This window comes from Triturus cristatus, chromosome 6, assembly GCF_964204655.1.
Source record: "Triturus cristatus chromosome 6, aTriCri1.1, whole genome shotgun sequence".
Lineage (NCBI taxonomy): Eukaryota > Metazoa > Chordata > Amphibia > Caudata > Salamandridae > Triturus > Triturus cristatus.
This window is the reverse complement of record NC_140589.1, coordinates 420931954-421004042: the sequence shown is the minus strand read 5'-3', so window position 1 is coordinate 421004042 and position 72089 is coordinate 420931954. Positions and strand designations below refer to the sequence as shown.

The window sequence follows — 72089 nt, the reverse complement described above, 5'->3', positions numbered from 1 at the left end:
TAGACCCTACCAAGATAACACGTGGGTTACTTAATAGGACTGTTGTCCAGTGAAACACATGGTGTCCATGTAGAGCTTATGATGGCCTAAGTACGAATACAGCTACAAACTAACCGACACTAGAGTACATATTACGAAAGCAAAATTACAGCGAGAATACCAAAATTAATTTTGGAAGCGATTGAATCTACTCGTACTCGCAACTTAATACGTCGCAGACAATGTATAAATCTAAAACCGGTATTGCCTATCATTGTCCTTACATACTTTAGAAATTATAAAGAGATTTTAACATTCACCCGGTTATGTCACATAATATCACAATCACCATGCCTCACTTCACATATAATGAAGTATACTTCCTTGATGTGAAAATGTGCATGTAAACCACAACATACTTGATATGAAAAGTAATGTCTTGTATGATTTGTCGATCTTAACAACATTGCACACACTCTTCCACAGAATATCACACTTAGGGGTTGATTCCGATCCGGGTCGGACAGCCCTCCGAGAGCTGTTCGTAGCCTTACCTTGCGACCGACACGTTCCGGTAGCCGGTCCGTCCGGGCAATGAAGTACGATGCGCATAACTGACACAATTCCGACCGACACGTAGGCTGCGATTCCAGCAGCATTTCCCGTACGAGCCATACCCCCGATCGCCGATTCGAGTCACCCGGAAGCAGTTCCCACAGCAGTTTCTGGCCGGACAAGTACGATGCGCAAATCATACGGGCTGGACGGGTCGCCACGTACAGCACCCGGGAAAGCAGCATATCAGGTACGATTCGCGCCATAACACAATGCACGGCTACGAGACGGACCAGCTAGCAACGGGTACGAGACGGAGCAACAAGCAGCGTGTACGAGACGAACACATCATGAATCCCATCGCGCAGGTCATGCCAGCACTGTACATCTATGACCGGATCAGGAACAGACGCAAATGGCGCAGTTGGTAAGTCAGACACCCACCACACAAAAAAACGACACGTACCCGCCAAATGTCACACACACACAGGGGATCCATATCCTGTCCACTAACAGGCCACCATAGGGGTTGCATGGCCATCACCACTACCAACCCCACTCATAGTGGACTTGTTGCCTATCAGTACTGCCACCCCCACTCATAGAGGGTATGCTGCCTATCACTACTGCCACCCCCACTCATAGGGGACATGTTGCCCATCACTACTGCTACCCCCCTCATAGGGGACTTGTTGCCTATCACTACTGTCAACCCCACACATAGGGGGTATGTTGCCTATCACTACTGCCACCCCCACTCATAGGGGACTTGTTGCCCATCACTACTGCCACCCCCACTCATATGGGACTTGTTGCCCATCACTACCGCCACCTCCACTCATAGTGGACTTGTTGCCTATCACTACTGCCTCCCCCACTCATAGGGGACCTGTTGCCCATCACTACTGCCACCCCCACTCATTGGGGACTTGTTGCCTATCACTACTGCCAACCCCACTCATAGGGGACTTGTTGCCTATCACTACTGCCACCTCCACTCATAGGGGACTTGTTGCCTATCACTACTGCCACCCCCACTCATAGGGGACCTGTTGCCCATCACTACTGCCACCCCCACTCATAGGGGACTTGTTGCCTATCACTACTGCCACCCCCACTCATAGGGGACTTGTTGCCTATCACTACTGCCACCCCCACTCATAGGGTGCTGTGTGACTATCAATATCAACATCCACACCCATAGGATGGGTGATGCGCCACACATCCATCATACACCAACATTAGGTATGTCAGCAAAATACATCCCCCTAACATCATGACAAGAGTGTGTAGTCTGTGACAAATGCCCACAACAGTGAATATGACTTAGAACATACAATGTAACTTCCATCACATGTGTGACCAAAAACTGAGTGTGGCCTACACAAGTCAAGCATCACAATAGCACTGTGTCAATTTGCACTAACCTCCCCTCACTGTGTAGAACAAATGTTAAGTGTGGGGTTCCAAACTGCAGCAAATGTTGAGCATTGTGGTAATGGGGTCTAAACCTCCCCATCATCACAGTGACCAAAAGGTAAGTGTCATCATGGTAAAAGCTGCAAATGCCAAACAGCATGTATGATTCCTGGTCTCAACACATGAAACACTTATGTGGCAAGGTAGTGGTTGTGTCCCATACCCACAGAGATGTGGTGAGGCTAACAGTGAAAATAAAACATACTCTTGGCCATGTGCAGACAAGCACCACCCATGGGGGCTGACATTGCATACAATGAACAATGACACAAAAGCAGAAGTGACCATCATAATGAATACACACATCTCGAAAATAGACACACCAATCAATACATCCTGTGTAGACTGTAGGTGTCAGGTCACACACTCCCATTCAATGGCAGCAATGGCACCTAACAACCAGGATGAATGTGCAGAATGATGAGATATGACTCACAGGGACAGCAGGGAAAATCACCCAAACAACATACAGCCAATGGCCCACATCAGCAATAACAATGCACTGGTGCAGATGCACAAACACAAACAGGCAAACTCACACTGCACATCTGGCACAACATGTGTGTGTGTGTGTCTCAGTTTCCGAGGCAACTACACAACACATGAGGGGGGCTGAACCACAATGACACAGATGTGGACACAGTGCCATAAAAAAGTAACCCATTAATTGGGCACCCCTTAGTGGGCAATCAGGCATTGTGAGATGAGAGGGATCCCAACAGACACATGTGACACAAGCTGGAATGAACAGCAACTAAAACAGCAAGAGACTGACCCACAACAGCACTACCCCAGGGACCATACATTGGGGTGACACAAGCCTGCATGATACATCCACTGTGATGACAAAGGTAGATGTCGTACAAACTGTGAAACTCAGACATGTGTCCTGTGCCACAAACGTACATCACACCTACACAAACACAAATCACTCACCATGGCCCATCATCCAGGGACAAAAGGGAGATAGGGGCCGAGCCATGCAAACATTCATATCTGCCCACTCTCAACACCGCACACCCTGAACTGCACCAATGTGCATCAGTGAAGCCCACATGGACATGTGACATTGCACATGTACCCATGACAAACACAGTAATGTTGGGAGGATCTAAGGTGCACAGACTCATCACACAAGGGCAGTCTACAACCCTGGTGAATGACAGACATGCTGGGGGCGTTTGACATTCGGAGCCCTGATACTCTGGGAGAAGCTGTTCGTGGAGATATCTTTGCTATCAAGGGGGTGAGAGGCCGCGGAACGGACTACGGCTCCCAAGAGCCTGTGCATACCTCCCTGACTGCCCGCACCTGAGCCGCGGACCGCCTCCACGCCCAAAACCTTGAAAACTGCTCGCGGAACCCGCTGGCGCGGGTCCCGCTTCGCTGCTGGGGGCGTTTGACATTCGGAGCCCTGATACTCTGGGAGAAGCTGTTCGTGGAGATATCTTTGCTATCAAGGGGGTGAGAGGCCGTGGAACGGACTACGGCTCCCAAGAGCCTGTGCATACCTCCCTGACTGCCCGCACCTGAGCCGCGGACCGCCTCCACGCCCATTGGCCCTCTTATCATACTAATATCATAGGGTGCCACAGCGCGGGACGCCCAGGACGAAGCCCGGACAAAGGGCGGACAGTATGAGACAGTCCGGGACAGGAAGGGGTAGGAGGGGGCCGCAGACTGGTTTACCGCTTTTTGTGTAACGTTATCCCCTCTTTTGTGGGTGGTCCTAGCTTGCTATTGCTGTGTGTCAATTAACTAACCAGGAGGCCGTACGTACGTGCAAATCTATCTGGGATAGGTTGGTATATACGGTGACAGCTCGTGGTTTGCTGTTTGTATCAATAAAACCTGTAGCGGGGTGTAGGCCCTGGTCTTGGCTATCATGCCTAAAGCTAAGCCAACAGCTTCGACCACAACCATGGACAACTACTTGGTCAAGATGGTTGATAAAATCCACCAAGAAAGCAGGAGATCTTTAGGTCGCCCGGGTTCACAAAGTACGATCTCCTCCCCGCCCAACTGTCCGGCCCCCCAGCCTTTGTTTGATCAGGATCCCAGTACACCTTTACATCTTACAGACTGCACAACTGAGGGAGTGTTAACGGATACTTTAAGTTTGGAAAGTGGTTCCCCTGAGCCCCTTAACGACCCTGAATCTGGCCAAGCTACTATCCTTGATACACCAACCCCTAGCCAGCCTGTACCTAGACGCCAAAGATTAACACGCACTTGCAGGAACACCAGCAAAACCACCCAGCCTAAGCGAGGAGGGAATCGTCATGTTAAGAAAAACGACCCCCCTCTGCAGAAAAATCTACAAGCTCAACCAGTGCCACCGGATGGAACAAAGGTCATCCTTGATAAAGAGCAATTGGACTTTATAATTAATGCTATAGATGCCAAGTTCGACATACTGGTTAAACCCCTTTTGACCAAACTCACTACAATTACCGATGAAGTAGCCAGATTGGGAGGCATCTTGGACTCTTTTCTCAAGGCAAGACCCGTAACAAATACTATCGCTAATACCCTGGTGCCTGATGAGTTACCTTTAATCTCATCTAATACCGTTGTATCGTTGACTGGGAGTGGAAGTTCTGATTGCAGACCAGGGAATGCTCCTGGAATCCTATCTGTAGTCCCCAATATGTCATCTCAGCGGCTGGACTCCTCTAAACCACCCCCTAATACTGAATCAGGGAAACCGATGGGCCATAACGCAAATACCTACAGCCATAGTAACCCTCAACCGGACCTGCCACCTACTTGTGCTCCCTTTGTAGCCGTTCTGACGAATGTCCCCCTTGTTAAGAGGCTTGGTGGTAATCCTGTAAACGGAGAATCCCACTCGTCATTAAAGAATAAGACTGTGGATTGGCTCCACCGACAGTGTGACTTCCCTGTAGCCCTATCTAGGGATATACTAAGTACCAGGAGAACCAACTGGGTTGGCAAATCACGTAAGACCTGTGAAGGTGACTGTATAGTCATTAATTTTCGCAACCCTCAACTTACCTCTAAAGTATTAATCAAAGCCGCTTCTCTCCCTGTGAGTGATCAGGGTATTTCTTTGCGGCCCCTTGGGTACTTCTATAGAGACCTTGCTACTCAACCTGCTGATGAGCACCACTGGCGCAGGCCTAGAGTTCAGAATTTGTGTGCTGCCCCTGCTATCCCTACGTTTAACAGATTCCAACCATTAAGTGGGCTTGATTGCAATGATTGACTGGAGCCCCTCACAGATGATGTAGGGATCGAGGACTTGGCTTTGGTTAAGAAGAGCTCTAGTACGGCCCCTAGGATATTAACTAGTATTACCACTGGTATCGGTGTAAGCCATCTAGACTCTATTGTGGCTCATGATCGCGATAGACCAGTAAATGCTGGAAGGGTCAGGTCTGCATTGAATACCCTTATCCACCCAGCTAATTCTGGCTCGTGTTTTATTGCTTGTTGGAATGTCGCGGGACTATCACATAAGGACGAATGTTTAGGTTGGTTTGACTTTATCAATCTTTTTAATATTATATGCTTTCAGGAAACCTGGAGTCTGGACCCCATTAATTATAACGGCTTTGTTTCATATCAATTACCGGCTGTGGCTTCAAATTCGGGAAGAGCCAAGGGTGGCCTTCTGACATTGATTTCTGTTGATGTTCCACTTACTGTAAAGAAACATGTCCTGGTGGGGGCCCATTCCCAGATTCTATGGCTTTGTAAGGAGCAGGATAGAAATATCCTTTTAATTAATTTTTATAATAATGTTTTTGATAACACTAGGCAACAGGTAGTATATGCCTTGGAGGCCGCTTTGGCAAAAATTGTAACGGGTAATGATACTGCTTTTGATTTTATTTGGATGGGGGATTTTAATACTTCTGCCTGTTCATCCTCTGCCCATAGGGTCTGTGGATTTGTACATTGTCGGGGTGAGGGAGTCGCCCATTTCCCCCATAATCCGTACGGGGACTCATTAAACAAAATCCTGATGACATATGACATGGAGATCTTGGGGAACGGGAGGGGCGCTTCTGGTGAAATCCTCCCCACCTTTAAGGGTAGGAATGCTAACACTGTTATTGACTTTATTTGTACCTCTTCCAGCCTTAACCCATGGTGTTCAGCCCCCTTGGTAGTAGACAACTTAATTAGTGACCAAAACTGCCTGACCATGGAGACGGTGCTTTGGAAGGCCAATTTAGGCCCTAAACCATGTATTGTTGATAACATTGAACCACATCGATCCAATGGAATCAGAATTAGGTGGAAGGGGGATAAGGCAGATCTTTTGTCTAACTCCATTATTGTAAATTGTTTAAAGGAAATTGATGCTATTTTAGTGAGTAATGAACTGACAGATGTAATCTTGTATAAATTTGTTGATATCAATCATTGCATTGAAGCTAAATTTACCAAGCAACTTAAGGGCAATCTAAATCGGCATAGGGGGTGGTTTGACCATGCCAGTACTGCCGCCCTTAAGAGCCTCAAAGAGGCATTGGCAGCTAAACAAAGGGATACAACCCTTATTAGGCACCTTAGGGCCATCTACCGGGCAGCAGTATCAGAAAGAAAGGCAGAACTTAAGCGAGAGGCATGGGACAAGTTAGACCAGGCCGCCGAAACCTCTGATTCCTCTCTATTTTGGGCCACTGTCAACAGCCCTTTTTTAAGGAACGAGGATACACCTGTTCTGTCGGCAAACGTCGGTGCGGAGAGTTGGGTCCTTCACTTTTCTTTGATTTTTGACTCAGCTAAACATATGGACATAGGAGGAGGGGTCTGGCCAATCATCCCCTTAGATATTTCCCCAACCGAGGTCAAGAAATGTATCATCGCAAGCAAAGGAGGGAAGGCTCAGGGGCCTGACGGGGTGCCGGTTGATGTTTATAAAAAAGAACCGGAGATCTGGGGCCCGTTACTGACCAAAGTATTTAACGCTGCTGTTAGTTACGGTGCCCCGCCTACATGGAAGGAATCCATTATTATTCCTATTTATAAGAAGGGGGAGAAGAGGGATGCTAAGAACTATTGCCCAATCTCCCTCTTAGATTCCTCCGTGAAAATTATGAGCCGGGTACTTCTTGTTAGATTAGAAGAATGGGCTGAAACAAATAACATCTTGGCTAATTCCCAATATGGATTCAGGAAGGGTCGAGGCACAGTAGAACAGTGTCTCAACCTAGAACTACTTATAGGGAAATACACCATGGCCAAGAAAGGTTCCCTTTTCCTCTGCTTTGCAGATCTAAGTAGTGCCTTCGATATGGTTAACCATAAGATTTTATGGGAGATACTACTTGAAATGGGGGCACCGGAGGGTATTGTTTATTTCTTGGCCAGACTCTATGCCAATCTTAGTTCTAGTGTTCGATATGGCCCAGGTGGGGAATGTACTCCAAAGTTTTCTTTTAAGCGTGGTATTAGGCAGGGGTGTGTGCTTGCTCCCCTGCTTTTCACACTTTTTATCAATGAGGTTGACTCTGTTTTAAGGACTGTGGCGGCAGATGCCCCAAATATACTTGAGTCCCACATCCCAGTCCTATTATATGCGGACAACGCCGTTCTTCTTTCCAGGACCCCTGTCGGCCTCCAACGCCTCATGGACAGGTTTTCCCTGTTCATTGGGGAAAGGAAACTGGTGATTAATAAATCAAAGACATTTGTCATGGAATGTGGCAAGGGCCGTAAAAAAACGCATCCCTTTTTTATTGAAGGGCATAGGGTCCAGACGGTTGATACTTTTAACTATCTGGGTATCTCCTTCTCCAAGACAGGTAGCTGGTCCAGCGAAGTCACCCACGTTAGAGCAAGAATGGCGAAATGTGCTCACGGGGTGTTCACGTTCGCCTCTAAGATAGGGGACAGGCGGATTGGGGATATGCTGAAAATCTACCAGATGAGGTGTCTTTCAATCGCCCTTTATGGAGCAGGTGTCTGGGGGCATGTTTCGGTTGGGAGTCTACAAGTGGAGGAAAATCTGTTTTTAAAAAGGCTACTCTGCTTGCCTATCTCAGCATCCACGCATCTGGTGCATAGGGAACTCGGAATACACTATCTTTCGGACTCTGTCGCCCATAGACCTCTACTGCTATGGCGTGCCATCTGGGCAAAGGAGGAGACTTCCTTGAATAGAGCCATCATCAAGGACTGTCTGTCCCTAGATAATCATTCAAAGATCCCCTGGGTAAAATTTGTTATGAGCAGTTACAAGGAAATATATGGTCTTAACTTATTTGAGGATTGTTATGCTGCCAATAGTTTGACCAAAAGTGAACTGAAATCTGTTTGTATGTCTCTAAAGTACGAGCAACGTATGAAGGCCAGTAGCAACTTATTCACCTGTATGCTCTATGACAGCCGTTGTGAGTTGTTAGGTTACCAACCATATCTGAGCTTTGTTACTAGACCCTCCCACAGGTTCGTTCTAACTAGACTGCGCTTTGGGATTGTCCACCATTTAGTGGCGTTTCCCAATATCAAAAAATACCCAATTGGTCCTTGCCCTTGTGACGGCACTACTGCTCAAAGCACTATGCACTTTTTATTGTTCTGCCCACTATATGGTAATTACCGCATTGATCTTTTAAAACCTATCTTTAAAAAATTTGGTGTTAGAACTGTTAAAGATGCCATGAAATTGATATTTAATCCTCCACCTGATGTTTGCTTTTTTACTGCTACATTTCTTCTCAAAGCTATCAAGGCAAGGCCTAGTATTATTTTTTAAATTTTTATTCTGCTGTATTTTAATCACTTGTCTGTTTTAGTCGTATAAATGAAGTTTTATGATTTATTTTTTGTTACCTGTTTATGTATATTATTGATGTTTTATAATGTATGATCTGCTTTTATGGACTTTTGTCAAGCTCCGAATAAAGCTTTATGAATTGAATTGACAGACATACTGCACAGTATGCGGTACATGGCCATGACGTCAAAGCTCCTGTAACCTTCGGAATCCCTGTCACAGTCCCAGGGCAATGCAGAAGCTAAGGAGAACCACGAGGCACACATTCTGACACCTGCAAACATTGCAGCCCTGAACCAGACAAGTGGGAGCAGTCACACACACATACACATGTCTCAATCACTGAAAGGTACCACCTAGGGACAACTACATGATATTGCGAACAAACAAGTGCCATGGGGGACCTCTGACTGTGTCCCATCTGCGTCTGACCACATCATCACCACTCAGAACAGACAAATCCCAATGATGACACACCAATGAACAGTAGTGTGTCATGCACCCACATATCTGGTAGCCCAGGACAAAGATGTGGGATGAACACAGGACAACTCAGCAAGCATCACCAACAGGAACATATCAAGGGAACACAGCCTTTGTAGAAAAAGGGATGTGGACACACACACACATGCTCACACAACACACACCATGGGCCCAGGCAATGTCACGGAACAACACACTTACTTGAGGGGACTCAACTCCTGTGGAAGCTTGGCTGTGCCAAGCATAGTCCCAGCAGGTCTCATTCATGTCAGCAGAACACTTGGTCAGTCAGACATCAGTTACCACCCAATGAAGGCTCTGGTCACATCAGCCTGGGTAAGGGAGTGTCCCTTAAGTCATCTGCACATACTCAATACATATGTCTAGCAAGTTGCACAGAGGACACAGTTGCTCCTACACCAATGATGCCCACACCTGCATGTCCAGTGGAGATGGGCCCACAGTCAGGGAAATAGACAAATTGGACAATGGGAAGCACATCATATGTGCATGGGTGCAAGCCACAGATGTGACCATGCAAATGAAATGTTAACATCTATGTGCAAAAATTGTTAATCATGACACACCCAGTTTGCTGCAAAGGATGACATGGATACCGACCAGAATAGGCCTTTGTTTTGCATGGACTTTGCATTTGAATTTCAAATTTGCTGAATAAAGCATTTGTTGTTATCCTTGTGAATTTGATTTAGCTGTACATTATGTTGATGATGTTTACCATGACCTTGCTGTTATAATGCTGAATTTTCAATGTTGAATACTGAGGTGTTGATGTGATGTACTCCATGTGGTCCATGAGATATGTATCTGAGCGCATGAGCATTTTGGGGATGGTGTATCTGTGGGTGGGGGAACCTGGGGCAGGATGTGGCAGCAGAACCTGTGGAGAGGTGGCCTGGGGGATGGAGGACAGAGACTGTGTCGTGGAGCTGCGGGGCAGGGGTGGGGTCTTGCTCTTCCATGTCCGGGGGGACTTGCGGGTGGGGGCCTCCATCTGCCTGTACCTGGGGGAGGGTGTCTGGGTGTAAGGGGCACTCCCCTCTGTGTGTGGGGACTTCCTCTTCCCCTTGTACGCTGGATCTGCTGGATCGGTGCGGAAGAGGCCAAGGTCACAGAGGAAGAGCTTCTGGGGAGATGGGGTTGCAGGTGAGGTAAGGGAAGGGGTCTTGGAGGGAGAGGTATCGGAGAACTGTTGTGGATGCCTGTGTGTGTGTTTGCAAACCATCCCCTGTGAGTGTGGTATCAGTCCCCTGAGGTTGCTTGCGTGCACGTCTAGACATTGGTTTGGGTGTTTGTGTTCTGCCCATGTCTGTGGGTTTGGGTGAATGTGCTGGTGTGTGTGTGCTTGGGACAGGTAGGGTGCTAGGAATTGTGGATGGGGCAGGGGTAGGAGGGGTGAGGGACTGTTGGAGGAGGGACACTCCTGCCGTTAGGGAGGAGGCCATGGACTGATTGGTCCTCTGTAGGGCAGACATGCCCGATGACATGCCCTCCATGAACAACACCAGTTGCATCAACAGACTGGTGTGTGCATGGAGGACACTCAGCATTGATGTCTGCCCTACATGGATCTGTTGAAGCAAGTCCACATACGCCACACTCAGGGCAGCAGGGGACACAGGGGCAGCGGGTGCAGTGCCTGGCACAAAGGAGACATGCTCCCGCACACGGAAGCCTCCACGGACCTCTGGGATGGGAGCCGATGGGAGGATGGTGATGGTGGTGGTGTTGGTGGTGGGGGAACAGTCTCACTTGCTGGGGTTTGGTGGCTGCTGACACCCGCCTCCACAAGGGAGTCATCCTCTGAGCTGCTGTGGTCCTCAGTTGGGGTAGATGGTGCTGAGGACTCCTCGGTGTGGGTCCACTTGCCCTCCGTGCCACTGGGTTCCTCCAACTCCTCGCTTGCTGTCCCACTCTGGCTCTGCAGCTCCTCCTGGTCCATGGCGCTGTCCCCTCCTGTGGCCGGGGATGTATCTGGATAGAATTAGGAAAACCAGACCAACATCAGTCACCTGCTCTGACCGCAGACACCACAGTGAGTACAGCACATCACAGGGCAAGCCCTGGCATCATCATCTGAACACTGCTCAAAGTGCTCACACTGTTTTGAATAAGCCAATTGTCAGTCTGACCATCAACCATGGAACTCATATCCCTCCTGGACTTGCACCCATATGTCTGTTGCATGTTGGATGCTAATACCCCAATGTGCAGACATACACTACCCACACAGTTGTTGGACATGCAAGTGAACATGTAGAAGTTTGTCACTATACACACATCACATCTCTTGCCACTGACTCTGTACAGGTGTCAGGAAGAAGGGATGGCCAGATTCTCATTTCACATGCTTGTGATGCATTCCAGCACCACACATGGGGCCCGATTCACAGAACTAACTTAAGACAAAATCCTAAACTTACTACCATTTTGGTATTCACAGAAGGCACTTACTCATTTTGGTATTCACAGAAGGCACTTACTCATTTCGGTATTCACAGAAGTTAGTAGTCCTAACTTTAGGACTCCTAAATGCCTTCTGTGAATACCGAAAGTCTTAAAGTTAGGATTTGTCTCAGTTTAGGAATAGTAAAGTTAGGAGTCCTAACTTTGCTACTCCTAAACTGAGAAAAATCCTTCTGTGAATACCAAAATGAGTAAGTGCCTTCTGTGAATACCAAAATGGTAGTAAGTTTAGGATCTTGTCTTAAGTTAGTTCTGTGAATCGGGCCCACAATGATGTTTTCATGTCCTGATAGTCAATGCCACAATGGGGTGCATGGAGCACATTTGACTCCAATGCAGGATCCCTTATAGCAAGTTAAATGCCATGGCACAGGCATGCCTGTAAAGTCAGTCATCACTGTCTCTTGTCACAGGGGCAGGGCATCCAGACTCCAACAGTCTGCACTGTGTCACAATCATAGGTCATGGGTAAAGCAAACTCTGCAGCTGACAAGTGCACTTGTCCATCCCCTGCAAACAACATATTCCGGACTCTGATGACCCTACAGCATACAAATCAGACATATGAGTGACTGCGAACACAACTCCTTGAACATGAGCACCTCACAGTCTGCTGTGTATGAAACACAGCTGTCTGAACTTCACAGTTGCATACACCATTGTGCACTTTCAAGTGATCACACACCTATATGTCACACAGGTCTTGTCCTATAGTCACATCTCAGATGTCCTGCTGACCCTCAAACTCATGAACACCCCAGTTGTCCTGAAAAGGAAGCCACACCACAATGACACAGAGTCAGACACCTGAAGGCACATGTCACTAAGCACAATCTGTAAGCTGATACACGGGAGTGGGAGTACAGAGTGTTTTTAAATGCCCTGGAGTAGGCATGACTGCCCAGGTCTATGTGAAACAGTTTATAGCCCTGGACAGTAGGCAGGTGGCTAAGCAAGTGTGACACACTTGATATACATACTCCTGAGGCCCCAAAATTGGAGTCACCTGCTGCATGGGTGTGTTTGAAATACCCCAGGCACATGTGGCGAGTCAAACCAGCAATCGGAACACATATCAAAGGCACACACAGATCACATGTCAGATCTCAGGCATTGTGTAAACAATTGACCCACCCACAAGGCACACAACAGAGTCCCGGTAGCAGATGCTGTCCGGAACCTTAAGCATAGCTGACTGCAGGGACACAGTGCCCAAGTGAAACAAGTCACAGACTGTAGGGGCCACACCTGTAGATCAGATGAGGAGGGTGCATTACACAATTGAGGGACATGAGTCCTGTACTACAAGACTGACATAATGTGGAAGTGAAACCAGGCCAAAAGACTGCAAATAGCATGTCAGACATAGTTCACAGATTAGGCATGGACTTACCCCCTCCTTGCTGCTGTCTGTCCTTCAGCTGGCCATCCAGGTCCGGGAAGACCACCGCCAGAATCCTGAGCATGTGGGGGGTCAGGGTCCGGTGTCAACCCCTCCTGCGAGGAGGCGGCAGCTTCAGCTGGACCCTTGCGATCCTCCGGGTCCAGCTCTGAAGGTCCTGCCACCTCTTCTGGCAGTTGCGGATTCGGCGCTTGTAGACCCCCACTAACTGCCCGGGCGATGGCCAGCCAGATCTTGTTCTCCTGGTGGGCATCAACCTGTGAGGATGATAAAGTGAAAAGGCCATTACCACACATGCCACATGTTTGGGCTGCACACAGTTGGATATACATGTAGTCATCACAAAGGTAAATGAGGTACACAGGTAGTGCACCCATGGAAATTGACAATTGCCCTGCATGTCTGACATGGTAACATTGCCTGGGAAGTTAAAGCTTGCACAAATGCACTTTTGCTGCAGAACACCTGTTCATCACATGTACCTACACACTTTGGGGGTTGAAAGTACTCACTGAGTATGCTTGCCACTGGTGTACACACTGCTAGTACTGCTAGTCAGACAACATGCACAATTATGAAGGCAGTGGACTGCACACTCATCTGCTCCCTGGTTTCCCATACAGCTTGCAGTACTGTGGAAGGAGCCCGTCCAGCAGGGCCTGGTTCTCCTCCTCTATGAAGGCTGGGGCTCTCTCCAGAGTACGTGCCATAGCAGTAGCCAGAGGATGCAGAGATAGCAGCAGTGGTAGCAGAGATGTGGTCCAGTAGCATGTAGTGCAGGCAAGTGAGCTCCTTGGGGGCCAGCCAGCCTTATATCTGTGCTGCAGAGGCAGAATCTGTGCAATGTGTCCTAAGTGATAGGTCCAACATCCTATGAATCTGGCCAATCCATGGAATTGTACGACTCGTACACGTCTTCCGCATCTTTCAAAATGTCACCTTCATGACACCCTAGGAATTGCTCAACCACGACCTGGGGTTTATATCATTATTTTATTACTACCTAGGGACAACTAATGGTATAACTAACAACACTACTACTTACCTATAGTAACACCTGGCTTTACCGATTGAACACCTATGTTCCCAATTTTTTCTGTGCTATTTTTAACCACACTAATAATTTTTTAACCTACACTCTTTATTATTTTATTTTATTTTCCATTCAACTGTCTGCAATTCAAGACGGTTCGTTTCTCCACTTGCTGCTAAAAGATGTATACCAATATGTATCAAAAGATTTGCCATTTATATTTGCTTATGTATTGTGTTTGCAGCCAGACTACCCAACAACTTCGTCCTCCCAGCATTAACTAAGGACGTTTGTCTACCTCCCTCCCCCCCCAAAACCTAGGTATTTACCTTCAAGAAGTTCCTGAAATTAAGACTAGAACTTCCATCTGTCATTGAATACTATTCAATCTTTACTTCACTTTCACCTGAGGTCCTGAAGAAAGCCCCCCGACCCCTCTGGGCACATTAGGGGCTGAAACATGTCGACCAACCACTCAGACCACAACTGCAGCGGATTCATAATATGTCCTTTCTGCAACTAGCTATTTTTATCCTTCTCTTCCCTGCACCTAACAGAATAAAATTATATATAGGCAGCTAGAGGAATTTTTTAATCACAACACCTGAGCACTTCTCACCCCCTTTTTTTGTATTTTTTTCCCTGATCACTACTGGATCGTCCAGTGGTTCCCTCCGGGTTGGAGGAAGCATGGGAAAAACCCTATGATGATGCTGTCACGTATCTAAATATCAAGGCGGAGAACCAAGATATACCGCCCACGAATTATCTTACGTGAATGAGGGTTTTTTACCGAATATCGGAAACAACGATCCAAACCCTGGTGCCAGCTACAAGTGATCCATTCTCTTTGATTATTACTATATTAGCTGGAAGCCGAATGGACCACAGCCTCTTCTATTTCCCTCCCTTTGATTGATATAACCCTAGGAATTGCAACATTGTTGTAGGCAGCCAACTGAATTTCCAGCTCACGACTCGTACAAGTTTTGAATCCGCGTCCGTCTCCATGACTGTCCATAGCCAAGGATTGTGCACGGCTCGGTCAACTAATTGTACAACGCGTAGTTTGAAAATCCACACCACCCGTCTCCATACGATTCAATGGACTATGCGTGCGCACGGCTCAGTCCATGCCTGAACGATGAGTATGCATAAAAGTCAACCGCGTCGGTTCACATTGCAGTCACTGGCCAAGGCGTGCGCATGGCTCGGTCCATGCCTGCACGACGCTTATGCATAAAATTTACCCGCGTCGGTTCACATTGTAGTCACTGGCCAAGGCGTGCGCACGGTTCGGTCCACAACTGTGCGATGCATCTCTGTAGAATTCACCCGCATCGGTTCACATTGGTGTGACTTGTTAACGGATTCCACACACAATTACTTGCAAGGGCCTCAGGTGCACACCTACCACACCACAGCATGTGCCACACTGTATCCCATTAAGCAAAAAACTGGGTTTAGGCTTATATCAGTGAGGCCAAGCCTGTAACATAAATACCATCAAGAATACCAGTACTGATGTATATTTTTCTATTCGCACCTATTTGCGACAGGACATATTGAAAGAAAACAACACAAACCTTTTGACCACTTTTTCCGTCAATTTAATCAATCAATTTAGACAATTCTTATTTCACCATGATTTTAGTGACTTCTCAAAGACTTCAAAACATATATCAAAAATAAAGCTGTGAACACATAAAAGCTATTACAAACACATTCTTTACGCACGTCATTTATTCAAATCTTTCAAATCTTACATTCATTACCCATATCACACTGCACAGTCCAGAACAGACATACTTTCAACTTTCAAGAAAACATCAAATAACCACTTCTAAAGACCAAACTGTCAAGGAGAGAAGCTATGTAAATAGTAAAATTTAACACAGCCATTAATGGCCTCAACAAACTTTCTGAACTCTACAATTTGGGATAATCTCTGTTGTATTAACTTTACAAACAAGTATAATGGCAGAGAATATTGACAAGACTCCCATTCCCACAAATATGTTCTGTGGCAGGAACAAGGAGATCATTCAACAAAGTACCTACACGGAACAATAAAGTTTTTTCTCATTTTTTACGCTGCTTCGTGCTTTGTATAAAATTCACCTATATTTGATTGCCAAATAGAAATAACATCTATACTATTAAATGATTATTTTGTATTAGACCAAATGAAGGAGGACAAGAGAAGTAAACATTTAAACTACAACTCCCTGGAAGTAATAGAAGATGACAATAAAGTTTCACTCGCACTGGACGTTTTTGCATTTCTGTTCGATAAATTACCTTATGAGCACTGATTGCAAAAATACGGGAATGAAGCATAAAATATTCAATCATAATACATCTCTCCGATTGAAAATATGTATAATTAACTACAACTCCCATGAAGCAAACAACATGACGTAGCAGTTTAAATCACACGCGAGTATACGTGCAATTGCGACGCAAGGCACTTCCGGGTTCAATGTGAGAAGAAAGCAGAACTCAGGTATTTGAAATCCGCTGTACATTAACTATTTGCTTCGGCTTTTAGATAAAGTTAGAAGACTGAGCACGTCTCTTAAACTTTTTTCAGGAATTGAAAAGCAACTGCAAACGCAAAAAACTGCGCGCAAAGCCAGAAGAGTGATATTTTCTGCCTTCATAATTAAGGTATGCTCCCCTTCTATCTTTCGAAGTTGGATCACATCCTATTCAGACGCCACAAAAAGAAATGGGCTCTCATCCCCCTTTTTATTTATTTTTCTGGTTTCAGTTGAAATACAGTCTTCCCTTCATTGTGAACGGTTGATCGAACACAACGAAGTAAGCTTACAAGAATGGCAATTTAAGTAAGTGTCAGCTAAACAACGTGCAGCACGAACTAATAATGTGTTTTAGAGTGAAACAACACAGATGTTGACGATTACCCTTGTTTCCCCATTTCAGATAAAAGCCACATTTCAACGCTAAGAAGATATATACAATGTAAGCATATAATATAAATAACACCAAAATGAATGTGAGATAACAGTTTGACTGAAGAATTAAGGCTAGTCCTGATGTAGTTTCTGTGGTTGTATTCTTACAGAGTTTAAGACATCAAAAAGGTTTCAGATTGGATGATCAATCCGTCGTCAGACAAAGGTACATAATCTGGAGATTAATTGTTGCATTTGGGGTCTGTGGATAACTAGTAGTACTAAAAAGGCTTTTCTGTGCTTTAGCCTACAGGTCCTGATGAGAGCCCCAATAGTGGAAGGGGCTTGAAATGCGTCAACCTATTGTTTTTCCGGCCATATGAATCTCAAAACATAATTGAAAAACATTGTACTTTGTTTACTTTGTTAAAAACTTTTCTACGGCCACGTTTAGAGTATTTTTAGAAGTGGTTATTTGATGTTTTCTTGAAAGTTGAAAGTATGTCTGTTCTGGACTGTGCAGTGTGATATGGGTAATGAATGTAAGATTTGAAAGATTTGAATGAATGACGTGCGTAAAGAATGTGTTTGTAATAGCTTTTATGCGTTCACAGCTTTATTTTTGATATATGTTTTGAAGTCTTTGAGAAGTCACTAAAATCATGGTGAAATAAGAATTACACTGTATCCCATGGCATGTAAGGCTGCATTACCTGTGTGTGTAGGGGGGCAACATTTGGTTTGTTGTATGGCACTTTGGTGCAGCCACTCCCACGCTGTGCAGGGGTTCATGGGGACAGAATCCTTTGTTGTGCACATTACCTCTGCTGTGATGTGCAACTGTACAGTTTTGGGCATGAGTCATGGACAGTGTTGCAGGTTGGATATGTTTATGACATGTCACATACACCCTGAGTCCTGGGTGGGATGGTATGTGCGTCACAGTGAGACCCATAGCAACAATTCTGATGTACACCCACAGTCTGTGTGCATGTTGTGTCTCAGATGTGTCTGATCCCATGTGCCCAATGGGAGACAGTCTCCACATCCATGTGGTTTGTGCATCAACATTGATGTTGTGTGTGTGTCTCAGAGACGTCCATGTATGGCCTGCAGAGACAACAGGGGGCACTACCTGTGGGACTCATGGTTGTTTTGTGGCGTGTACATGATACGCCATGTCATGCCAGTGTCCATGTAGCAATACAGGGACCCTGGGTATCTGCCTGTCAAAGAGCTGTGATGCCTGGGAGACATCAGTCTTCACTTGTCACTGTGGTGTGTGTTTGGAACGTGACAGCAGTACATAGGTACTGTGACACAGTCTAATGATTTGCCATTGCACTACATGGAACTTATGTTGACATGTGGACTTGAGATGTGAGATGATGGGCATGTAGGTGACATATGTGTCCATACCCAACAGCACACACCTCAGTACATTGTGTATTTTCATGATGTATCATGTGATATTATGCTTGGTCACAGCCACATGGGTGGATGAATCGACAAACTTCCTTTGTTCATCTTGTAGGAGAGTAGGATCTGCTTCACATGGGTACCCCCACTTTTTGCTGGTGTTTCACTGTTTTCGACCTTAGTCTGGCTGTGGCCCTGCTAATCAGGACCCCAGCCTAGCTGCTTCCTCTCTAAAATGGTTTGCATGTACATTAGGTACATATCTAATTGGATTCTGGAGTACCTTATAAGCCCCTAGTATATGGTATACTATGTAACTAGGGCATAGGTACCTCAGAGGCCTACCAGGGGCTGAAGCATGTATTATGCCACCCCTGGGAAGCACTCCAAAATGGCACCACAGGTCTTCTACTGCAACCTGGGTAAGGTGGTGCTTGCACCCCTTACTGTGGTATAGGCTACCTATATCACTATCATTGCACGCACATATAAAACCTATATGTCACTCCTATGGCAGGCCTTAACAATCCTGAAGGCAGAGTGCTTGGTTTTTATGTGAGAGGGGGCCTCTGCATGAGCAGAGCCCCTCTGTAGCATTCGGAGTACCTCCTCTGATGCTTTGTGGTGCAGCCTGACCATATACTCTTAAGTGCATTATAACTTTGCGGTAAATGCTAACTTTGGGATGGCTGCACGGAAACATGTTGTGTTTGGTGTCAAACGCTTAGGAATACTACCCCCCCTGCCAGTTCTGGAGGCAGGGGTAGCATTCCACCCTTCTAGAGGGAGAGGCATGTTCACACTGCTCTATCCCGGTAGGAGTTTCAAAAGCCCTGGCATCACAAAATGGATGCCTCTGCCACAGACACGGGTCTGGCCTCCTGCTGCTGACCGAAACTCCATCAGGGGAGGCCTGGGCAACAGGTTTCCTGTCCCAGGGAGGTGTAACCACCTCCCCAGACAAGCAGTTGTGTATTGGGGCTGGGTGGGAGCACTCTCTGGTGCTTTGAAGTCTTGCACTGGGGGCACACTTGGTGTCCCTGTGCATAGTCCAGTTCAAACCGGTTGCCCGGGCTACCTGCCCCTGCTCTTGTGCAAAACTGGACAAAGGAAATGGGTGTAACCACCCCTCTTTCCAAACCCTTCCATAGGTGGGTCCCTAGAGTATGTCCAACCCCCAAACTTAGTATAAATATGGAAACCCAGTCCTTGCGACTTTAGATTACCCTGGACAAAACTCTGCAACATATATCCTGGACCTCCGATGTTCTACTTTGACAAGAAGACTGAAGAAATCTCCCTTGGGGTCAAGGAGTGACTCGCCTGCTTGGCAGGCACCAAAGAAGCAACTGACCGGTCTGCATCGCTGAAGCTCCTGCCGGACGCCAAAGTCTTTGCATCACCAGAGGTGGATTTCCAGACTTTTCTGAGGCTACCCTAAGTCCACAGCAAAGCTGAGGCCCATGACCCCTGGACACCGTGAACCTTTGCAGCAGCACTATCTTCCTGGTCTTCCTTGAAGTGGTGCTTTGGGCTCCGAGTAGCCCCAGCCTTGAGCACCTCCTGCACTGAAGATTTCTGGCCTCCACTCCACAATTGACCCGTTGGCCAGTTTCAAGTGCGACCGCTCGATGCTCCTTCGAGATCAGTTGGCTAGTATGTCCTCACGAAGGCAACTCCCCCTTGCTGGGTGAGTCCGTCAGACCTTGCTGGTCTGCACCACAGTCCTTTCTCTGATTTCCAGTAACTTGCTCTTGCCAAGGCTTTTTGGGTCCAATCTGGTCGCCCGACACCGCAGCACTCAACAGATTTTGTGGGACAGCTCGAATCCAGCTCCTGGTTGTCATCAGCACCTCCTGGACCTCGTGGCTGAAGAGTCAAGGCACCTGTCAACTCACCTGAAGCACCCGACATCTGTGGGCATTGATCCATCCTGCCCTCGGTCACTGGCAAGTGACCCAGACTCTGTCCCCTCTGCTTTCAGGTTCCTTCCATCCTAGATCCAGGCTTGGATCTTCACGGCAGCAGCAGCTCTTCGCCAGCTTCCATTGAAATCGACGACGCGACCCGACACCAAAAGACACCTATGCACTCGGCGTCCCTAGGTGAGGAAACACGAGTTCTCCGGTGCTCCCATGGGTGCTAGCCCTAGAACTTCCTAAGTCCAAAAGGGTTTGGTCCTAACTCGGTTATAAGTGTCCCTAATCTTTAATTTTCCAAAAATGACATTGCCCATAGAAGCTAACGGGAACCCTCGGTTGTGTTTACACACTGCACACAGTCCCCGTGGGTCCCCTGTGTCACTTCCTTGGGTGGTTCCTTGGGGTCCCAGTGATTCTACAGGCTCTAGGCCTTGTGTCTAGTTCAGTCGTGGTTCTTATACCACTTTATTGGTATATGGTTTGGTACGCCCCTAGGGCCAAACGTGTATTTGTGCTATTACTGTTGATTGCTAACTTGTAAATTAAGTACTTCGAACTCCAGTCTCATAAAGAGACTAGAGGGGTGTGTTTTATCTTAAATACATATATTTTAAATATATACCTGGTGTGGTTGTCCTTTCATTTGATCATTCAAGAGATTATAGACTGGTAAAACAAGCTGCTTTACATTCCTTCAAGACTTAGCCTGAAGGCTGCTCTCCATAGCTACCACTAGGATAGCTTTCAATAAAACTTGTCTTTAACCTATTCACCATAAGGGGTTGTTTGGACTGATACAAGGTGCACACTATAATTAGTGGACAGCATATATCAGGCCAACTTCCAACACATCTCTGTACTGCAGGGCACCAGCTGTCCATAGACAGTTCCCAGACTTTGAAACCATGCTGGAACGCGACCGCATCCGGCGGTACCGCTTCACCAGGCCACTGATTGAGGAGTTGGCGGAGCAGTTGGCGCCACATCTGCTACCTGGCCGGACATACCCTACAGCACTGACCCCAGAGGTGAAGGTGATGGCAGCCCTACACTTCTTTGCTACCGGTACCTTCCAGTACACTGTGGCTACCGCTGGTGGTATGTCGCAAACTATGTTCAGTCGTGTGCTTCGCGATGTCTTAGAGGGGATGTTGCATTTCCTTGACCTGTACATCAAGTTTCCTAGCCCAGGTCAACTCACTGACATAAAGACTGCTTTTTATACACTGGGGAGGATGCCGAACGTCATCGGATCTATTGATGGTACACATGTGGCCCTGGTACCACCACGGGCACATGAGCAGACATACCGGAACAGGACACATTTCCACTTCATCAATGCTCTGGTGGTATGTCTAGCGAACATGTGTATCACACATGTGTGTGCACGTTTCCCCGGTTCTGTGCACGATGCCTACATCATGAGGAGTAGTCGTATTGCAATGATGATGTCACAGATGCCAAACCAGGGTGCCTGGCTTGTTGGTGTGTACGGACTGTTTACCATTGTGTGTGTTTGGCAATGTTGTATTCCACCCTCTTTCATAACTCAACTAATTGTTCAATTGTTTGTATGTAGGTGACTCCAGATACCCCAACATGCCGTGGTTGCTGACACCCCTCAGGAACCCTGTGACACCAGCCGAGATCCGCTACAATGAGACACATTGTCGGACTAGGAGGGTGATCGAGCAGACATTTGTTCTGAAAAGCTGCTTCCGCTGCCTGGAGAAGACCGGAGGGGCCCTCCCATATGACCCTGCAAAGGTGTGCAAAATTATCATTGAATGCTGCATGCTACACAACATGGCAGTGCGGAAGAAGTTGCCTCTCATACAGGATGACGATGACCTACATCCGCCACCTGTGGAGGATCCAGGCCTGGGCCACGATGCCAGTGATGATGATCATGAGGGTGACGTCCGCACACAGCTCATCAACAACTTCTTCACCTGAATGTGAGTTTAAAGGGTTGTTATTTCAATGTATTGAGTTAGCCTGAAATGTGTTGGTGATGCTCGGTTGCTGTTTGAGTGTGTCTGTGTGCTACTTGACTGGTTGCGTGCAGTGATGTGTCCTTTCAGGTAGTCTGTACTCCACAATAGTGTCAACATGCTAACTTGTTTCTGTGTAGGTTTCTTGTGACATGTTTTTTGCATGTGTATTGCATTTCTATCCTGTTCTGCTGTGCTTTTGACTGTGTCTTATGTCCGTCCTTCCCAGGGTACTTTGCCTGTTGTTTGGTCAACTCTGACCCCCAAGACCCAGAATCCAATCCCAGGGTGGAAGTTGTCGATTCCCATCAAGTGATGTACCACACACCCCTGGACTTCAATGCTTCAACACATGGTGACCGTGTGTCCACTGTCACGTAGAATTACCTTGCAACTGTTGTGTAATAAACATGTTGCTGATGTGTAATGAACCTGTGCTACACTTTGTTATGTGCATTGTTTGTCTTCCCACATCTGACTGACATTTGATTACCTCACCTGTGGGCTTGTTACCACTGAATGTGGATAGGTGTGGTGTCTGTGCATTCCACTGTATTTCTGGTCAACATCATTGTAAGCGATGAGTTACATGGCCATGGTGAGTATGTGTTGTGGTGGTCTAGTGGTGTGTCTCCCTCACATGTGTCACATCACCATGACTCACATAACGGTGATCACATTGCTGTAGTAGTTAGCATGCACTGTGTTCTTTAGCAGATCATCATCTCCATGACACATACCAAGTTGGAATCACAACAGAGGCAAGTATAGTGTAATAGTGAGTTTATTTACAAACATTTGTGAGGATAGTGCACAGGATGGTGGGTGCTGTACATTGGGTTTTGAATCCAAAGTTCACAGATGAGTTGGAAGTGTTGGTAGCTGAAATGTCCAGAGTAAAGTCCACAGTCATCTGCTCCATTAGACCAACATAAACCCTCCATGTCATGTTAGCGAGTTGGGTAATATACAACAAGGTGAACGGTTTGCACAGAAAGAACATTTTCCAGAACAGGTTTTGTGTCCCTGGGGGATGTGCATGGCCATCTGCGTCTCACTTGTTCTTCTTTGCACGACCCCTCTTCTTCTTCTGGGTGTGATCCTCAGGTGCAGGTGTCTACGGTGCAGAGGACTCTCCACCAGAGTCATCCTCCCTCCCTGTCGCATTAGCAGATCTAGCGGCAACAGATGTTGTGGGAACACAGGGAGGTGTGGACATGTTGGTGCTTATCTGGAGGAGGCATGTCAGTATTCCCATATGCACTGCAGTAAGTTCATCCCACTTGGACTCCATGCGAGCATGATGGGCAGCCTGCTCCTGTTGAATGTCCTTGAGGATCCCCACTACCTGGCCGAATCCTCCTGTGCTATCCTGGTACGCACCTATGATGCGTGCCAGTTGGGCGTCATCATGTGGTCCAGACCCCTCTGCAAGCCGTGACCTCTGCCTCCCACCCCTCCCACCACCCCTAGCCACACAGGCAGGACCTGCGGTGGCACGCACAGGTGACCCTGGGCTCCCTTGGGTGTTGTTACTGGTAATGTTGTCCGTAGCTTCCTGGGTGGCCTGTGTCCCTGTACTGTTGGAATTCTGTGTCCTTGGTCTGTCTGTGTTGGCGGGGGTGCTCTGTCTGTTGCCAGATGTTAGAGGCGTGGGTGCAGGGAGTGCAGATGTTTGTGCTGCTGGTGCTGCATGATGACTCACACCGGAGGTGCCAGGTTGTTCTTCGTCATCCGAAGAGGACAGAGACTGATCCACAACAGAGAGCTGAGGGTCCACTGGAGTCTGGGACAGGGACTCCTCTTCGTTTGCTGCTGTGTCCCCAGCACCACCTGTGTTTGGAAGAGACACACAATGTATGTTATGTTTGTACAGGCATCAATGGTTCACATACATGACATTTGCAACTGTACGTCAGGATGCATTTCCAAAGTTGTCACGGACTGAGATTGATATTGTTGTAGCACATTGTCCAGCCAACATGAAGCATTTCAATGTGCATGTCGAAGTGTGTGCATGACCAGCTCATGTATAGATTTGACTGTACATGGCCATTGCTACTCAAGGGCCATCACGCGGCTGACACAGGTGTGTCATCCCTGTACACATTTGACCTTTAACGAGGACATACGTGCAATTCCACTTAGGATATATTGTAAGATTGGGTCATGTCTGGTAGCAGTTTTTGCTAGTCTGTGTGCGTCACATTGGTGTGTTGGTACAACATGGTCACAGTCCGGTATGCCTGTGATCTCTTGGGAGAAAGTTATTTTTCCTGTGTTCCTAGTTCCCATCTCATTTCATACAAGTGATAATGTCACCATAGCTAATGAGGCTGGTGCTGAGTTTTGTATGTGCAGAAGTGATTTAACTTGCCAATGATCTCCATGGTGATATGGATTGAGCAAAGCAGCTCTCTGGCTTTTCCATGCTCATGACAGTGATAGCCAGTGTTGTGTGTGTTGCAGTTTTGCTGCTGTGAGTAGCATGTCTCCTCCAATGCAGGCCAGGTTAGACCCTGTGTCTACAGTGTCTATGACAGTGAGCGGTGCGTTGTGTGAAGGATGCATATGTTGCAGAACGATGTAGGAGTGGAATGCAGCTCACAACAGCACCTAGTGTGAATGAAACCATGCTACAGTGTCAGCTATATTGGTGTGTCCATTCCATTCACTGTCAGATGTCCCCTGTCAATGATGTATATATGAGTTCCTGTGTGTTTAGTGCAATGTACAATATATGGATCTCCACACTTGTCATCTGCAAGACACACCTTCACAGCTAGGCCAGGGGGCACCCCTGGACACTGCATCCCCAGTGAGTGAGTTTGAACATACGGTTGCAATGGCTGTGTGTGTGAACGTGTTTGGGTTGGCCAGTGCATATGTGTGATTTGCAGCCACATCATTTATCAGGCACATGTGTCAGCCATCTTGCCCGGGCATTTACTTTGTGAGTGACTGGTACCACATGTGCAATGTGTTTTATCAGAGAAGGTGTGTGTATGGCCAGCATTAGTGTTATTTGTTTTCAAGTCAAGACCTCCTTCTCCCCCAGGCCAGTTATCCCATCATGAAGCGTGCCACCATTGCAGTGGGTGCAGATTAACTTTCAGGATGTCAGTCAGTGCAGTCCTGTTGATTGTTGGTGCACAGTTCCCAGAAGGCCTAGTGCTCCCCACAACAGAGCCCAGTGTCAGACATCTTGTCAGTCCATTTCCACTCCCTAGGAGGGGAGCATGGTTCAGTGTGAGCTTGCTGGGCCATGTAGGTGGGTGGCGATTGTCTGTGACTGCAACTCCCATCATGCTCTTGGCTACACCCCCCTCCCAGCATGTCCATGCTTCCTTCCTTTTGACTCTGCTTCCCTGTGAGGGAGTGTGACAGCAACGGCAAGATGGCTCAGAGTGCAGTCCTGTTGTTTGTTGGTGCACATTTCCCAGCAGGGCCTTGTGCTCCCCACAACAGAGCCCAGTGTCAGACATCTTATCAGTCCATTTCCACTCCCTGTGAGGTGAGCATGGTTCAGTGTGAGATTGCTGGGTCATGTAGGTCAGTGGGGATTGTCTGTGACTGCAACTCCCATCATGATCTTGGCTACATCCCCCTTCCCAGCATGCCCATGCTTCCTTCCTTTTGACTCTGCTTCCCTGTGAGGGAGTGTGACAGCAATGGCAAGATGGCTGATGTTGTTTGTTGGTGCACAGTTCCCAGCAGGGCCTTGTGCTCCCCACAACAGAGCCCCGAGTCAGACATCTTGTCAGTCCATTTCCACTCCCTGTGAGGTGAGCATGGTTCGGTGTGAGATTGCTGGGCCATGTAGGTGGGTGGGGATTGTCTGTGACTGCAACTCCCATCATGCTCTTGGCTACACCCCCCTTCCCAGCCTGCCCATGCTTCCTTCCTTTTGATTCTGCTTCCCTGTGAGGGAGTGTGACAGCAATGGCAAGATGGCTGAGAGTGCAGTCCTGTTCGTTTGTTGAGGCATAGCTCCCAGCAGGGCATGGTGCTCCCCACAACAGCGCCCAGTTTCGCTACAAGTCCAAAAAGAGCCCCTGTGCAGAAGCCAGTGTGGTGTATCTTTTGGTGATATTTCAATACAGTGTGAGTCAATGCATTATCCCATGTGAGTTGTGTAGAGTTTGTGTTGAGGGGTGTGTGTGACAAAACATGCTGGTAAGTATGGTCAGAGCTGTCAGTCCTCCTTCCCACCTGGCCAGGCATCCCACCATGAAACGTGCTTACGTTGCAGGGCGTGCAAGTTGGCTTTCAGGATGTCAGGCAGTGGTGTCCTGCTTCTGATTTGAGCACAACCCCTACCAGGGCCTTGTGCTCCCCACAGCAGGACCAAGTGTCAGCCATCTTGTCAGTTATTCTCCACTCCCTGTGATGTGAGCATGGTTCAGAGTGGTCTTGATGGGCTAATTGGGAGGGGGAGCATTATCTGTGACTACAAACCCCATCATGCTTTTGGATACACTCACTTCACCAGCATACCCACTATTCCTTCCTGTCAGTCAGTTTCACTGTGATGTAGTGTGTTTGTGGTGGCAAAATGTCTGACAGTGTTTATTTAGATTTGTGCCACTGCCTTGCTCTATTTGTTGGTAGTTTTGTACATGTCATGACACAGTTACAAGTCGCTATGAGATGGCAGGTATTGTGTTTGTCTGACTAGCATACACATTTTGGGATGATTATCTATTGTTTACTGTGGCTTTGCTAACGGTGCATGGTTTCACTGTCCCCTTGACAGTGATGTGTGTGTATTGCCACACAATATTGAGTATATTGGTTGTGTACTCACCAGGCTCTGGTATGTCTGATAGACCACGAATGCTTTATGGTGGTAGGATGTCCCGCACCTTTGCCTCCCAGGACCTGAAGTATACTGGTTTGGCAGGAGGGCCACCACCAGTGCGCTGACTCAAGGCGTGATCCTTCTCGATGAGCTTCTTGACCCTCCTGCACACATCATACCAGCTTTTCTGGATGTCATCCTTTGTGCGCAATATTGGTGCTTGTGCGTTGACCTTGTCCACAATCCTCGCCCACATCTTTGTTTTCTTTGACATGGGGGTCCTTTGGACCAATGTACCAAACAAATGTGGCTTTACTCTGATGATTTCCTCTACCAGGACTTCTAACTCACTATCTGTGAACTTTGGATTCTTCTTTGGGGGCATGGTGATGGGTGGTGGTGGTGAGTGATGTGTGTGAGGGTGCAAGTGAGGGTGGGTGAGTGTCAGTTTTGCTAGGTGTATGTGTGAGTGCTTTTGGAGAGGTGCTAATGGTATGAAGGTTGTGTGAGGGGTGAGTTGTGAGTGTGTCTGTGGTTGCTGTCTGATGGTGTTCTCTGCTGACTGTTCTCTTGAATTTGCAAAGGATATTAGTAGTGATTTGTGGCTTTTACATAGGTGGAGTTGTGGGTGTGTCTTTGTTCCAAGTTTCTTTTTTTAATATTTATTGACCTTGTCATTGCTTGTTTGGTCCTTTTTTGTATTTTTTCCTTTGGGTTTTTTAGGCATGAAGGAGACGTCCTTCTGACTGAGACGGATGCTGATGTTCGCTTGTGTGGGCTTTTCTGGGTCTTGCACGCTGACTTTCTTCTGTGTTTCATACATGTCGGTCACGGAGATCTCTTTTGCTTCAGGTCCCTTTTTTCTGTGCGTGTCGGTCATGCGGCTTGGGCTCTGTGCGAGTCGGTCTGGTTTTACACACACTGCATCGTACTGTGCGGGTTGGACATCGTGGATATGTGTCGGTTGGGTTCATTCCTGGTGCATGTCGGTCGGAGCGAATCGCGTCCCGTTTCCGGGCGAATCACTGGTTTCCCTACGGCTCGGTCGTACGGCTTGAATTCCGTAGGTATTGGTTGTAATTCACACATGTTGTACTGCACGGGTCATACGGCGCCGGTCCGTGTCGGTCGTTCTCCATTCCCGGTCCATGTCGGTCGGTACGTTTTACGTCCGGAATCGGAATCGGCCCCTAAATTGTAGTGCACCACCATGTTGTTACTTGCCCCTCACTTTAGCTCTCCAGCATGTAGCACACAATTATATTAGGGCATTATACCATCACCCAAAACCTCGACATATTGTTAAGGACCTAAATATTGGGTCTAGTGCCCCGGGGTTCCCTAAAGACCACTGTAAGATGGCAGCCGTAGTGGGATCTATAACTGGCTTAGTCTGCCCTCGTTTTACATTACTTAACAAACGCCGGATCTGGTCGGCTGCAGTGCGCAGCAGACACGCACGGCAAACATGCCACGTCCTGGAGATCGCTCCGGATCAACATCACTGCCGGTAAGTAATGCTCCACAGACAGGCAATGGTTGAATACTGGGTGTAAGGGTAGAGCCAATAGTGATAACACCATTTATTTTTACTTTAGGATGGGGCAATGATTCTAACAACTCCATTATTCTTGGATACATGAAATAGACTATTAGTTACCAGACTACTTAGACGATTTCTCCAGGATCAATAATATAAGGAACCCCTTTCAGGGTTGGAAGTAATTGGGGAACCAGGTAGGGAGTTCCCCAATTACTATTTAGTTTAATCATCAATGTAATACATTTAATACCATCCTTTAGCTTATGTGCACTTTACTTTTTAATATTTAGAGACTACTTGAAACCTACTACAGGTATCATAGGGTAACCAAATACCACAGCCCATATACGTGTGCTCACATAATTTAGTCAGCATGCTCACTCCCATACTTCGCAACATGAGGGTGTACTGCCTCACTGTAAATGAAATAAAATAGAACAAAATGAAAGAATATTATATGAGAAACAAATTGTATATGTTGATTGCATGCCCGGTACCGCACCTTGCCTACCAAGGACTACCCCCACAGGGAAGTTGATAACATCAATTGCACCCATGTGCATAATAGTGATAAACCCGACAATTGGGGATTTATATGTTCTTTCTTCCGCCATTGTTATACTGGCACACCAATAAATATGTACAAATTGCATGTATTATTTGAGTTCACTTGTATTTCCACACCATACCACTCATAAAGTGGGAACTTAAATAAATCACCAAAGTCATGGCGATAATATTTGATAGTAAACCTGTTCTATTCTACGATTGCATATACGAACAAGTACTTGTTTATATATTCCCTTAGCCCTGAAGAAGCCGCGGGGTATTCCCTTGTAACATCGACGAAACACGTGTTGGCTAAGAAGGCTTGAGATTTCAAATTAAAGACATCTGAAAATACAAGACAAGCATGAGTGTTATATATCAATGCAATTTTATGTATTTATTTCCAAACATGTGCAGAGGATTTGTATATACAATCAAGTGGTCTGCTGAACACGAACTTGAGGATTTGGTGGTCTTTCCCTACTTATGCACCGTGCCAGATTACTTGCTATAACAAATATATGCTTGTGACCGTAGAGCGCCATTTGCCTATTGCCCACCACCAAACTTGTATATCCAAGTATTTTCGTTGTTTAAAATATTAATTTTTGTGTAATGTAGAAATATCGATTTTGTAAATATCGATGGCAAATATATTGTTGTCAATAATATTGACTGTTTGTATTTTTTTGTATAATGTTTATGTTTTTTTAAAATTAATTTGGTAGTAGATATTTTATATTTTTCAATTTAATTTTTTTATGTGATAATGTGTGTTGTTATTGTATTTTAATTTATTTTTAGGAGCGGGATGTTGGTTTATAGGGGATAAGGGTGGAAAGTAAATCAAAAATATTTGTTTAAAATTTGAAATAATTGTAAAATGTTTATAAAATGTTAGGAGCAGGATTTTGGGTTTATAGGGGACAGGGGTGGGAACTAATTTAAAAATATTTATTTAATTTCTTTTTATATTTTTTTAATTTTATGGGAAAATGTAGGAGCGAGAAGTTGGGTTTATAGGGGATGGGGGGAGAAATTTAAGAATGTTGGTTAAAAAAAAATTTTAATAAAAAATGTATTGAAAGATATAAATAACTGTACACTTCCAATTTTCAAAAATTGTAAAACAATTTGGGGGTGTCAATACTTTGATGTAAATTGTTTAAAACATTTTTTATTATTTTAATTTAAAAACCAATTTCATAAAATACAATCGGTTTATTATTTTTACTTTTTTTGACATAATTTTGTAATTCTTTTTGTATTTAGTTAAATGTAAACAATGATAAATGTTTAAATGTGGAAATTATAATTGTGATAAAGAAATTAATAAGATTATTTTTATTTTGTGGGTAGGGGTGTTTCCATTTTTTAAAATAATTTTTGTAGTATTTGTATTAATAATCATTTATGTTTTTACAATTTTTTATTTATATTTTTTGGAGTTAAATCTAAAAAGAAAATGTGTTACATTTTTTATTTTGATAATATTTTTAATTGTTTTAAATTTTTTGTTTTTTTCATAGTTTTGAAATATTTAATATTTTTACATGTTTTTTAATTATGTAGTATTTTCCTTTTATTTTGTTTTGGAGTTAGGAATATCATTTTTTTTTTAGTTGGAATAGTAATTTATTATGGTTTTTTTTTATACAGCACTTTCTTTATGTTTAGTTGGTTTTTGAGTTGGAATAGTAATTTCTTATGGTTCATTATCCAGCACTTTCTTTGAGTTTAGTTGGTTTTGGAGTTTGAAAAGTAATTTTTTGGGGCTTAATATCCCGCACTTTCCCTGAGTTTAGTTGGTTTGGGAGTTAGAATAGTAATTTATTTTGGGTTATTATCCAGCACTTTTCCTGAGTTTAGTTGGTTTTGGAGTCAGAATAGTAATTTATTATGGTTTATTATCTAGCACTTTCCCGAGTTTAAGGGCTGAATACGATGGTGGGCAGGTCGCCACCGCCGGGCCGGCCATCAAAAGGTGATTTACCCACCGCCATATTAGGATGGCAGTGGGAATCACTATTATTCAGCGGCGGTCAGAAAGACCAACCGCCACGGTTCCGCAAGGTGGTCCTTTTCCACCCGCCTCGCAGAACCCAGAACCAGGCAATCATTGCGGCGGTGCGGATCGGAATCGGCACCTAAATGTATTAAAAAAACATAAAAAGAAATGTACTAAAATGTTTAGTTTTTCTCATAACATTTTTTAAATAATAGAAATCAAAGTGTATATAATTGAAGAACTAAATATATACGTACTTATTTCATGATTATACTTCAGAAAATTTCCCCCCCGTATGTACGTGCCGTACCCCCAGCCCCCCGTATGTACGCGCCGTACCCCCAGCCCCGTATGTACGCGCCGTACCCCCAGCACCCTGGTATGTTCGCGCCGTACCCCCAGCCCCGTATGTACGCGCCGTACCCCCAACCCCCCGTATGTACGCGCCGTACCCCAGCCCGTATGTATGCGCCATACCCCCATATGCGCTGGGGGTATGGCGCTCACATACGGGGGGCTGGGGGTACGGCGCGTACATACGGGGCTGGGGCTATGGCGCGTATATACAGGGGCTGGGGGTACGGTGAATACATACGGGGGGCTGGGGGTACGGCCTGTACATACGGGGGTGGGGGGTACGGCGCGTTCATACGGGGGGGCTGGGGGTATGGCGCGTACATACGGGGCTGGAGGTACGGTGCATACATATGGGGGGGCTGGGGGTACGGCGCATACATACGGGGGCTGGGGGTACGGCCCGAACATACGGGGGTGGGGGGTACGGCACGTACATACGGGGGCTGGGGGTACGGCACGTACATACGGGCTGGGAGTCTGGCAGGTACATATGGGGGGCTGGGGGTGTGGCGCGTACATATGGGGGGCTGGGGGTACGGCCCGAACATACGGGGGGTGGGGGGTACGGCGCGTACATACGGGGGGCTGGGGGTATGGCCCGTACATACCGGGGTGGGGGGTACGCGCTGTACATACGGGGGGCTGGGGGTACAGTCCATACATATGCAATGTTGGGGTAAGCACCGTACATGATGACACTTACGATGTGGGTGATGGCGTGTACGGCGCATACCGGGCCCCCAGTTTCTCGTGCATCGCGGCGTACTTAGCTTTTCCAGCACTTTTTGGCTCCCGTAAAAATATAGCCGTGCGGAGCGCTGTGGGTACGAATCGTACTTGCTGGTCCATAAAACGCTGCCTGACTCCGTGCGGACATCGCGTCCGCGCTGTCCAGGATCGGAATTGTATGTATTTTTTTAGCCGTACGGTGTTTTTTACGATTCGTACGGAAATGGTATTTCTGTACGAATCGTACTTGCTGGTTTGTACGGTGGAATTCCCGGGTACGAGTCGTACGGAGAAAACGCTCCGTACCACCATTTGTACCCGGGTTTTACAGGATCGGAATCGGCACCTTAATATGATTTTATTTTTGTTGTAAAATTATATAATATGTATTTTACAAGTTTATATTTTGTAAATGTTTTATTATTTAGTATATTAAATATTATTATTGAGAAAATAGTTAATATATTAAATAATTTACAATTTGTTTTACAAATATAGTTTATATCATTTATTTTTATAAAAATTGTTATATTCGTTGCACTTTTACAATAACCTTATTGTAATTTTATATTTTGAAGGTGAGTACATGAAACAAACCGGTCGGTAACGGCCGATTTTCGGTAAATATGCCGTTACCGACCGGTATTTAGACAAGTGAGATGTAGGAGGCCAAACACAAGTTTTCGGTAAATTTGAAGCGGTAAATACCGATTCATAATTACCGAATTCTAAAATACCGATTCATATTTACCGAATACATATTTACCGATTCGGTAAATATGAAGTGGTAAATATGAATCGGTAAATATGAAGTGGTAAATATGAAGTGGTAAAACTGAAAATGACATGTAGGAAAAATCGGTAATTAAGAAATCCATGAAATTCGGTAATTAAGAGTCGGTAATTAACACTCAGTGAAAGCAGGTGGTAACCATCAACAGACCATATAAGCAATCCCAAAATGCAACAGCGTGGACAACATGGCCGCTCTGTATGTCATTGCAAGGCACCTACGTCTACAGGCAACAGGTCTGAGGATTTGGAGACGGGAGGAACGCATCTACAGACAGCGCATCACACTCTTCCAACTGACTGATGCAGAGATACATGAAAGGTACAGGCTACACCCCCAAACCATCATGGACCTGATAAGGGACCTGCACCCACTCCTGGACCAGCCAACAAGAAGGGCGCATGCCATACCACCACATGTGCAGGTGCTCTGCAGCCTACATCTACTGGCATCTGGCAGTTACCAGGGGGTTATAGCTGCGGTGGGCGGTGTATCCCAGAGTTGCCTGTCCCGTTTCTTCAGGAAGTTCCTGGATGCCATGATGCAGAGAATGCACCACTACATCAGCTTCCCAAACACACAGGCTGAACTGCAGAAAACTAAAACTGACTTTTATCACATGGCACAGTTCCCCCATGTCATTGGCTGTATTGATGGCACACACATCCCAATCTGCCCACCAGCTGACACTGAGCACATCTACAGGAACAGAAAGTCCACCCACTCCATCAATGTGCAGGTGATCTGTGATGCAGGGAACATCATCACTGATATTGTAGCGAAGTTTCCTGGGAGCACCCACGACTCTTACATCTTCCAGAACAGTGGGATCTACACACGACTGATTGCCGGAGAATTTGGAGAGGGATACCTGCTAGGTAAGTAACAGTGACGCCCCATGAAACCTGCAAATCATAGTGTATAGAGGCATGTGACTGATGGTTCCCTTTTACTCACCTAGGCGACAGTGCATATGCCTGCCGGTCATTCATCCTCACTCCCTACCTACACCCATCAACCCAGAGTGAGAGACGATATAACGTGGCACATAAATCTACACGCAATGTGGTGGAGCGCACGTTTGGACTACTGAAAAGCAGGTTCCGCTGCCTCCACAAGAGCAGAGGCGCACGCCAGTACACACCGATCAACTGCTGAAAGATCATTGCCACTTGTGCAATGCTGCACAACCTTGCCACGAAGAGAGGAACAGAGGTGGAACTAACAGATTTTGAGGACAACGAGGAAGAGTCAGGCCAGCCAGAGGGCAACGCAGCTGGAGTGCCAATTGCAATAGATGGGAGAGAGAGACGGGCAGAGATCACATGCAACTATTTCTGAGTAAGAGGGGACACAGCCAGTTGTGGTATGTCATGACGTAGTTTTAATGCGGCACTACGCCATGAAAACAAGATCAAGCCAATCTGGCAACATAGCATATTTACAAGGAGTAAGTCCAGGGTTACGTCACCCATTGGGAATTGGCTACGCAGGGCTGCATCATTGTTTGTGCATACGCGCTGCAGTGTGGGATGCCATGGATTGAGCATCCTCACTACAGCCAACCCCAAGCCGCCTGCTGCTCCTGCGTGCTTCTGGGATGGGGGGTGTGATGCTGCTCCTGCTGCTGGAGTCGATGCTCTCCGCAGCATCCCCTGCAGCAGTTGTCGCCGCCTGACTTGTTAATAGCACCTCTAGTGCACTTGTCACCTGCACCATCCCCCGAGACACGTCGCTGCAGCAGTGTGTCAGGCCCTCCTGCATCGACACAGAGCGCCGGCAGAGTAGAGAAGTGGCAGTTGCCAGACGGTTGAGTGCCCTGGTGTTAGTGTCCCTCCTCTGCCGTTCCCGGCGCCGTGCATCTATGTCAGCATCTAATTTGCTGCACGACTGCTGGATTGACTGGGTCATGTCCCGAATGCCCGCTGCCATTGTGCTGATGTTATTGTCCATGTTGACTAATGTAGATTTCATGCACCGCATATGCCTCTGGACTGAAATGACTGCCTTTGTTTGCAGGCGCTTTTGTTTTAACATTTGGCCCTCGAGCCCCGAGAAGACACCATGGCTGTCAATGTTTGCTGGTGGACTCTGGACACATGACCTGCGGCGCCCTCTTGCACCCGTCTGTTCTGCCTGTGAGGTGTAGGGCACAGTGGCATGGCTCCCATCCTGGGGCATAGTAATTTTATCAGGGCCCCTGCTGTCGTCAGACGAGGTGTCTAAGGCTCGCAGCCTGGCGGCGGAACGCCTCCTCATTCTCACACATGCAGGCGGTGATGTGGCCGGTGAATCAAACATGAGTGGCGATGCTGGCTCTGGGTGAGGTGATGCTGGCTCTGGTTGAGGTGAGGCTGGCTCTGGTTGAGGTGAGGCTGGCTCTGGTTGAGGCGAGGCTGCCTGTGTTAGTGGTGCGGCTGCCTGTGGCACTGCTCCCTGGGCTGAACTTGTGCTGGCCAGAGCTGATCTGTGTGGCCGGTGTGCCCTCTCTCCTGCAGCATGTCCTGTCCTGCGCGATGTCACATCTGTGGACAGAAATGCAACATCGGCTCAGTGTACCTGAAGGGCTGCATAGCAAGCATCACAATTAAATCATGTTACACTCTAAATTTGTCCTCTGCCTGCTTTTGGCTAATGTGTGTAACATGCCTTGTTGTCCTGTGCCATTTACTTCATGGTTGGGGTTTCCCTGACTACATCTCCCAGAATGCATTGCCTGTCTGCACTAACACATGGACTGGAGTGGGATACTCATTTCACAATGGGGGATGTGGGATAGGGGTAGGGGGGGCTACATTGCTGTGCATTCGTCTTACCTTGTTGGGTGGCGGCTCTGGCAGAGCTGTCAGCATCCCCAAGGCCTACGACGCTCTCATTCTCGATTGTGGCCCCCACCAGCTCCTCAAGTTCAGTGAGGGCAGGTGCCCTGTTGGTTCCACCTCCAGTCTGGCTGGCCTCCTTCTGGATTTCCCCCATCTTCCTCTTGGTTACAATCCTCAGGTCATACCAGCGCTTTTTGAGGACCTCTATGTCCCTGTGGGTCACTCCCACAGCATTGACCTGCGCCTGGATGGCCAGCCAAATATTGCGCTTTTCAGCCTCAGGCACTTGCAGGGACTGCCTCCCAAACAGCTTCTGGTGCTGCTTCACCACCATCTCCACCAGCACCTGGAGTTCCTTGGGGCTGAATTTCATCTTCCTCCTCCTTTCCCCTCCATCTCTCACTGTCCTCTGCGTCGACATGATGTTTTTTTGCTGCACAAACAGGCACTGGCTCCCTGCCTCTCCTCTGCACTCCAAGCCTCTCCAGAGTCTGTTAATTGTGTGCACCTGCCTGGGTGTGGCCACTTCCTGGTTGGGTGGGGTGTGGTTGCACAGGATTGGCTGTTTCATCCAGTCATGTGATTTTTTTTCCCGATTCGGTAATACCGAAATACCACCTCGGTATTTACCGATTCGGTAAATTCCGATTCTTGATTACCGAATGTTACCGATTCGGTAATTATTACCGAATTTTTACCTACATATAACTTACCGATTCTTAAATACCGATTCGGTACGGTTCGGTATTTAAGAATCGGTAATTTTTATTTACCTACATGAGGCCCAATATTTTTTGTTTTTGCTAATATAATATTCAATGTATGTTATACAATTTTTCGTACATTTTTTGAACATTTGTAAAAAATTTTTACAATAGATACAAATATACATTACATTTTTGGATTTTTTATATCATTTCTGCCATTCTTGTTTATGGGGAGTCAGTCTTTTTTTTTATTTTTCCTACGCGGCCATTTGTTACATTTCCTTACTTTTCTATCTGTTTCATTGTTAAGTCATTTTGCAAGACGGAACCTCGCAGTTGGGAGCTCTGTTTCGTCGGTTAAGGTAAGTTTGATTCATTTTACTTTTAAGGTAGAGGGTAGGGCCGAGGAATAAGAAGTGTAGTTAAATTTGTTAACACGGTAATTGTTCATTTTTGGTGTACTAGGTGTTGTTTTGGTTGTTTAGTGTTTTATTTGTTTGACGTAGTGTTGGATAGAAGTAGAGTGTTATATAGTGTTAGTTATTTGTTGTTTAATTGCTATGTTGTATTTAGTGTTAATATTAATGTTTGTGGGTTTGTACATGTTATTGTGGGAGGGTGATCTCTTTTTTATTTACAGGTTTTCCGTTTTGTGATTGGATGGTGCTGACAACACCTTTTTTCTTTTTTTTTTTTAAAAAAAAGGAAAATGTATTTTGTTTCTTTGAAACAAGTAAGGGGCATAGTAACAAGGGCCGGCGATAAATATCGCAAAGCGCGCTTAGCGCATGCATATTTATCGCCGGCTATCTCTGGAATTTATCGCCCTGTTTGCGCGTTATTAACAACACGCATCGCCGAGGCGATAAAATTCCAGAGATAGTTGGGATATCGCCGTTTTCCATGGTGGAAAACGGCGATATCCTAGATGATAGGGCCTGTGGTCTTAGCCACAAAATCCACCCCCCATGTTAAGTATGCATTAGTCAGGAATTTAACAGACGTTAAATTCCTGCATTAAGGCATACTTAACGCGATTTTAAAAATCGCTACCCTCCCTTGTTAATATCGCGAAGCTGCCTTCGCGATATTTTCCCAAGGGAGTCTTGTCAGGCACGCCTCCTTTGCAAAAGCGGCGATAATTTCATATGCCCCTAAATTTTTTACATTTCATTTTATTTTTCGGGTTTGTTGGAGCATCTTTTTTTAGCTAATTTTTGGGGTTTTGATGGTTTCGGTATTCAGAGGATTGCGTCGTTGGAGCCTTTTTTCTACAGTCCTATTTTTGCGTTTTACAAAAAAATCTAATTTTCAGGTTTTTGAGGGTTTTGTTATTCAGAGGTTTGCGTTGTTGGAGCCTTTTTTATACAGTTGTATTTTTGCATTTTTTTGGGGGGCTTTCTTTTCGAATGGATTCTTCTTTTGATTTATCTACTATGGATTTGTTTGTTTTCATGGACCATCTACTGCAACATAACTGTACATTATTTTTTATTATTATGGGTGGGAAATGTTTTTGGTTACATTTTGTTTGTTTGTTTCCTTTTTATTTTAATAATTATATTATGTCATATATTTATATGTACATTTTTAATTTTCAAATAAAAAGAATAGAATTGTGTAGGTTAAATGTTTTGTTATTTTAAAGTTCGTTTGATGTTTAGGATTGTTTTTTGTTTATAGTATTGATTTAGCAATCATGTCTAGGTATTCTATACCTTTGGGGGCCGATTCCGATCCTGGAAAAACCGGGTACGAACCATCGGTCGGAGCGTTTTCTCCGTCCGTCTCGTACCCGGTAAAAACACCATACAAACTTAAAAGTACGATTCGTACGGAAACACCATTTGTAGTATACACCAGTATGTAGGTACGGTGCGGACCCCCACCCGTGTATGTACGCCTTACATACACGGGTGGGGGTCCACGCCGTACACACGGGGGTGGGGGTACGTGCCGTACATACACGGGTGGGGGTCCGCGCCGTACATACACGGGTGGGGGTCCGCGCCGTACACACGGGGGGTGGGGGTATGCGCCACACATACACGGGTGGGGGTCCGTGTCGTACATACACGGGTGGGGGTCCGCACCGTACCTACGGGGGTGGGGGTCCGCACCGTACATACACGGGTGGGGGTCCGCGCCGTACACACGGGGGTGGGGGTACGCACCGTACATACACGGGTGGGGGTACGTGCCGTACATACACGGGTGGGGGTACGCGCCGTACATACACAGGTGGGGGTACGTGCTGTACACACGGGGGTGGGGGTCCGCGCCGTACACACGGGGGTGGGGGTACGGCGCGTCCATCCACGGGGGGGCTGGTGGTACGGCGCGTCCATCCGCGGGGCTGGGGGGGGAAGGCGTGTACATCCGCGGGGTTGGGGGGGACGGTGCATACATACGGGGGCTGGGGGGGACGGCGCGTAGATCCGCGGGGCTGGGGGGGGACGGCGCGTGCATACAGGGGGCTGGGGGGTTGTTCGGCGTGTACCGAGCACCTGCTTGGACGTCGCCATGGTTGCTATAGGAGTTCGGTCCAGGTTGGTCTTTTTACCATACGGTTGTACGGACGGTACGAATCGTACTTGCGCACTGGGACTTCAGTTTTCAGATTCGTACGTAAAAATGTCCGGGGACGTGTCGGACACCTTTTCCGACCCGAGGACGTGTCGGGGAATTTACCCAATGCGATTCGTATGGACTTTTTCACATACGAATCGTACTTGCCAGTTTGTACGGGACTTATACGATTCGTACGGTAAAAAATCCAGATACGATTCATACGGGGAATATTTTTCCAGGATCGGAATAGGCCCCTTGGTGTTTGGAAATAGTTGAGTTTTATGTTGCAGGTATTCATACATTGTTTTTGTTTGTTTACTGAGTTTAGGGCTGATTTTAGTTACGGATTGCTCTAGTCTTAGCTCTTGATAGCTGTGTTTTTTTTTCTGGTTTCTATTAGTTTGTGTAAGGTTGGTTGCCATCTTCCTAATGTGGCGTGGAAGGCATTGTGCATCCTTCCACCGCGTTATTAGTTTTAGCTTGTTGAGCTAGAGTGGTATCGTAGACGTTCCACCTGGGGATTTGGACCTTTGGTTGTCTACTGTGCCCTGACCTATGTAGCCTTCCCACTCTAGGGGGCAATTAGGATGGCGGGTGGACACCCTAGCGGAAACTGGACCGCCTGCCAGCCAGGTGGCGGTCCTGCCACCCAAAACTTGATGCAACCGCCACCGCGGCGGTCGCATCAGGCATTCTCAGCATTGCTGCGGGTGCTGCTGGCTGCAGCACCCGCCGTAATGGTGAAAATGCCATGTTGTGCATTGCCCTGCGGTGCCTGCCACCATGTGCAGGGCAATGCCAAGTGCAGCCCCCAACCCCCCACCCCCCTGGGGGCCCGCAACGGGCCTCCAAAGTGAATCCCCGCCAGCCTTTCCATGGCGGCATCGCCGCTATGGAAAGGCCTTGATTTCCCTACATCCTAATATGGATGTGCTAGGCACCGCCACCATATTGTGGCCCAAATCTGCACCGCCGGCAATCGTAACGATGCCGACTGGCGGAAAACCAGTCGGACGCACTTTGCGTCCGCTGCGATACCCCCAACCATTAAAATATGGTGTGTGTTAAATAGGGTTGCAATGGCAGGCAGATCGCCACCGCCGGGCTGACCATCCTAATCAACCACCAAGTGTCTTCAAAGTAGTCTAGGAAAGGAGTTACTTTTGTTTGTATGTTATAGTGCTTGGCTACTTAAGTTGTTGGTACATAGGCCAGGGCTATATTTTTTTTATTCGATGGGCAAAGTTGCTATTGGTGGAGTAATCTATACTTAGGGGCCCATTAGGATGGTGGTCGGAAAACCACCCGGACCGCCAAGGTAGCGGGAAAAAAACACCCACCGGTACCGCAACTAAACCGGCGGTACAATTAGGATCAACCGCCCAAAAATACCGACCGCGGCGGAACGAGACAAAGAAAAAACGCCCGTAGCAGGCGGAGAAGGCAAAAATCCATCCGCGACGGTCAGATTTGCTTCGGAAAATCACCAAAATGCCGCCATGACAACGGAGACACAGCACGTAAAATTGGGATACCCCTGATGTTACTGCGGTACATTCCGCTGTTTCCGACCGCCGCGGTCGCCAACAGTGATGAATGGGAGAGCCGGCAGAAGAGCTGTAGCATAGCCACCGCTCCGTGACAAATATGGCGGTTGACAGAAAAAACTCACAACAAGGGCACAAAGTGCACACAGCAAACTAGCCATGCACCCAAAAACACAGAACACACCCAAATTACACAACCACATGGCAACTACAAAAATACAAATCCCAGGACAACCCACACAACACACCTGCAAGCAATTCCCCATTTGGACACACCCACATAGCTGAGTATAAAACCAGCCCCTTCCCTGACCAGAATCCTTTGCAAAACTACACAACTGAGGGACCCAACACCAGAGCACAAAGGAGAGGCAAATCAACACACCATCACTACTCACACCACACACAGCACCACTTCCACACCTGTACCTCTAACCCCTTTGCACATCACACACCATACACATCACCACCACCCCCACCACTCACACCCCTGCACCTATAACTCCTTTGCACATCACACACCATGGCAACATAAAAAATCCCCAAATTCACAGAGAGTGAGTTGACAGTCATGGTAGATGAGATAATCAGAGTAGAACCACAAGTGTTTGGTATCCTGGTCCAACAGACACCATTAGCCACAAGAGCACAAATGTGGGAAAAGGATAGTCAATAAGGTCAATGCAGTAGGGACCACCCAGCGAACAAAAAAGGAAATCATGGAGTGGTGGCATGAAACAGAAGAGGAGCAAGAACCGTGAGCTGGCTCAGTCAGAGGACAGGCGGTGGCCCTCCCATTGCACCCAAAACATTCACTGCATGGGAGGAGAAGGTGCTTGCCATACTGTATCCAGAGAGTCTCACATAAATAGCCAGGGGAGTGCAGGCTGGTAAGGACAAACAAATGTAAACCATTATACTGCCATGTACTGTCTTGCACAACTACAAAGCTACATCTCCTAGGCCCAAGTACATTCATATGCATCACAATACCCAACACAGGCACCACAGATGTAACATCCACTCCATCTAAATCACCCCAAATGTAGTCTGCAACATTCCCAGGGTTACATGTGTATAGGCAGCCAGCACTACTACTCCCACCATGCCCCCTTGTTCCCCAGCTCATCAAGATGGAGTACTCGCTCCCACCCAGAAGCATGCATCAGCATTTGTAGAGTTCACCTCCACCTAACAGGTAAGTAGCCATCTTCCCAGGTTGAGCTGTTTGGGGGTGGGATGCCTGCACTACTACTCCCACCATGCTCCCTTGTTCCCCGGCTTATCAAGATGGAGCACTCCCTCCCACCCAGAAGCATGTGTCAGCCATTGCGGAGTTCACCTCCACCTAACAGATAGGTAGACATCTTCCCTGGGAGGGCTGTTTGGGGGTGGGAGGCCAGCAACACAATTCCCACCATGCCCCCTGTCCCACACCTGAGCAGGATGGAGCACCCCCCAGAAGCATGTGGCAGAGATAGCATTGCTCACATCAAACTAACAGGTAGGTAGCCATCTTAACAGGGAGGGGTGTTTGTGGGTGGGAAGACTGTACTACAACTCCCACCATGCCCCCTGTCCCACACTTGAGCAGGATGGAGCACTCCACACCCAGAATCATTTGGAAGCCATTGTCTAACTTCAAACAAACTAACAGGTAAGTAGACCTCATCTCTGAGAGGGCTGTCTGGGTATGGGAGGCCTGAACAGAAACTTTCACCAGGCCCCCTGACCCACCCCTGAGGATGGAGCACTCCCCCCACCACCCAGAAGCATTTGCCAGCCATTGAATGGCTCACATTCACCTAACAGATAGGTAGCCATCTTCCCAGGGAGGGTTGTTTGGGGGTAGGAGGCCAGCAACACAACTCCCACCATGCCCACTGTCCCACCCCTGAGCAGGATGGGGCACCCCCAAAGCATGTGGCAGAGATTGCATTGCTCACATCAAACTAACAGGTAGGTAGCCATCTTAACAGGGAGGGGTATTTGTGGGTTGGAAGACTGCACTACAACTCCCACCATGCCCCCTGTCCCACACCTGAGCAGGATGGAGCACCCCCCCCCCCCCAGAAGCATGTGGCAGAGATAGAATTGCGCACATCAAACTAACAGGTAGGTAGCCATCTTAACAAGGAGGGGTGTTTGTGGGTGGGAAGACTGCACTGCAACTCCCACCATGCCCCCTGTCCCATACCTGAGAAGGATGGAGCACCCCCACCCCCCAAGCATGTTGCAGAGATTGCATTGCTCACAATAAACTAACAGGTAGATACCCATCGTAACAGGGAGGGGTGTTTGTGGGTAGGAAGACTGCACTACAACTCCCATCATTCCCCCTGTCCCATACCTGAGCAGGATGGAGCACCCCCAAAGCATGTGGCAGAGACTGCATTGCTCACATCAAACTAACAGGTGGGTAGACCTCATCTCTGTGAGGGCTGTTTGGGGGTGGGAGGCCTGCACAACAACTCACACCAGGCCCCCTGACCCACTCCTGAGAAGGATGGAGCACCCGCCCAAAGCATTTGGAAGCCATTGTCTCACTACAAACAAACTAACAGGTAGGTAGACCCCTTCCCTGGGAGGCTTTTTGGGGGTGGGAGGCCTGCACATCAACTCACACCAGGCCCCCTTGTTCCCTGGCTCATCAGGAAGGAGCACTCCCTCCCACCCAGATGCGTATGTAAACCATTGCACTGTCCGCTTCAAACTAACAGGTAGGTAGTATGCTTCCTTGTCCCACACCTGAGCAGGATGGAAGCCTACACCATACACACACAAACAGATGTGTCACAAATCCAATGCAAATGTGAAAGCATAACAAGTAAGTAGCCAGTACATGCACCCAGCCATTCCTCTCAAAAACCATGGTGCCATATGACAACACCAGCCCTCTCATCGCACAAATATACACACCAATACCATTGCCTCTCACAGTGTGCAGACAGCTAAGCAAATTCAATTGTCACAGCAACCAAAGTATGACACAACAATTAGCATGCTGAAGAAAGTCTGTGCACAATCATGCACAGCACTGAATGCCATGTGGAAGTGCCATGTGGAAGTGCCATGTGGCCAGAAGTGCAAGGACCACATGAAAACAAAGAAAGCATGGTTGTTGGTACAAATTCAGATTTGCACATGACATGACAAAGGTATGCATGAGATAACAATGGCCAGTTCATGCCCAGATGTCACGTCTGCCAGGGCAGAGTAATCAACAAAGAGGCGTCACTGAAAATCTTTGTTACGCAAGTCCCTAGATGGCAACATGTCCCTGTAATCACAAAACATGCACGTGGCGCATGGTATGTTTTGACACCTCACACCATGGACAAGTAATGCATGTACCTCAACATCATCTCAGGAGGAACAGTAGTGCACATACAAACAATGTGATGATTAGTCAACTGTGTGGTGTACAAACAGTGACTAATACACAGCTAACACAAAGCTTGGGGGGGTGCACTGCAATTACCATTTCCCATATGTCCCACAGGTGACCAAAAACTGACTGCAGAGGACAACACCAGCAACCTGCAGAGCCAGTCTCCCCCTGTGGAACATGGACTCTCAGATGTTGACTCCTGGGATTCAGAGGATGAGGAGCTCTGAGCTGTCCCATCTGGTGTGCCAGGGCACAACCGGTCCCAGGACCGATCGTCCCCCCACCACATCTGCAGACCCCTGCTGTTAGGGCCTGTGCGTCCTCCACCTCCACCACCAGTGCTGCCTGCAACACTGCCCCTGTCACAGAGGATGACCACCCCACACTACCAACTGAGGTGGCCAAGGAGAGGATGCGGGTACCTACAGTGGTGAGGCAACAGGTCAGTGGCAGCAGGGCAGGTGGATGGGCCAGGGTCACTCACAGACAACCAAAGCCTGGGACCAAAGCCTTGGACAACATAAACAGAGTCCTTGGCGCATATGAACGGGCGTAGGCACCAACGGGCCGGTCAGAAGAAGATTCCTGTGAGCTCCTCCTGCTAATGAGGTTCATGGACACCCTCATGGGACAAATTGTGGCCCTTTTTGGCCAGCTAGTGGTGGTACTGAGAGACAGGCCTGCGCCACAAACAACACCTGCTCCTGGGCCGCAGGATGACAGTTCAACATCCTCCCCTGTGGCCACAGCGAGGGGTGAGTCCTCAGACCCCACTGGCCCTACATCAGAGGCCACCCCTGCCAAGTGACGAAGGGGCCATCCCAAGAAATCCCTGGGAGTATCCCATGGAAAAGAACCTGCCAAACATCAGACACAGAGCCAGCCATGATGGCAACCCTCTTCACTACTGCATTGACTTTTTGGACTGTCCTTCCCCACACTGCCTTGTGAATGGAATCTGTCTGTTGGACTGGGTCACCACATCAATGTGGTGACTACTCGATTCTCTCATTTACCATAACTATCAACTCACTGCTTCACTAATTACCCCAATGTAAATGTTCACCCCCTCACATGTCACCTTTGTAAATAAATACTCCTTAGACACATGTTATTGTTTCTGCTCCGTCTCTATTCCAGGATGTGCAGTCTTCACCCTAATTACAATGTACCAGGAGTATGGAATGTATGTAGGCAAGGAGAGGCTGAAGGGAGCTAGGAAAACACAACAGAACAACATTCACTAGTCTGGGTGTGGCATCACAGACATCACACAACACTTACCATCAATCTAATCTAACATGCACACATCACAATGAGCAACAAGTGCCAACATACACATCCTGTAGAAGTTCCAAACTACCCTGCATCAGAAACATTGTCAGCCACCACTGAGTCAACAACCGGCTGCAGTAACAAAGCTCACATAAACTTTCACAACAACAGCAACATCATCAGACAATGGTTCCGTTGTACATTGTCACTCACCTTCAAGTGAAGTAGCGGTTGATGAGCTGTTGACACAGGTCAACACCTTCCTCCTCTCCACTCTCCTCATCACTGGACACGGGTCGGTTTGCAGGCGGGGGCCTTGGCTGGTCATCAGCATCCAGAAGCAGGGGGAATCTCCTTGCAAATGGCTAGGTTGTGGAGCATGCAGCCTGCCATACAATCTACAATCTGACACACCTTTTTGGGCGGGTACATCAGTGCACCTCCGATCTTGTCCAGGCAGCAAAATTGTGACTTCAGGAGACCAAAAGTACGCTCCACCACACGACGTGTCCTCCAATGGGCATCATTGTAGCGGACTTTCGCTGGTGTCCTGGGATTCCGCAGTGGGCTCAGCAACCAAGGACAATTGGGATATGCAGAGTCACCTAGGTGTGAGGAACACAGAGAAACCTTGTAATGTCACTGTGGCAGAGGACAGCATGTCACACACACAGCACGCTGTTTTACTCTGCATACTCACCCACAATCCATGCACGCTCAAGATGCAGATTAGCCATCAGCTGTGGTACAATGTTGTTACGCATGATGTATGAGTCATGGGCTGAGCCGGGAAATTTCGTACACATGTGCGAGAATGATCATATCCGCCTGGCACACCACTTGCACATTTATGGAGTGGAAATGTTTCCGATTCCTGTAGATGTGCTCACGTGCCTGTGGTGGAATTAGCCCAACATGGGTGCAATCAATGGCACCAACAACATGGGGGATGTGTCCATGGGCATAAAAATCTCCCTTCACAGCCGCCAATTCAGGCCCCCTGGGGAAATGGATATATCTGGCCTTGTAGATCATCAAAGCAGACAGGACATCACGTAGCACCATGCTGAACATAGGTTGCGACATCCCACCTGCACTGGACACCGTGTGCTGGAATGATCCAGTGGCAAAAAAATGCAGGGCCACCATCACCTTAGATGTTGGGGTGAAAGCTGTTGGATATGTTCTGCGAGGCTGCAGGTGGGGCTCCAACATAGCACAAAGGTTCTGTGGGGTGGCTCTATCCAGACGGAATTTCCGTATGACCTCCTCATTCTCCTTGTCTGTCAGCACTTTGAAGGGATGATGCAGATTTTGTCTCCTCCTAGTTGAGATGAAAGTGGACAAATGTCAATGCAATACACCATGAGATGTGCACAACATCCTACGTTTTGACTGACACAACACCAACAATGACTGTCATCACAATTGAGTTACAGAGCAGCTTACATGTAGGGACACCTTCAGCTACACTACTCGTACACGTGTCCCCTTTCACACAGCACGTACCTCTGAAACAACATCGGACTATGAGAATGCACATAGGGATATGGCCACATCTAGCATGGGCATGCCTGCAAGTATTTCATCCAGCATATGTGTAAAAATGCAACACTGCTGTCTCATACCTAACTGCTGTACCTGCCACACCTTCAGGCATAAGTTGAACATTATATAAGTGGTCGTAGTAGCAATTACTTATAAGAAAACAACAAATATAATTACAAAAGCGCAATCCACAGTTTGTGATTTATAGCTGCCTTGATTTAATTTATTACTGTCTTCAATCAGGTATTTTAGAATGCGATTCAAATTCAAAGCATTACTTATTTTGGCAAAGCAGTTGTTTCAATATGTTGTGATACAAAAATTACAGTGCTCTTAGTGAGTGGGAAAGAAAGAGAATGGGTAGGGAGTGGCGAATGAGTGATAGGAGGACAGGGAAAGGGTGTCGTGACATATATACATCATTTGTACATAGTAGGCGACCTTCCCTGCCTGACATAGGTCAATAGTTCCTGGATAAACACATAGCTCTAATGTACATGCGTATTTCACAATTTTTGTCTTTAGAGTCTGTGTAGAGGTAGAGCAGTCTACGTTTCGACCCCTGTAACAGAGGGTGAGTTAGTCCTCATGGTGGGGTCTTCATCAGGGCAAGGTCATATCGAGCACCTGCGAATAATCGAAAAAGCTGTGTGTGAGAGAGGGGAAGCTAGTGGCGGGGTTAGCGCTGAAGTAATGGATGGGGTAACTAATACCTAGTTACCCCATCCATTACTTCAGCACTTTAGAGCTATGGTGGTTGGCATGCTCCGCCACCCAAATCGCGGTAGCTACCGCCTGGCACCAGTGGTGTGTCACCGCCAATGCCCAAGACACATTCGCGGTAGTGATAGACATATATGAGTTGCCAAATGTCGGTTGGCATGCACCCAAATCGAGGTAGCTACCGCCTGGCACCAGCGGTGTGTCACTGCCATGGACCATGGACCATGCCCTTACAGCCAATGGGAGCCTCAATCTCGGTAGCCTATTGCAATTTTGAAAATCACAGTAGGCATGCTCTGCCACCGCGGGCCGGTCATTGGATGCAAATGAAAGATGCACCATCACGGTAGCGCCCGCCTGGCCCCTGCGGTGTGTCACCGCCATGGACCATGCCCTTATAGACAATGGGAACCGCAATTGGGGTAGCCTAATGCAATTTTGAAAAACGGGGTAGGCATGCTTCACCACCTCGGAGCCGGACATTGGATGCATTTGAAAAAGGCAGACTTGAAACACCAATTGCAGCAGCCTAGAAACAACTCCACGGGGCTATATATGTGTGGGAGGGAGCCTCACATTTCCACAGCTCCCAGACCCTGCTGCCTGAGACCCCTCACCTGCTGTTGCTGCTGCCTCCAGGGACTGCTGCCTGCCCCCCCTCAACACCAACTGCTGCTGTCACCTGGCCACAGTGATAGTGAGGACTGAGAAGATCCAAGCCAGGCCCTTCACCAGTGAGGAGCTGGAGGTCCTGGTGGACGAGGTGCTCACACAGTATCAATGGCTTTATGGTGCTCCAAATGTCGTGGTATGTCTTCAACAGTGTGAGTGAGAGTGCAGGGGGGCACACATGAAGTTGAGCTGCTGCAGTTTGTGCCTGAGAATGTGGGGTTTTGTCATACACTGCCTAGCATGCTTTTTCCAGGGGAAAGGGGTGTGTGGCCTATTTCACACGTTTCCCTGCCTGCACATCAAGATTTGAGGGACGTGTATTGTCTTGTCAGCCATACAGTGACACAGCAAGTTGGTAATGCAGGAGTAAGGACAGTGATTGCTTGTGTTAATGGATGTGTGGGTCCCTGTTGTCCTTCTCAGTGTGAGCCCACCTGGCCTGCACAGTCATCACCCAATCTGACAAGGACACATCTCTGAATGTACAGCGTGTTACATGTGTCTTTTTTCATTACTCTCCAACAATGAGTCATCTCAGCCCTGTAGATTGCACGACAGACCTTGTGAAAAGGGTGTGGGTTTGTGGGATCATGTCCCTCAATGTGACCTCCATGACACAGTGAGCCATTCACAGGGCAAGGACATTTAGGGCTGCGCAGTGTTGGACACAGTGAGTCTCCGCCCAAACATATGTTGATATGTAATGTATATCTTGATCTACCAAAAAATGGACAGTAGATGTGGGCAGACTACACATGGTTTATGTGCTGGCATCCAGCATGTGTATGAGGTGGGCAGGTACTGTGTCCACCCTCACACCTGCATGCATTTACCTGTGGTTCTCCCATGCTGATGTACCATGTGAGATGCATTCTTGTCTCCATTGGACATGTCTGTGGATTTGGGATGAGTCAGTATCATGCTACTGTACTGAGAGATATTGGTACATAACACTGTGTCACTGATGTTTTCCCCCCCTTGTCTCCCATGCCTGCAGCTCAAAGTACACCAGCGTAAGGCTGTGTGGAGGTCCATTGCATGCAAGGTGCGGGCTCCTGGTGTTTTTCAAACCGATGGTACACCCACTGCCACAAGAGGTGGGATGACATCTGCCGGTTGAGCAAGAACGTGGTCGAGATGACACGGGGGCTGATCCCTCGGACTGGCAGTTGGCGCGGCGCAGCATGACACCACTAATGGCCCGGATCTTGGCATTGACACAGCCTGAGCTGGATGCATGTTTGAATGCGCATCAACAGCAAGCTAGGGGTGCGTATTCTGGGAAGGGTGACTTTGGCTGTGAGTGGCTGCATGTGTACACAGCCTGGGCCAGCGCTGGGCTATGTGATGTTGGTAGTGTGATGCAGTGGCGTGTAAGTGGCCTCAGTGCTGGGTGCAGCTGTCATGCATTTGACCTACCTGTACTTCCTACTGTAATTTGAGTATTGGGCATTTGCATTGCATTCTGAGTCGTGGCATTTAGGTATCGTCTGCATTGGGGTAGTCTGGTAAATCACATGGAAGGGGACGGCAGTGTGCCTAATCTAAGTGTGCTTTCATCAATGCGTGTATTGCCTGACCTCAGATTTGTGAGGCTTAGACATCTGACGCCAATGTGCAACAATAGTTGTGCCCCAAACTACAACATGGTGGATGGCATGGGCTCATGGCCATTGTGGACTGTTATGTTGGAGTCTGTATCTGTGTTGTCCCCTTCTGCTCCATCCAGATATGACAGTGGCAACATGTTGTGGGGTTCATCCTTGCCCCCATCAGGGCCCTAGGTGTGCTCAGAGCTACTTGTGTGTCTGGTTGAACGGAGCCACCGGCAGGATATTGTCCTGTGTAGGCATCACATGGCTCACTTATGCCTGGTTTGCTTGTTGACACCCACTGTTCGAGTTAAAAACTACTGAGGTTGCACAATGTTATTGCACAGGGTGGTGTGCAACATGTAGATTTCATCATCTTCAGTGATGCTTTGCTTGCATATGTTTGTTCTGTTGATGCCAATAAACTGACCCTCCATCTCTCTCTCATGCAGCATCTCCCATGGGCACGGAAGGACAGGGGTTGGACACCAGTGGTGAGGAATCAAGCACAACAGCTGCACAGGAGCACAGTGACACAGATTTGACCAGTGCCTCAGAGGGGGACAGGAGTCTGCTGGAAGAAGCACAGCTAGAGACGCAAAGCTCAACGTCATCTGACGCCAGCTGTGAAGCAGCCATGTTGTTGGGCACTGGGAACGGGGACTCTGCCTCCTCTTCCACCACACAGCATACGGTGCCCACCCTCTCAGCTACTTCCACTAGTGCTGCCTGTCCTCGCACAAATAAGAAGGGAAGAGTGTCCTTCACCCTAGGCATCGCTGCCCCTGCCTCTGTCCCCCTGCTGCCATCAGTGCTGAGTCTGTGGACCTTTTGCACCAGCTGTGTGTGGGCCAGACAGCTCTCCTCAATGCCTTCATAGACCACGACAAAAAGTTGGCACAGGTGGTTGCTTTCATGGAGGGCATACATTCAGACATGGGTGGGCTACACCAGACTGTCCAGTCTTTGCCCTCTGCAGTGACTGATGGCAGCCCTTCAACTGGCACAATCTCAGAGTCCAGCTCCAGTCCCTTTGTGCACCCCCCTACCAGTAGACGGATCGGACGATAGTGATCACACACCACACACCTCAAGTTCAAGATACAGCACACGCAGCGCACAGCAGCAGCAGCCCAAGCGGTCCAAGGCACAGACACCATCCCCACAGAAAACTAAAGCGACCCCAGAGCGCAAAGACAAATGCCCGTCAGGCAACACCAAGGGCCACAAAGCCAAGAAGCAGGCCTCAGGGTCACATGCCTCAGAGGCATCACTCTCCTGTCACAAAAGTGTCTCGCAAAGACAATCAGACAGTTTCCGTGCCCACTGAGAAGGTGGTGCCTGCTAAGAGTACACATAAGAAGAGCTCCTAGGCATATTCACCCACAACCTCGGCTCCCATCCAAAGCCCAGTGAAGCAGGGAAAGGAGTGCACTGTAGGGGGACCACCTGATAAACAGGGGATGGAGGTGCAAAGGCAAGGCCAGGCCAAGCGAACAGCTGGATCCAGTATGTCCCCAGAGGGTGGGCCACTGGCTGCACCTGATGCAGCTTTGGTGGTGAGTGTGCCTGTTGTGTCCGCACCACTTACCACTAATCCCAAGACAGGGAAGCCATTTAGAATCCCCAAGAAGGGGAAAGGCACCCCTCCACAATCTCCCACCCACACTGTGTCTCACGGCAGCATGACTCCACCTCCACGTGCCACTACACCACCTGGTCCAAGCAGCCATCCGGCTTCCCAATCCACTGATGCCTCTACCTCAGCTGGGCCTCTCTCTCCCCAGTGAAGTTCTACAACTGTCCCCAACAAACAGCCAGCTCCCAGTCAGACTGACAGGCAAGTCTGAGTGGTAGTCACCCTCACACACCTGTCCCTCCCACAGTGGTGCCTGTACTGCCCATTGTTACCCCCCTGACTGTGTTGCTGACCATGGCAGGGTACAGTCACACACATTCCCTGTGCAGCTTCTCATGGACTCACCCTGCACATTGGACTGGCCACTGGCCTTGTTGTTCACAGCTGTTTGCCCCTTGCCTGTGCAGCTTCTCATGGACTTACTCTGCATTTTGTGATGGCCACTGGCCTTGTTGTTGACTGCTGTGTGCCCCTTGCCTGTGCAGCTTCTCATGGACTTACTTTGCACATTGGAGTGGCCACTGGAATATTGGTGCTTATCTGTGCAATATGTGAATAAAGACAGTTTCTCCTGTTGTTTGTTTTGTCAGTGTCCTTACTGATTAAAGTTTTTCTGTGTGTGTATGGTTTACTGTGCCACATGCTCTGTATGCCACTTCAACATTGCCAATGGCTTGTCTCACTTTTTCTAGATTTTACAGGCGTAACAGGGACTTCAGTTCTTCCCGACTCTGATGCTTGTGGGTGCAATGATGGTGGTTTTAGATGAAATACTGTTGTCATTATCATTCTTTATTCATGTTAGCTATATTGTACACATGTTAGGTTTGGAGGCACTGCCAGCACAGAGTGGAATTCTATCCACAGGATTGCAGGCAGGCTGGCCAGGGTCATCATGTTGGTGTGATCTTACTTTATGTGTGCCCAACAGTGTAGGTGTATAGTCATCTTGTGATGGTCAGACATCCTAGTCACATAGGTTACTTGTAATGTGTGCACTTTGGTGGTCAAGAAGTGTGCAGTGTGAAGTGGTGAAGTTGTCGAGAGTGTTGATGTGTGTGTGCCCCTGCAATGTCAACTACACACATGTGTCACCCAGGAGTAGAGTGCATGTTTGTGTGATTGTTCGGCCCTGTGATTGTGATTGTGTGCACATGTGTGTGTTGTATGTTGTGCAGTATGTTGGTATGTCCTTGCAGTTCTGGCTGACTCCTACATGTTGCTTTTGTCAATTGTGAGTATGCAGAGTATGTGACTGGCTAGTCAGTGTTGTGTTTTGTTGATCATGCATGTGTCTTGATGCTGTTTGTGGTGACTTTGTATACCTGCTCAGCCACACTGACATTGTGGGTGTGTTTTCTCATACACTGCTGTCACACAGGGCTTTATTGCCTCCAGTATGGCATGTGGTGTGTGGTGTCATACCATCCCCTATTTGTGCTTCAGATGCATAGCGATTGTGAGTCTGCACTCCATCTATTTGTGTATGGTACACTCCTGCCATGTCCACTACTGACATACACACCTCTTCACTTTCATGTCAGATGTCCCCTTGGGTTGCCTGTGTGTGTGCCTCCCCATCACTTCATTTGTGACACTGTTCTTTGTGGTGCAGATCTTTGCACAGGAGCTATGTGCCACTCAGGACATTTTCCCAATTGGTTATCTGTGATTTTCTTGTACTGTTTAGCAGTCATGGTTGCTCATATGCAGTTCAACTGTTTGTGCTGCATAGTTCTCTGGTCATGTTGTTTTCACTTTGGTGTCCCAAACTTGTGCATCTGTGGGTGTTGGATTAGGTATATGTGTGTTTGCTGAGGTACTGTTTTCCTTCCTGTGAGTGATGTTGTCAGTGTGCTGTTTTGATTGTTGTTGTGGGTGTTCATGTTGTGTCACTCATATCTATGTGAGAGTGGTATGTTTGGTGTGCGCACACTTCTTGGTGTGCATGCAGTGCTGTGGGTGTATGTTGCCTTGTTCTTGCCTGGTGTGCATCCCCTGATGTCCTGCTGTGTTTGCAATGTGATTTATTGGCATGTGCATCTGTTGTGTGTTTGATGTGGCTGTGTGCAGTGTTTGGGCTGTGTTGTCTCTTGCAGCTGACAGATGCTCTGTGTGTGGTGTTCTATTTGCATGTCAGTGTGTGTGTTTTGTTGGTGTGGTGTGTTTCATTTAGATGTGTGTTGCCAGTGTGGTGTACTTACTTGTGTGTCTGTCACATGAGCTTAGGTCTATTCTAGTTCCTGTGCTTGTGTTAGGTGCGTCCTTGGTGTATTTTCCTCTCATATTTGAGCTGTCTCTTGTCATCCTTGTGCATGTGCAGGCATGTGGTACATTGTGACATTATGTTCTCTTGATGGGTGGGGTGGGGTGGTGTGGTATGTCTGTCTGTGTGTCATTGTAGGCCCATTTCTCCCAGTTTGTGTCCATGACTGTTTCGTGATGGTGCACTTCTTGTCTATGTTGTGGTATGTTGTCTGTGCATTGTTCCTGACTGATGAGGTTATGCACTCCTGTTCTGTCTGTGCTCCCACTGCCTTTCCACAGTTTAGCTGCACAGGTCATGTCTGGTCTTGTTGTGGTTCTGTGTGTGTTTTTGTTGAGTTATGTGTTTGTCTGGTGTTTTGGTGCAGACATTGGTTCTGGCATACCTGTGTGTGTGTGTGATGTTTGTGGATACCCCCAAGGGAGTGTGATTGTTTGTCTGTGTAATAACTGGACATTATTGACAACCTTCTGTGTGTCTGCCACTGGTGTTGTGTGCTGCAGGTGTGATGGGGGTATGTGTAAAGATTCCTACTTGTGTTTGACAGTCATGGAGTGTGTCAATGGGCCCTGTGTGTTGTGCTGCTGTCATACTCCTGTCAAGTAGTTATATACATATGTGTGGCTGTTGTGGTATGTTGTCTGTGCATTGTTCCTGACTGATGAGGTTATGCACTCCTGTTCTGTCTGTGCTCCCATTGCCTTTCCACAGTTTAGCTGCACAGTTCATGTCTGGTCTTGTTGTGGTTCTGCATGTGTTTTTGTTGAGTTATGTGTTTGTCTGTTGTTTTGGTGCAGACATTGGTTCTGGCATACCTGTGTGTGTGTGTGTGATGTTTGTGGATACCCCCCAGGGAGTGTGATTGTTTGTCTGTGTAATAACTGGACATTATTGACACCCTTCTGTGTGTCTGACACTGGTGTTGTGTGCTGCAGGTGTGATGGGGTATATGTAAAGATTCCTACTTGTGTTTGACAGTCATGGAGTGTGTCAATGGGCCCTGTGTGTTGTGCTGCTGACATACTCCTGTCAAGTAGTTATATACATATGTGTGGCTGTTCACTGTTTGACTTCAGGGCCTTCCTTTCATCCCTGTGCCTAGATATGGGTTGCCTTGCTGTCTCCCTGAGTTGTTGCACTGAGGTGACTGTGGTTTGGCTTCACTCACTGTGCCAGCCATGTGTGATTTGATGGGCTGAGGGTGTTATTTGTTTCTTGTCTTGCATGTGATGTACACATGCTTGGTAGTTAGCTCCTTGGCCTTCCATTTGTGAGCACCTCACTTTAGCTTTCCTATATGTTGTGCTCCATTGCTGCTGGCATGTGGTCTGTGTATGTGGCTGTGTGGATGTGTGGGGTATGTCTGTGTGACTTGGCAGGCTGTGTGTCCAGTGGAGTGATTGTTCATTGTCTGTGTGTGTGTTCATTTTGTGCTTGGACTCAGTTTTCTTGCCATATGTGTGGTGTTGTTGTTGTGTGTGGGTTGCCCTGGCCCTGTGCTTCTGTTCTGTGTGTTCCTCTGCAGCTACTCCTGCTGTGGCTGTCTCCCTAGTTGTTTGGTGTGTGGTGCAGGGTGTGGGTTCACCTGGCTTGTTGTTATGCATGGGGGAGCACAGGAGGGGCACATGGCATGTCCCTTCGGAGGGGCCTAGTGTGTGAAGCATGGAGGTGTGGCCCTGTGGTCTTTGTGCACTGCCCATGCCTTGCGCAGGCCCTGCCTTCTGCATTTTGCGCATGTTTTCCCACGTCTTCACCGCCGCGGTGACATGACCGGTACATTACGTCATCATCGCGGTAGATGGGTGACCAGGATGCGGAGGGGTGATTTAGTGACAGGTAGGAAATGTGTGGGTACACTTGTGGATGTGTTGCTGTCCCCACCAGGGTGTCTGGTGTAGACAGGAACCCTATATCAGCCCATGAGTTGTGTGTTGTGGTTGTGTGCGGGATTGTGTTATTGTGTTCCTGCGGCATCGTCCGCGACGGTCCATGAGTTGCTGGTAATGTATCAGGTACAGCACTGGGAAGATTTAGAGATGGATCCATTGCGGTTGGGACCAGATGGAAGGGACCGGGACTCTGGTTTTGCGCTCCACTGTCGAGCTTCCTCTGTCTCTGGTTGGGCGGTTTCTCCGCTGCGGTGCGACTGGCTATTTGGGGCATCCTGATTTGTACAGCAGACGGGACGTCATTCTGCACAGCGGTGAGTCTCCATTGGCTCGCACCGCCGCGTTGGCGGGTGCATTTTGATGGCGGTTTGCATTGCACCGTGGCAGACGGGAAATGGGCTATGTTTGGCCATACTAATATGGCGGACGTGAGGACCGCCAGCACCGCGGTGATGCCTCCGCCCGCCATACTAATAGACCTCTTAGAGTAGATTTTTGTAGGTGTCTCCAGATACTTCAGTTCAATTGATAATAGCAACTTTGTATCGCAGTACGTGAGTATATTTTTAAAATTGACTGAATCATTGCTTGTTCAAAGTCAATGATTCTTTTTTGTGGAAAGTAGTTGTAGGTGTGTTGTTTTATTATTGTAAGGAGCTCTATGTAGGTGTCATTTTGCTTATTCGGGAGTAGTACGCATATGAAGGGGATATTAGTGTCTTCATATAGGCCCTGGATGGTATATAGTTGATAACAAGGCTTTGGGCAAACTGTGAATGTGCCATCCATCATCCACGTCTTACAGTTTTTTAGTTTGTGTATGTTGTTGTTGGTGGCAAAGATGATAATTCATTTTTCATGACTGTTATTGTCATGAAGAATACATTTCTCATCTTTGTGGGTGACAGTGTATTCCAGTATTTCTGCAAAAGTTTGTGGGGGTGGGTGGTAGTTGTGGGTACTGGTCTGTTGGGAACTGGTGCTTGCTTCTCTGATTATTTCCACAGCATATCTGACCTTGATTTCTATCACACTGGGGGGATGGTTGTGTTCCCTGACATCAACTACCTTTGTTCTACTGTTTTGGCTTTCCCATAGCAAGAATTGGAGTAGTATTCACTACATTTCCAATGGGTTTTGTTTCCAGTTATTATAAGTGTAGCCCATGTAACACAGAAGTAGTTTTCCCTTTTATGATGTGATGAATTTTGCTCCCTCTGCCATTTTTTTTGTCTATCTGTGAATATATGTATAAACATATTTATTATTTATAAGGTCTTGAATAGTAAACATGTTTGTATAATTGTGATATTTGAAAATAAACTTACATTTTTCTTGCTTTCATTTTCTTGTTTGATATTTTATCGATGGTCATGGTTGATTCACTAGGTTTTTTTTCTGTTGGTTTATAAGCAAAATGTTATTTTTATTAAAGTGCTACATTTAATTCGATTTTTAAATTTATTTACTTTTTATTTTTATTTAGTTGAGAAAAAAATACTAACTATTTTTAGTTGATGAAGTTTATTTCGTTGATGTTGTTGTATGTTGAAGTTTGTAGAAGCTGTGAAGAGAAAAGTAATTTTTAGTTAGATTTTGCTTTTTTATTTAATTTTTAGTTTTTTATTAGTTTGCTCTCTTTGTTGGTTACTTTATATGTTTACTTAGTTTTATATTTTTGTTTAATTTTGACCCTGTTCTTGCTTTCAAAGTCAATCCTTGTTTTGAGTTTTATTAGGTATTAGTTTTAGTGAAGTCTAATTTGTGAAACATAAAAGAAAAAGTTTTAGTTTATTTTGTTATTTCGATTATTTAAACTATATTATTATTTTGTTATAAAAAAAATATACCAACTATTTTTAGTTGATGAAGTTTGTTTTGTTGATGTTGTTGTTTTGTTGACTTTTGTAGAAGCTGTTAAATGAAAAGTATTTGTTAGCTATGTTTTGCATTTTTACTAAATTTATTAGGTTTATATCCTTTACTTTATTTGTTGGTTAAGTGATATACTTACTTTGTTATATGTTTTTTGTAATGTTGATTTTATTGTTGTTGAGGATGTAAAAATTGAATTTTCTAAGTGCATTTTTAGTGAAGTTTAATCTGTGACATAAAAGGAAAACATGTGATAGTGTTAGTTAAGTTTTTTTAAGCTAATTTTATTTATTTAGTTACGAAGGGGCTTATTAGGATGACGTAACGATCGACACCGCAGGGCCAGCGGTGGCGATCATTACACCATCCTAATGTGAAATACCCCCGCCATATTATGATGGTAGTGGGTATCGCGGTGGACGCAAAGTCCGTCTGCTGCTTTTCCGCCGGTCGGCAATCGTTACGATTGCCGGCTGGGTGGAGCTGGGCCACTAATATGGTGGCAGTGCCTAGCAGGCACTGCCAGCCATATTAGGATGTAGGTGGTTTAAAGGCCTTTCCATGACGGCGATGCCGCCATGGAAATGCGGGCGGGGATTGGCTTTGGGGGCCCGCTGCGGGCCGGAGGGGTGTGCACTTGGGTGGTAGCTACCACGTGGTACAGGGGAATGCTGTGCATGCCCTTTTACCAATGCGGATGGTGCTGCTGGATGGTAAAAGGCCCGGATGCGCCCGCCACTATGGCAGGCGCATCCTAATTGGGCCGGTGAGACCGCTGAACGTCTGGTGGTCGGTCCCATCACCATTGTGATGCCATCATAATGAACCACAAAGTTTTGTTCTTACCTTTAATAAGAGATTTTCAGAATAGTTGTTTGTGTAGTTCTTTTTCATTCTGTTTTCTGTCTCGTAAAGGTTCATGTTTCCTCTGTGTTTGTCCGTTCTATGGTAATTTTTGTGTTAATTAATTGAATTTTTATAGTGTTTATTTAATTAGTTAGAGCTTTCTTTTGGTTTGTGTTGGTGTAGTTTAAATTTAGAGATAGCTTTTTTGAATTTTTTAGCAGTTACCTTTTAATTTATTTAATATTTATTATGGTTATTTAATGTTTTTTTTTTGTTTGATTGTTATTTAAATGTATATGTAGATAAGTGTGATATATTTTTTATATGTGATATATATTTATGATTGTTTATTTTTGCTAGTTGTGATATTTCTTTTATGTCGCATTGTTTGTTTATTTATTTGTTTTATGATTTTTTGTGTATTTGTTTTATTTAATATTATTAATTTGGTGACTTTTTAGTGTATGTTTAAAATGTTTGGAATATGATATTTTGTTATAATATTTAAAATAAAATGTATTTTATCAATGTTTGTGTTGTTGATGTAATTTATATGTTGTGTCAGGGATCCTACAGCGAGCTTTAAATAATCTGCCTAGATGAATGTTGGATGGTCGTACTCCAAAGGAAGTGTTGTCCTAAGTTCTAATTTTTGTACCAGATCTTGATAACTCTGGCGCAGTTGTAGATGATGCGCTCTTTGACATCAATGAATATTTCACTGTCTTACAAGAATTACAAGACTTCTGAGATGAACACTAGAATTTCGTTTATAAACAATCTGCCACTGGCAAAGTGAAGGAGCAACCAGCAGTTTCTGGCTGGATTCCTAAAGTTGGGGATCTAGGGGCCGATTACAAAATCTACCCGCCATCGTAGCGGGGATTGGGACCTTCCGCCTGTAAGGCGGCAGTGCCGCAACTCACATTAGGATGGACCGCCACCATGGCGGTAGCCTCCAGGCACTTTATCATTGCAGCGGGTGCTGCTGGCAGCAGCACCTGCTGCAATGTTAAATTGCCATGCCGCGCATTTCCCTGCACTATGTGGCAGGCACCACGTGGTGCCTGCCACTTAGTGCAGGGAAAACAGGGGGTTACCATGGGTACCCACCCAGTGCACCACCACCCCCCCCCAACACAAGGGGGTCACTCAACGGGCCCCCAAAACCAATTCCTGCCAGCCTTTCCATGGCGGTTCTACCACCATGGAAAGGCTGGCTGAGGCCAGCATAGTAATTTGGCAGACGGTGCCTCCTAGTCACCGCCACCATTTTACAGCTGTAGACCACTCTGCCAGGCAATCGGAACGATTGCCTGTGGCGGATCCGTGGTGGGCGGTCTTTGCACCCGCCACGGTATGATTCCCCTGCCATCCTAATTTGGTAGGTGGGGAATCGGGGTACGATGGAGGAGGGCCTGCTAGTTTGAGAGAAGATTCCAGATATAAAAGAGTTTAGCCCATCCTATCATGCACGGGGCCTCTGCTTGCCATCTAAGGTACTGGAAATGTTATTTTGCCACCGCTTGATGGTTGTAAACAGAAACAACGAGTTTCCATTGACTTGATCAAGTTACACAATTACTCCATAGGAGCCCACAAGAGTGGTCTGGTAGGGGTTGGTGTAACTTCCGGTGTTTTGCTCTGCAGAATTCCATTGAGCTACACAAAAACGAGATTCTGTGGAGTTCAGTGAGCAACAGAATTTGAGTACATCGCACTGCTCTCCCTGAGTTTTAGCACTGAGAGCTTGTTCCATGCTAAATAAACAGCCCAAACAGCACCATACACCGCACCAGAGCTTCTTTCTGCTGCTCAAGTAGATTTTCTACTTGAGCATCAGCACTCTCAGCGTGAACAGTAGCGACCTGCAGTGACCTCCCACATTGAGAAATCTCACCGGAACTCTTCCTAGCCCACAATTGTTCTCACTGGCACTTGAGGCACATATGAGAAAAGCTCCACCACGCGGCCGTTCACTGAGTTGTTCCAGAACTGCATGCTGCAGGTGGAGAGCAGAGTGTGAAAAACTCTGTGGACTCTGGCGGAGCGGCGTTTACTGCCTAACCCTGTATCTGGGTAATTCCTTGTCACCATTCCCTACCCTGCAGGAAATCCCTCTACATGCAAAAAGTTGTCCTGACCTTGCTTCTCCCCATCTGTGGTCCTAAGATGCCGAACGTTTGATAATACAGATTGATGATGAAAACACACAATGTGCTTCTGATGTTAGTTTGCCATTTTCTACTTTTGCTTCTTGCAATGGAGTTGTGTATTATATAACACCTATGGCGGCATCTACGAGGGCTCCTTCACTTAATGAGGTCCCTGTTTTTACTCAGGCCACCTCTAGTTATTATGTCAAAACTGATGATTTTTCTTCAGACTGTTCGCATACCTCCTTCCATGTGTGGTTTGTGTGGAACATTCTTGTGGCTGAAACAGACTTATTTGATTCCTTCTTGGTCCTATTATTGGATTTTTCTTTCACTATATCTTCTCGTTTAGAGTCGTTACAGACATCTTCCTGCTCTTAGCTGGACACTATGTCCCTTCTTGTACTTCTCCAGAACTGTTGGCTGAGGTGCTTACCCTCCAAAACATAAAGTGCGAAGAGACATGTTCTTTTGCACCTTTCACCATTTTCTGTCCATGTTTGTAATGTATGAGAGAAACCTTCCTATAACATTTTGGGTCCCACAGAAATACTGCAAATTCCATCTGTAGTTAAAGTTTCTACGGGGAACATCATTACCCCAGGTTCAATTTTGGATGAATGGGATGTTGTGACTGTCACTAATATGCTATCTGAATTAGAATCATACACTGTATTAAACAATGAGGATTTGTATTTGAACTCTACCAAATATGGTGAGATGTTTTAGCATTGTCAGTACGACCATTATTTTTTACACGGAGCTAGTACTGTACATACCGGGCCCGATTCACAGAATTAACTTAAGACAAAATCCTAAACTTACTACTTTTGGTATTCATAGAATGCACTTACTACTTTTGGTATTCACAGAATGCACTTACTACTTTTGGTATTCACAGAATGGATTTACGACTACTAACTTTACGTCTGCACTCGGGCCGGAAATTCCGGCCCGGAGGCGGAGCTTCCGGGACAGAGGCGGGGCTTCCATGTCGGAGGCGGAGCTTCCGGCCCGGAGGTGGGGATTCCGGCCAGTGGCGGAGATTTAGCCATGGCCAAAACTTTTATGTGCGCTGCATTAAGCAGCACACGTAGAAGGTACAAAATGCCGTTTAAAGAGACATTCCGGCACATAAACAATCAATGGTGTTTTGCAGAAATCCAACCTCACCATTAAATTGGATTTTTAATAAATATTAAAAACAGATGTCTGACCATCCATATCATTGCAGCAGCGTCAGAGACAGGCTTGTTTCCTCCTAACACGACTGCGTTTACACGCCTAAACAAACAAGAGCAGCAGAGAGCAGCAGAGCTCCAGTGAGCCGCCACAGCAGTAGTGAGGTGTGAGCCGTGTGTGCGGCAGCAGCAGCCACAGCGGCCGCGAGCGGTTTGAGCTGTTCTGAAAAAAACCGACCGGGTGTTCCAGTCTCCAATCTCCGGGGGACTTTGAAGTGGACCAAGTCCCGACTTGGTGGGACTTGTTAAGACGCAATTTCCTGTGGTTCTGTCTTCAGTCTCCTCGGACTTGGCCATTGTCACCGCCATTGCTGCTGTTTGCTGGTTTCACAGTGGGAGAGGTGTTCCCCCCTCCCGTTTCCATCTGGTGAGCGGTGCAGCTAGATTGAGGCAGGAGTGATATCGCCTTCTCCCTGCATGTTGGCTGGTCAAGGTGGGTTTGTGGGGGCTGTTTGGAGGATCAACCACTGGAATTGGAATTGGAATTGACCAGTTGAATGAATATCTATATGATCCGCATGATCTGCGTGATCTGTCTGGACTGTCTGGTTGACTGAATTGCTTAACGCCACTTCTGGAGCAAGTTTGTCGTGCTTTCTCTTGCGGAGCATTGGGGGGTAATTACATTACATTGCCTAAACGCGGTTTTTGGAGCCAATTTGCCGCACTTTGGACTCGCGGAGCACTTGGGGGATATTACCTGTGTGTTCCTGCTGCCTGGTCCCCCCCCCGCCGTCGCACTCTATACCGCGACCGCAGAGCGGGGGGACTACAGGCCCCACAATCCTTTGTGGCTCTGCCCCCCCTGACACCAGCGCCCGCGTCCGGAGGCGCAGAAAAGGAGTGGCACTTTTCCCGCGACGCGGGATCGCGCGCGGGGACTAAGCCCGGGCAAAGGGCGGGCCCTCTGTGGCCCTCAGAGGCTGAAGTAGGCTGGGCTGGGCCTACTAATTCATATTTTTATTTTATTTGTATTGAACTTCTTCATTTGCTCAGTGTTACATATTTCGCGTTGTATTATGACGGTGTAAACATTGTCTCTCTGACCAGGAACTCACCGTAACTTACCTCCAAATATTCAATCTTTTATTGATTAACTGTTATTAATTGTATTCATCGGGGTCACGGTCTCTCCTGCTCTCCACGTATAAGGATGACGGCTAAAAAGTTACGTTCGGGGAGACTATTGGGGGGAAGGTCTTGCATGAAGACAAGATCCAACCCCCTTAGAAACAAGGCTGCCAGTAATTTGTTATTAAAGGGTCAATGCCAGCTGCTGCAATTGTGGGAAAAACCCAAGGATAAGGAATTGTTAAATGTTGCAAATAAAGCCTTTGACATACCTTCTCCATCTGGCACAGCCCTTATGGTGCTCAAGAAGGTCCTTCCTTTGGTGAATGAAGAATATTCGGGCTCCCTGATTACTGAGGAATCTTGCCCAGCGCCCCCTGAAATGACTGGTGACATTAAGTGTTCTGCTTCCAATTCTGAGGGTGGGCAACAAAATAATGTGTCTGCAAACCATAAAGTGTTTTTATCCAATGATCCCATGGGAGGTTTACAGCCAAAGGTGGACGGTAAGGGGGACTCACAGTTGTCGAGTATTGACCTGGAGCTTTTTGGTCGATACCTAGCTGATGGTACTCTGAAATCATCTGAAGCTATTAAGTCCCCGATCGGCTCTACTCCATCTGGTCTTCTGCTTTATAGCAGTACCCCCTCTTTAAAATCGTTAGATATTTCCTCACAGTATAACATCTTAAAGAGCCCACTGCTTAATATATCTGGCATTGGTCCCATGGGTCCTCCAGGTTTTGATAAATCGGAACAACCGATTTCTGAATCCCTGATTGCATTGGAACATTTGCTGGCATCTATTTTACAGTTATTGGGTAAATTTGTGGGAAGCTCTGATTGTATTTTGGAATCTGTCACTCAGATACTAAATGTCTTACTGTTAAAGCTCCCAGAAAAGGTTCCTGACTTAGTTCCTAAGGCAGGATTGCAGGGGCCTGAGTCGGGTAGTGACCATCTAGCTGGAAATGTTAATTCAGTTCAAAATAAACCTGTGGCTATTCTTAAAAATGAGCCATCTTTAGTACCCACACTTCCCGTATCTAACTGTGTAAGGAATTCTGACCTCGAAATTGAAGAAGAAAGTGTTGATGTTACCGCTCCAAAATCTGAAAAAGAGCTATTCCCAAATTTTGTGCCTGAAATGAAGGGGATAGGGGGGGAAGAAAAAGAAAAAACTGGAAAACAAAGAAAGAACAAAGGAAAAAAGAGGAAACCAATCCGCAGATACAGGAAGAAAAGGCAGAGACAAATAATTTTTGAGGATTCCCAAGTCCCTGATATCAATGAACCTATCACTGGAGAATCTGTGAATGGGTCCTTGAGTCAGGAAGCGGCCACTCATCCTTCCGATAACTTGAATCCCTCTGCATTAGGCATTAAAATTTCTTCCAATTGTTCAATCTCTCCTGTGGGAGGCCCCCTATTAGATGTAGGAGGATTGACGATCCCTCTCCCCGTAGCAGAGATGACCAGGTCAGTCCCTATTGTATCTGTGGCTCTTAATCCTTCTGCTCCTACTTTTCATGCCTCAGGTGATGGCGTTGTATGGCCTCATCATCTGCCTATAAAAGTACCAGAAGTTTTTGTAGATACATTGACTGTGGATTTTCTATCATTATTTGATTTTGATCTGCCTTTAAATAGAGCATGGTTACTTAAGTATTTCAAAGACATAGAGAGTCTAAAGTTAATCCAATCTAACGATATTGATTTAGTCTCCATATCAGGAACAGTTGCCGCGCCCTATGTCAGGGTAAAGTTCTATTCCAAACTTATAGTAAATCTTATATTGCAACCGGCTGAGAACTTCCAGTGTAGGGGAACTGATGTATTACCTGTTTTGTCTTCTGGAAGAGATAGTTTCCCTTATAATAGACTCTCTCAGCAGGGCACTGGCCAAGATGGTCCCCCTCCCTCATTTGATGATTTAAAGATTTGGGTTTCGAAAAGCACACATTTGGTGACGCATGTAATGCCTGCCCCGTTAATTCAGAACACCCTCCCAATAGAAGATAACCAGCTGTGGAATTGGCTGCCCGGTGCTTTGTCTAGTAAATCCATAGACAACCCCAAACTTTTTCAACATCTTTAGCAGTAATTTAAAAGTTTTCTCTTGGAACGCTGCCGGGATAAATAATAGTCCAGAGAAATTACAATACTTTTTCTCTCTGAACGCTAGTGTGATTTGCATCCAAGAGACTTGGTGTGCTAGTAGATTGTGTGCAGGGAGAGATTATTTTGTCCTTGAGGCAATGGCCTCTCCTTCGAAGAAAGGGCATGCAAAAGGGGGAATTGCGTGCCTTCTGTCCAATAGATTAAAGTGGAACTTCACCCATTATGCTGACCCAAGCAACCTCTTTCAGGCGGTGACGCTTTGTAGTCTAACCAGTATGGGAAACAATAATCCTGTGGTAATAATAAATGCATACATCCCCCCGGATGAATGTTTTAATATTCTATTGAAGCAAGTCTTTTCGTACATTAAACAGATTAAAGAGTTAGAACCTCCCCCCTATGTGTTGTTAGTAGGTGATTTTAATTGTAAAGTTTCTAACTCTAGCTTAGAGCTATTTAGAAACAAATTTAAAGAAGAAGCCTATCTTATTCCTCAATCTCTCTTCCCTAATAAAATTAAAACTAATAAGAGAGGGAAGCTGTTGCTAGAAGAACTTTCAGCGGCGGAGGGGTTAATAGTGAACGGTAGGCTTCCCTCTGATGTCCCTGCAAAATATACTCACAGATCCTCCCAAAGTGAGTCAATTCTGGACTATGTAATCACCGACTATTGTATTTTCTCCTTAGTGAAGGATCTGGTGGTCTCTCCGACATCATTTAGTGACCACAATGTGATTACTATAAGCCTCTCATTACAACCTCCTAGTTCCGATTCATGGTCCCTTAACAGTGATGTATTTAACTTTCATAAGGACTCTGGAAGATGTTTTTGGAACTTTAAAGCCAAGAAGGGCCTGGAGTGTATTCTAGGTAAAACAATTCTAGAACTGAATGATTGGCAGGGTTCTGTAATAATTCACTTTGAGAATTTTATGAAGGAGGTCATCCGTGTTGCCAAAAGGTCTAGCTCTTCTGTACAAAAGATTTATGTTTCTAGACCGATTACCCTCCTAAATAAGGAAATAAATAAATTAGTGCCGGAGCAATTTTTGCGTAGATCTATTGAAATAAATAATAAAATATACCTGTTAAAAAGAAGGAGAAGCAGAATTCGGAAGAAACTTAAAAAAGAAAAAGAAGATTCACTCTGGATAAGTCTACGGGAGGCCGCAGTTCATGGCAAAGTTAGACAATTCTGGTCACTCATTGGGGAGGGTTGTGGAGTAAGAGTTAGCCCCCTCCCTATTCCCATTGCTGAATTGTCATGGGTCACTTTCATTTCCAACCTGTATGCTGGGAACGGCGAAAGGGTAGAATGTAAGGGGTCTACTAAAGAAGATGAGTTTTCTATTGACGCCCCTTCGGAGAAAACCATTGAAATGGCCATTAAGGACATGCGTTCCTCTGGAGCAATGGGGCCTGATGAACTTCCCATATCGGTATTGAAGCAGGACTCTGTTTTATGGAGCAAGATTCTTTTTCCATTATTTAGATCTTGCTTCATTAGTAAAACTGTGCCCTCTTCTTGGAAGGGGAGCATATTGGTTCCATTATTCAAGAAGGGCGATAGGGATAAGCCAATGAATTATCGCCAGATAGCCCTTCTCGATGCCATTGGAAAAGTCTTTTCCAAATGTCTCCTATCGCTAATTACTGATTGGGTTGATGCGAATCAGATATTACCCCTTGAACAAACCGGCTTCCGTAAGGGGCATGGTACATTGGATAACCTCACAGCCCTTCAGGTTATTTTGGACAAATATATAAGAGTTCGGGGAGGAGGAGTGTATGCGGCTTTTATTGATTTCTTCACAGCATTCGACAAAGTTGATCGTCCCTTGCTGTGGAGAAAGCTATCTGACTTGGGCATGCCCCCTCTTCTATTAGATCTGGTGCGGTCTTTACACACGGACACTTGGTGCCGAGTGTTACAAGGTGGAGAAAGGGGTTTATCGCGGGTTATTCCCTCCATTAATGGATTAAAACAGGGTTGTCTACTGGCCCCATTACTGTTCTCCCTGTACATTGCTGACCTTCCAGCTTCGCTTTCATCTTGTGTTGGCATAGCCCCGGTAGTGGGGGGATCTTCTATTTCCTGCCTCCTATATGCAGACGACATCCTTATCCTAGATTTAACACCTAAGGGATTAGCTAATCGTCTGCAGGCTTTACATCTTTATGCAGAGACCCACTACATGAGGATAAATGCCACAAAAAGCAAAATTATGTGCATTACAGGGAAGAAAAAATCTAAATCAGAGAATTTTGGTTGGTCAGTTGGTGGTCAGAAATTGGAGGTGGTTAAGACATATACCTTCTTAGGAAAAATAATTTCTGCCAACCTGAGCGAGAAGCCTCATATCGATAATAATTCCCATAAAGCCCTGTCCCAAGGCAAAAGTCTGAGCGCCCTTTATTCCGCCACAGGGAGAAGACACTTTGCTTGTTTACTGGAGGTCTATAGGGCAAAAATTCCATCAACCCTCTTGTACGGAATGGAACTGGTTGACTTAAAGCACTGGGGTTTTCTACAGACGGTAGAAGGAAAATTATTAAGGTCTATAACTTCTCTCAACCCCGCCTGTTCTGTGGCTGCCTGTAGACTTGAATTTGGTCTCCGTAGTAGTTGGGTGCAGGGCCTGTCCGCTCTAGTACGATGGGTTGCCAGCCTGGCTAGAGGAGAAACAGGGACTTTGAGATCCCTTCTCAAGGGGGAATTGTTGGGTAGCTTAAGAGAGTACTCCCTAATTGTTAAGAACTTTAGAAAGGCTGTGGCACTTCTTGAATTGGAAGAGAGTACCCTTTTTACTATTTCCCCTTCCCAGCTAAAATCTCTTTTGAAACAGGCTTCTTGGGCTCTTTGCTTCACGTTGGACAAGAAGTCCATGCTAGTAAAGAGGGGAGGTGATCTCCTTGCAAACTCATACTCAATGAAGCTTGCCCAACCCTATGTCACCTGGAATCTACCACATGGTGTTCGGAGATTTTGGTTCCTCCTAAGGCAGGACTTGCTGCCCCTAAATACTCTTTTGGCAAAATGGCATGGGTCCTCTCCCACATGTAACTTTTGTAATATGTCTGCTCAGGATCGTTCTCATGTACTGTTTATATGTCCTGCATTGCGTCCACTTCGTTCGAAGTGGTTAAGATCAATATGCTTGCAATTGGGTATCCTCCATGTGAATTCTTTTTTGCAGGCCTTATATACTCCTCCAAATGAAATGTTTTGCTTCAATATTTTTAACTTTTTTAAAGGTTTTTTAGCTATTTATTGATGAAATATGGAGGTATGTGTCGCTGATTATTTTGTTCAGTGGAAAATGTTGTAGTTGTCATTTTTACTTTGAGAATGTGTATTTGTATTTGTGTATCTTGTTTTATGTGGACCTCTTCGGAGTGCCAAAACATAATAAAAAATAAAAATTAAAAACAGATGTTGAATTCTGTAGCATATCCCAAACCAGGGTTAGCAAAAATAGTATTTTAATTGCACTTTAGCTTTCGTCATAGGATCAGCTACAGCTCTGTAAAGTGAAACCATTGTCTGGGGCTAGTGACTGTAGGCATATGACAACATAACATTCTCACATGTTTCTCTTTTAAATACTAGAGATCTTACCTTGTAGACTACAAGGCCTACTTAAGGGGGCTGTATGTAATATTTAAAAGAAGGGTTCTTTCCTGTTAAAAATAATTATTTTGAGAGGTGTGCCTGCAGGCTTAAAAGCAGCAGCAGTCAGGCTACACATGTAGGCCTGAAGGAATAGGCCTCTTTGTCCCACATACCATTACCCTGCATGTTGTTACAACGCAGTCATTACAACGACCAAATTGGAACAACGCATACCATTACCACGCAAGTCGTAACAACGACTTGCGGAGGGGGGCGCTTGATGTTGGAATAGTAAACTTTACTATTCCAACTCCAGTCTGAGCGGACTGTAGGGAAGGTGTTGGATTTTAAATCCAACACCTTGTTTACCCTCCGCAAGTCGTTGCAATGACTTGCGGGGTAACGGTATGCGTTGTAACAAAGCGGTCGTTGTTACAACTGCGTTGTAACAACATGCGGGGTTACAGATGCGGGTTGACGGTTGTTTACCGGCCTGAAGCCATGTTTTTCTTGTCAGACTAATGAATGACACAACATGTGCTGCAGTCCATAGGCGACATTTAGCTTTCTATGTTATTGGTGTATTTTCCTGTTATATATAGTATATCCCTACTGTGAAGCAAAATATGACAATCAGGAGATAGTTTATTCTGTCATGTTTTTTTATATCAGAGCACATGCACTGGGGAATGGTTGGTAGTGTTTCCCACTGTATAGATTTAAAAACCAACTGCAGTATCAACCCACAAAAAATGGGGTTGACCATGCAATAAGTGGTACTTTCTCACATCATCATTCGAAGGAAAGGGTTTGCTTACAAACCTCCTGAGATATATTAGCTAAATGTTTTTACTCTACATGTATATATTGTAAACTGTCTCTCCTAAAGTATGTTTATTTCAAAAGAGGATTTTAAAAAGAGGAAAAGAAAAGGGCTAAATGCTAGTCTTAAATACATATGTTATCTAACAAAACAAGAAATGTTTTGAAAATCACTTTTATTAAATACAGAATTTAAGATTTATAAATATTCTTCCATAACTGGCACACGCAAGGCAAACATTTGTCATTGGAGATACATTTAAAAACAAATAAACTGTGTCAAATAAAGACCTTCAAGTAAATTGTATTATTTCATTTAATTCTTAGTTTAATGTAGTTCTTATGTTTATTAGTCTTATTTTTTAAGCAACAATTTATTACAATACAAGAAAGGTCAAAAGAGAGTGAAATTAAATATAGGACACCAATGAGTAACACTGTAGAATTGCGTGTTTTTGAAAATTAATAATTAAACTGGTGTTTCCTCTTGCTCTTATCAGGTGAAGGTTTCTTTGGTTGAAAGTTGCTTCTGATTATTATGGTATTCTGTGTGGGGAATGTTGGACCTGTCCATTTTTGAGGTGTCACCCCCAGTTTTTCACCTTCTTTTGCTGAACTTCTTATTGCTGAAATTAAGACTTTGTGCACTTTTTCCCTGCAAGCCAATATAAGGTGCTTGTATTCATTCCCTAAAACACGGTACAATTGATATCTACCTGTTAGGCCCTAGTAAATGGTACCGCATGTACCAAGGCCTGCCAATTAAATGCTACTAATAGACTGCAGGACTTATTAAGCCACTCATAAAAAGTAACCTTTTCAAACAAACATGACTCCGATCTGCCCCTGCAACCATTTTACCAGGCATAAACCTTTCTTATTAATACTTATAAGTCACCAAATACAGCATGCCCTAAAGGCTCATAGGGCAGGGTACATTGTATTTAATAGGTAGGACATGTGTGTTTACGTTTTACATATCCTGGCAGTGAAAGACTCCTTTAAATCGTTTTTCACTGTTGTAAGGCCCATCTCTCCTATTGACTAACACTGGGTTACCTCATTACATTTAATAAGTGATAACTTTATAATTGGGAGCTGATAGAAATATACTGTTTACATTCAAAATGAATTGTAATTTAAAATACAATTTAAAGGTAAAGTCGGATTTTAAGTTACAATTAAAAAAATTCCACTTTTAGACCTTTGGCATTTTCTTGTCCCAGCTTTTGTGCCTCCTGACAGTGTCCTGGGTCACATAACTGTGAATGGCTAGAGGTTTGTGAATGGCTTCCAGACAACACAAAAAGGGGGCTCAGGTATGGACCGGTTGGGCCATCCTGACTGGAAGACTGGGAAGTGGCTGCACCCAGCCCAACTTAAACTTCAAATGGCGTTGTCAACGGCACACACAAAGGAAAATGATGCCATGCCTGCTCTACCGTTTATCACCCCATTCAGTTCGGAGACTTGACAGGGGAAGGGGGAGCACTTTCGAGAACCAGATGCGAAGGTAGGACAGGGAGTCGGCCCACCGAAAAACTGGCATTGCTGATAGAGGACTGCCCTTCTGCTTGTGTTTGTATCTGGCTTTCTGAGAAGGAAGAATGGAACTATCAGACTTCATCCCAAGCTACCCAGAGTGAATCAATGTGTCAGTCAGCTGACCTCCTGTGTGAGCTACAGAGGCCTAGCTGCAATGGCCCAGCTGACCAGCTGTAACTGGACCTGCCTGGATCTGCAACTGGACCTGCAGTTTCGCGTGACAACAATGATAGCCCGTGATGACAGTCAACATGAAGCTACAGCAACAACTGTTCCCAAAACTTGCACCAGTCCTTTGAGCTACAGCGATAACCACCTGCAACACTTAGCCTCCTTGTGGCCTCCTACACCGCGAGTGGAACTCTTTATGTCAGACTTAGTTGGTACCTATTAAGTGGGACTAACCTGGTCCCTGTATCGGACCCACACTCTACCGTGGTTAGCCTGACCTTGTGACTGAATCATTTTCTGTTTTTAGGTACTATTTTTGCTTACCAACTTTAAAATTGAATATCTGTGGTTCTACTGCTTAGATTTGTGATGTTCTTGTATAATCTTTATTGATTCAAATCAAATCAAATCAAAAGAAGGCTTTATTCGATTGTTATATCAGACAATTATAAAAGCAAGTTAAAAAGAAAACATTTTTCATTACATACAATAAAAATTCAGTTAAGATATTAGTTAAAACAGTATTAAACTAACATAGCCCTCTTTCAGATAAAACAATTAAGCGGGCATATATTTCCTTTAGCTCATCACTTTCCTCATAGCTAACAGTCTTAAAAATACATTGCGGAGAGACAAAATAAGTTTCTTTGTTACACGCAATTCAATAATATTAATTAGGACGAGGTAAGCTAGCATAGCCCTCTTTATTATGGCATTAAATGAGCATACATCCACTTTTCTCAAGAAAATTGCTATCCTAAAAACACTATGCTCGTTGTCC

General features: G+C 46.2%; 1 long non-coding RNA gene across 1 annotated transcript; it reads left to right on the top strand.

The window, feature by feature from the left end:
• The first annotated feature begins 16646 nt into the window (after positions 1-16646).
• Positions 16647-52152, top strand: LOC146817233 (uncharacterized). The gene is made up of 7 exons (XR_014962518.1): positions 16647-16678; positions 16766-16842; positions 16946-17021; positions 17119-17157; positions 17238-17316; positions 49459-49730; positions 50506-52152. It is a non-coding gene; the product is annotated as an uncharacterized LOC146817233 (long non-coding RNA).
• The last annotated feature ends 19937 nt before the right edge of the window (positions 52153-72089 follow it).